Source organism: Manacus vitellinus, unplaced genomic scaffold (genome assembly GCF_001715985.3).
Source record: "Manacus vitellinus isolate BGI_N305 unplaced genomic scaffold, ASM171598v3 scaffold_1_pilon, whole genome shotgun sequence".
NCBI lineage: Eukaryota > Metazoa > Chordata > Aves > Passeriformes > Pipridae > Manacus > Manacus vitellinus.
This window is the reverse complement of record NW_021939396.1, coordinates 45,528,637-45,600,725: the sequence shown is the minus strand read 5'-3', so window position 1 is coordinate 45,600,725 and position 72,089 is coordinate 45,528,637.

The following is a 72,089-nucleotide window of genomic DNA, read 5'->3' as shown; positions in this document are numbered from 1 at the left end:
TACCCATGGTGATTGAGTTGAATAACAGAAACCATCTTGATTTTAGGCATCCTTTCTAACCAAGACTGTAATGAAATGGGAGAAATTGCTTGTTGAAGTTGTAGTATTTCTTTCCATAGAGATCCTTGAGCCCTTGTCAGATGTGACATAAATGGAGCAAGATGTCATGGAGTTACAGAGGAGTAGAATAGGAACTTCCTAACATCTTCGTCTGACTTTTTTTTTTATGATTTTATTTATTTCAAGTTTTCAGCTGTAGGAGAGCAAAATGCTCCAATTAGTTTCACTTTTGCTTCTCCAAAACCCTTCACTTGTACCTCAGATTTTAAATGACTTCGTGGGGTTGAGTTTGATGTTAAAGGCAGTTGTATTTGCAGAGAGGTAGCACCTGAGCAGCTTGGGCATGAAACACCATCAGACAATGTTAGTGTTAGGTACTGTGCAAATCAAAGAGCCTATTCTAGCAATTTGCAACAGCCACCATTTCCTTTTGCTGAGGAGCTGGGAAAGAGCCCTTCTAGCCCTTTTTCAAGCCCAGTCCCTCATCAGTGTCAAGGTTTGGCTTACTACAATGCAACTCTTCTATCTATCATAGAAATCTTTGTCTCTCTCTTAAGAATAGCTTCATAAAAACTCCATGTAGTGATTTTTGGCAATAGTGGAGATTTCTGGGGCAGGTTTGAATGTGGTAGTCAGATCTCTTTTCATGCAGCTAAAATACAACACACAAAAGGCAATGCACTTTTTGTAAAACATGGTGAGAGAGGACATGGTCTTGAGCATGGGACCATTAGACTGAGCTGTGGGAGAGCAAGGCCTGATGGTGAATTAGTTGTGTGTCACTGTGCAGTCATTTGTCCCTGCTGAGCTGCCAGTAGGATGCAGGATTAGCAGCACTGCCTCACCCCATGGAGTAGTTCTGAGGAAAAATACACAAGGTGCCTAAATAGAGTAGTAACTGGGGTGCTAGAGGTCCCTGAGGTGGATTTGATGGTGTAGATGCAAGAGGGAAGTTTTGATTTCCATTCCTTTAAAGTTTTGTAGTTGGCATGTTGACTACTTGGCCTGTGTAGAAGCAGAAGGGATGCAGGGGTGTCACAGAGGCACACAATTCTCATTGCAAAAGGGATTCATTCTTTGATTAGTCAAAAGTGCTTGTTCTTGTACTTGGCTTTGAGCATCTGGAGGGTCTCAGAGCCCATTTTGCAAAGTACTTATATACAAGGGATGAAATCCTGTGGTGTTGAAATCAACAGCAGTTTCACCCTGGGCTCTCTCAGCTTCCATCCCATTCATTTCAGGGATGTGCAAATAAATGCTTTAGTGTTCCACTGAATGACGACAATTTTTCTGGAGGAATTATATCATCCTTTTCCCCAGGTCTTTGCCAGCTCAGTGGATTCCTGCCCTTAGAGCACTAGAGCCGCCCAGTCCTTGCCTCTGCTGGAGCACAGTGCCTCTCCAGACCTTTCAGTAAGGCTGTAGGAGCTCTCCCTAACCTAACTCACTAATACCCAGCTGCGCTAGGGAAGATCTATTTCAGTTAGTTAACATGGCTCATTTGCAACTACTCCCTCACACAAGCCAGGGAGTAGTTGCAAGAGCAGCTCTGCTGCTAAGTCCAGAGGACAGTAACTTCCAGCCAACAGCGCAGGACAGGTTGGAGCAAGGGTTGGGCAATGCCCAGTGTACCTGTAATCAGAAGGAAATGTGGCCACAGCCACGCAGGTTTGCCTGAACACCTTTGGTGAATGGCTATCTTGCAACTGAAACTGAGTCTTTTATGAGTATTTTTTTGTAGAAATCTCTTCTAAAACTGAGCAGTATGCAACTCTGTTTAAGATTTGGCACTGCCATGAGAGAAATATTAATACACTTCTCTCCAAAGGTATCGGCTAAACACGTGTATGTTCCATAGTGGATCCTCTTAGAAATTTTCTGCTCTATCTGAAAAACAGTGTAGTGTATCTCAGAGTGTTCTTCTTTGGTCTTCTAGCTATGTTGAACACATACATTTTACAGTATGTGTAATGAATATTTCTTGAGATATTTTCAGAGATTTTCTTTTTGGAGGAGAAGTCCTGTAATGAACACTGTATCAAAACCTGTGTGACCATAATGCTGTGTTGTGAAACATTTCCAGGGGAACATAAACATTCAGGCAAACTTACAACAGGGAAAAACAATGTTTCAGTCCACACACCAATTGATTATGGATTTTTCCCACCTTGCATATAAGTGTGACTTGCTTAGCTTCTATGCCTCCCAAACTCACTCTGGGATAGAAGTTACTGGGGAAAGAGGGACCTGGGTGTAGTCAACTCTGCTTTAGAAATAGTGTTTCAGAGGCCATGTCATAATTACTCTATCAAAATCTGCAGTTACACAAACATTATTCTTGATATAAGCAACTCATGCTTCTTCCTCACCCTGCTTCTTCCTTCCCCTTTCTTGAATCTCTTTGCAGGTCCTGTGAGGTGGCCTCAGTTAAAAATAACGCAATAATTCTCAGAAGAATGTGGCTGAGCCAAATGCCCAGGAAAGCAGAGCCTCATATGATTCTCTTAAAAAAAAATGCTGGAGAAGAACATAAAACCAGACTGAGTTAAAAGATCTGAAAAATAATTCACCGAAATGCAGTTTTGATATTTTGCATTAAATGAAGGTTTCACAACCGTTTTTAAGAGGTACAGTAAAAAGATGTGGGACATTACTCAGGAAAAATTCTTCACAGCTTATTCACCTTTTGTGAATAGGTTTATTTCTGTCAACTCCAGAAATCTTTGATTAAGTCCAAAACATCCCTAGCATGATCAGTGGTTTTAAAGTGAATTTTGCGTTTCAGTGGTAGGAGACACATAAGGTGAACTAATTGTAAAAGTTTGTTCTTTCAGCATGGATCTTTTATGTCCAACATGTATCAGTATTCCGAGGTTTTCCAGATTTTGTGATTTTGTCTTACCGTTGAACACATTATCCAATGTTTAAACATCAGTTACCTGTAAAAATATGCACAACCCTGTGCAATATTTGAATATGTGGTAATTACACAGCAGCTGATATATCTGAAGATATTTTGGGAAAACTTTGTCTTTATAGGTTATTTTTACTTACAGCTGATTTACTTTCTATTGTACTGAGCTAAAAAAACTAAGGGACAGTAATTAACACCTGGGACAGCAAAAGCTGGTAGGTCATTAGTAATGTGGGATGGGGAGACTAGTTAAATGAAGTGCAGCAACTTACAAAACCTCTTGAACAGGCATGAAAACAGTCATCTGACGATTCCAATCATTTGCCAGTAGTTTTTGTAGTTTCATGTTTTATTGTTGTTTTGGGGGGGCTTTTTTGAATTATTTGAAAGTTATTAATATTTTATTAAATCTTGTTTCTCTTACTTCCACTCTTGTTGCCATTTCCACAAGCTGAGTATCTATCCTATAGAAAAATTTCATAGAAGAAATCAATTCTGTAAAGTTTCTTTCACATACCCTCCTACCTGGAGATTTTAATTTTCAGTACCTCCTTGACTTTTCTACATCATTAGGAAACCTATTTATTTATTTTAAATTCTGGCATTGGCCTTCAGAAACCTGGGCTTTTTTTTTCTTTTTCGTGACAATCCTTTTGCTTGCTTTCCAAGTCCGTTTCTTATCCTTTTACCCTGTGTTTCTGTCACAATTTTACAGTTAGTCATTTAAAAAATATATAATTAAAGTGCCAAAGCACCTGCTAGCCTCATGCATATGCATGAAATAGAATTACGTCCCCTCCGGGACATTGGTGTTGTGACTCTGGGGAAATGGCTAAGTAACCATGACAACGTGTCTCCACCACATCTTATTTCCAGTGATAAAAGCATGATTTACCCTATTAAACAAACCGTATTACAACTTGCCCACAGCAAGTGGTGTCAGCTTTCCAGTAGAGGCACCAGGTCAGGAGGGAGAGCAGCCCAAAACCATCCATCCATCGAAGCCTCCCCCTCCTTGACACTGCTTCATGGTTATGCTGATGGTAAGAGGCAGGATGAGACACATGTACAGTATTTCACGTTTCCATCTTGATAGGTGAGATGAAATGAGAGGAGGAAATGCAGTATTCATTAGCTGCAGGCACCAGCCCAATCCCCAGTACAGCAGTGATGGACGGTGCAGGAGAACCCAAGGGTAAGACGCAAAGATTGGCGCAACCAACACACAATGATTCAGATGTTTAAATTAGATAATTTCTGCATCTCCTTTCCTGCCAGTTTGCCAAGGCTGCCAATATTTAGTGAATGCCAGGGAAGACTACCAGAAATGGTTTTTCAAAGGCTGCTGCCAGAACAAAATGTTAAATGATTTTTTTATGATCTTGCTTATGCTACTGATTAGACATTATCTTATTTAAAGTGATTTTTAAAATCAAGTGCACTCTTCAATATGTATTTTTGATTTACACCTTGCTTAATTAGGGAAGACATCTTGCAATTACATTATCTATAATAATTTTATAGGGAAACTCTCCTCATTGGATCTTGTCTACTAGCATAACACAGTATTTGTTTTATTATCACTTTGAAGAAGTATTAAAATCAGTCAAACTAATAATTTAAATATTTTAAATATTACCTTGAAAGTGTTTGTGTTAACCCTCTTCTTCCCCCCACCACATACTTAAAGAAAAGTATAAACCTTAATTTGAGTTCTTAATCACTTGAGGGCACAATTTGATTAAGAACAATAAACAGAGAGGTGAAGAAATTAAAACCACAAAAGTCTCCGAGAGAAAACAGAACTGGTGTTTAAAGGTCAAGTACATAGACATAATTAGTTCTACTTACATGAAGAATTGCAATTAGCTTTATGAATTGCATTTTGAAATTGCCGGGTCTTGTGAATCCTGGGGGTTTCTTAAAACATCATCTGTTAGAAGCATGTGATTAGATCAGACTCATATCTAAGAATGAAAAAAGCTAAATTGTGCTTTTGGTGCAAACGACCGTGAGGTGAGGCTGAAACCATTATCTTGTTTACCAAAAATGACTAGAAAACAATAACCTCATATTCATCAGATTACTTGGAAACCTGACTTATGATCGCTAAGTTCTTGGGACTGATCCTTTCCCAATTCCAAACATAACCTGTACAAGTTGAAGTAGAGGGATTCTCCATTTACTGTGTACTGACAGATTATTTTCTCTTTCAACAATACCCAGCACAGAGAAGGTCAGAGCCCTATAAGTAAGAAAATATTCACAGAAGCGTCCTTCACAGTTTCAAGTAGTTCCAAATCTCTCTCTCTTTAAGCATGTATTTCTTCACTGAATATTTTTGACTGTTTTCATTAAAATACTAACATATGCAATGTTCTTATCTGAGAGCAGTGTTGCTCCCACATTTCAGGAGCCTTTCATTATCAGAAAATGCAACAATTTAGTGCGTGCTCAGTGCATCAGCATTGCCTTTTTATTCTGGACTGAAATTGCAACAACATGTAGAAAACACCCCTGTCCCTCTTTCAGGGTTCAGATTGAAGGCTTTTACTTCATAAAGTTCAGAACTCAAAGGAGGATTAAATTCAATGCACTAGCAGACTGAAAGGAGAAGCCAATGGCTTCTGAAAACCATAAAGTTTGTTACTGAAGAGATCTTGGTGGTTTCGAAAACCCCAAAACTTTCTGACTTAAGTCAGTAATGTAATCATAGAATCATAGGATATCCTGAGTTGGAAGGGACCCACAAGGATCATCTAGTCCAACTTAATGTTTTAAAATACCTATGAATGTTCTTGGCTTACTGAAGCAACCCAGAGGGTAAATCAAAAGGTCGTATTTCCAAGTGCTAGCAAGACCCTGAGAGCTGTTCACAAAAAACCCCAAGCCCAATAGAAATCTGATTTCTGCTAGAACATGGATTCAAGCAATAAAAGTCAGTGTCTGGACTTTAGGGCCACTTCCAGGAATTTGAATGCTGAACGGTAGGGAAAGATTTGACAAATATTATTAAGTTTTCAGGTATCCCAATCCTGTCACTGCTCTGGGCTTCCCAAGCAGGGAGCTACCTTGGAAGCATACCTCACATTTCTTGCAAGGTTTTCTAGTTGCCTCTGGATACCTGTTCAAAAGCCAATGCATATCTACCCTATTTTTCATGCTGTATGGGAAACCTGTAGTAGAGGTAGCAGAGTACCCAGGTTAGTTGCTTGGAGTTTTGGACAAAGCAGAGCACTGGATTTGTTGCTTTAGCTCTGATTTTTTTGCTTGTGTATGTGTGTGTGTTACATAACAACCTCCTCACCATCCAGAAACAGACTGTGTACTGTGTGAAGGACTGAGCAAGAGAGAGGAAACCTGAAGTCAAATTTTATACTACTGCCTAGGACCCCAACTTGAGTAGTGACTTTGGGCAAGCAACTTGCAGCAAACTCCTCTAGAAAGTGTCTGGAGCCTTACAGAATGCAGTAGAGAAATAAAAGGGGAAAACACTGCATCTCAGTTTTCCTATCTGTAACATGGGACTAATACTTGCCAACCGACCCACCTCACAAGGGAGATGCAATAATTAATTAGCTAATGTTCCTACAGCACTTTAACTCTGTAAAGTGTAAAATAAATGTTAAGCATTATTGGCACTTAGATTCTACAGTGATTGGTGCCCTACAATTCCCTAAGCCAGGCAGCTAGTTATTGCTGCTCAGAGCAACAGTAGCTTACAATACATCCTGCATTATCAGCTAGTTTCTAGATGGTTACGTGCCAGTGTGGCTGTGCATACACCCTCCCACACATGCCAGATGCCACACAGGGGAATTCTGACAGGGAGGTCCAGGATGTGACTGCACAGCGCGGAAAGGGGTCGCTGCAGCCACTCTAACTGAGCAGCCCCTTTCTGCTCTAGTTCTATTTCCACAAAACCCACTGCTCTGCTGTATAAATACTATTTGATCTAATTTTGTCAGCTGACTCATTATTATCACTGAAAATATACAGAATTCCAATAAATTCAATGTCAAAAGAACTAACTGGTAAGATGTGTAGAGCAATTTGAGAGGAAAAAGAGAGCTTTCTCGCTTTTCATTTTGTTGCTTAATACTTCTCAGCTAAATTTTCGTTTCAGCGAACAAGATGGCAGCTTCTAAAACTATGTTTGAGAGATGGATATGTAGGTAATATTGTTTAATATTAACTGCTGCTATATGGGTTCATGAATTCCCATCAGTACAAGTTTTTATGAAGTTCCTTATGCTAAAGTCTCTTTCAACAAAGACAGTGGAAAGAGCCTGGTTTGCAGCTCAGTAGTTCAAGAAAGAATTGCAGCTTTGCCCTCTCAGACATAGCCTGAGAACTCAGCATTGAAGTCTGCATTTACACTATATACAATTACAGGATTTTATTTCAGGTTAGATTCAGCCTGGTCCTCTGGGTTAAACTTCCTTCACATGTCTGTGTCTCAAAGCCATTCAAACCATCAGTCAGTTTTTTGTAGCTTTGTGACTCCATCTGATTTTGAGTGCATCTAATACAAAACAGGAAGAAAGTTTCTTATTTAGTTTGCTCTCAAAGAAATCCAAAGGCACACTGTGAATCAAACCAGTAGATGGTAAAAGGAGACAACTGGAAATTCTGCAAAACTCTAATTATTACTTTCAACCAAAACACTAGTGAGATGCAACCTCAGCCCATATGGTGCTCTTTCTGCTGGCTTTGTAGGAAGCCATCTGGACAATAAGCAACCAAGCAACACAGACCACCACACCAGAGTTTGAAAGTATGTCCCAGTGCAAACACCATTTGATTCCTTCCCACTTTCTTGTGCTGTTTCCCTAATTATCCCTTATTTGGCTTTGTCAGCCATAGGCTACTGTCTAGACAGACATTCAGTTTGAGGTGGTCAGGATGTACTTATACAGTATTCTGGTAGATGCAGCAATATCAAGAGGATTCAAAAATACTGATACAGATCTACACATTGGAGATAATTCCAGGAATCTACCACTTTACTATGGGATATTGTCATCATGGCTGAGCTTCACAAACGAAGATTTGGGAAGGGCTCTACCCATGTTTGTTACAAGCCCGCTGGTGGCTAAAAAGGCCAATACGAGATAGGCACGTCCGGTTGCAAAAGGCACAGCAGAAAGACTCCTTAGGTGGTATATTCTGCAAGGCACGATTCTTTCTGCGTTTGTCTTTTCTCCTCAAGAGCGAACCTCTGTGTGTTCTCAAAAGCATCAGCAGCATTATAGATGGTGTGTCTCCAGGCCTCCCGATTGGAGGCCAGAGTATACCAGATATGTTGATCAGTATGGCCAAGGCTGAGATGTTGTTTCAGGGAGTCCTTGTATCTTCTCTTTGGGGCTCCTCTCATGCGGCTGCCAGTGGCAAGTTCACCATAAAGCAAGATCTTAGGGAGGCGGTGGTCCTTCATCCTGGAGACGTGCCCTGCCCATCGCAGCTGTGCTCTCAGCAACATGGCCTCAATACTTGTGACTGCTGCTTGTTCAGGAACAGATGTATTGGTCACATAATCTGACCAGTGAATGTTTAGGATTGTACAGAGACAGCGTTGATGGAAGCGTTCTAGGAGACGCAGGTGGTGACGATAGATGACCCATGATTCGGAACCATATAAGAGAGTAGACAGCACAATGGCTCTGTAAACACTGATCTTTGTACTTTTCTTCAAGTGTTTATTTCGCCAAACTCTTTTATGAAGCTTTCCAAAAGCACTATATGCCTTTGCTAACCTGTTGTCTATCTCTCTGTCAATCTTACCATCCGAGGAGATGAGGCTACCTAGGTAATTAAACTGCTGAACTGATTTGAGCTCTGATTCACCAGTGGTGATATGGGGATGATGGAAGACTTCCTGAGGTGCCAGTTGATAGAGAACTTCTGTCTTCTTCAAGCTGACTTCCAGCCCAAAGAGCTCAGCAGCGTCTGCAAAGCAGGATGTTAAACGCTGCAGAGCTGCTTCTGTGTGGGCAACAAGGGCGGCGTCATCAGCATAAAGCAGCTCCCGGACAAGATGGTTTAAGGTCTTAGTGTGGGCCTTCAGTCGCCTTAGGTTGAAAAGGCTTCCATCAGTACGATATCGAATGTAGATACCGTCCTGATCATCGAGGTTTGCCATGGCCCTTTGGAGTATCCTGCTGAAAAAGATTGTGAATAGGGTTGGTGCAAGAATGCAGCCTTGTTTTACACCATTAGTTATTAGAAAGGGCTCAGAAAGTGCATTGCCATATCTGAGTTGGCCGTGCTGATCCTCATGGAGTGAGATGATCATTTTAAGGAACTTGGGGGGACAACCTAAATGTTCCAAAATCTGCCATAGACCTTTTCTGCTCACAGTATCGAAAGCCTTGGTGAGGTCAACAAAGGTTACACAGAGACCTTTGTTCTGTTCCCTGTACTTCTCTTGCAGTTGTCTGAGAACAAACACCATGTCTGTGGTGCTCCTGTTGGCTCTGAAACCACACTGGCTTTCTGGTAGAATTCCTTCTGCTATAGTGGGTATTAGTCTGTTCAAAAGTATTCTTGCCAGGAGTTTGCCAGCAGTGGAGAGCAGAGTAATACCATGGTAATTTGAATAGTCTGATTTAACTCCTTTCTTTTTATACAAAGTGATGATGACTGCATCACGGAGGTTTGATGGTAGCTCACCTAGTTCCCAACAGCACACCACAAACTCGTGAAATTTAGCATGGAGTGCATGGCCCCCATGTTTCCAGAATTCAGGTGGAATTCCATCAACCCCAGCTGCCTTGCCGATTTTCACCTGCTGTATGGCCTTAAGGGTTTCTTCCAAAGTGGGGACAATATCCAATTCATATTCATACTTCACCGGTTGCTGTGTGATGGACTGAATTGCTGAGTCATGTACTACAGGGTTGGTACTGAAAAGAGTCTGAAAGTGTTCAGACCAACGATTCAGAATGGAGGTTTTATCTGTCAGAAGCGTTTACCCATCAGCGCTGAGTAGAGGGCTTTGGACCTGGTATGTAGGCCCGTATGCTGTTTTCAGGGCCTCATAGAATCCTCTGTGATCACCCATGTCTGTGCATAATTGAGTTTTTTCAGCTAGATTGATCCACCACTTGTTCTGGATGTCATGAAGTTCCTGTTGGAGCTTGCTGCATGCAAGACAAAAGGCTGCTTTTCTTATGTGACAGGATGGCTGTGCAAGGTGTGCTTGGTAAGCGGTTCTCTTCTTCCTCAACAATTCCTGGATCTCTTTATTGTTTTCATCAAACCAGTCCTTGTTCTTCTTGAAGAAGAACCCTAAGGATTCTTCAGAGGACTGCAGGATGCTGTTTTTAACATGGTGCCAAAGTGATTCAGGAGAGACATCTATAGAATCTATGGAATGGTTTTTGAGCCTAGTTTGAAGGTTTGCGTGGAACCTGTCTCTCACTGTGGCTGACTGGAGCTTGTTAACTTGGAGTGTCCTCCTTGGGATACTGCCCCTTTTGGGTTTGAATTTGAGATTGAAGTTAAGTTTACAGTGCACCAGTCAATGGTCTGTTTGGCATTCTGCACTGGGCATCACGCAGGTATGATGGACATTGCGGACATCTCTCCGTCGCATCAAGACATAATCGATGAGGTGCCAATGCTTAGATCTAGGATGCATCCAGGTTGTCTTCAGATTATTTTTCTGCTAAAAGATAGTGTTAGTGATGGTGAGTTGTTGCTCTGCACAGAATTCTAGCAGAAGTCGACCATTATCGTTGCAGTATGGGATATTGTACACCATGTTATTTAAATAATATTATCCGTGGGAATCGATTAGAACTGGAAAAAACCCGGGTGGAAAATCAGAGCCCTAAATATGACATTGGGTGCTAGCAGCTATGTTTCATATTGAGATTCTACCATAATAAATACTTAAAATCTCATAAAATTTATTTATGATGGAGATGAAAAGCATCTGAATTATGTATTATTAATGTATGCTTGATTGTTATTTAATTAGTGAAATGGATGAAATTGTCTTTTTTGTGATCTTCATATGAAAGTAAGCAAAAGTACTAGCTGTAAGACTAGCTGGTTTTCACCAACACTGTACCACTTCATTTCTGAAGTTTCTGATAGTGAATGACTTAATTTATCTTTGTTTGTTTAGTACTCAACCACTGAATACCACCTAGTGCAAAAAAAAACCAAAAATATAAAATGTTTTTATGCTGGGGTAAAAATCAATCACTCAGTGATTTTTGTCTTTGTTTCAGATGAGCAGATCTCTTCAAAAACTTACTGAGCTTTAAGGCATGTCATAAGCGATTTCTGTTCTTGTTTTGCCCCTGCCCATGGAGACGATGTATAAAAGTCAATACCATCTCTTTGCAAAACCCTTCCCCACATCAAAATCTATGATACTGATCTTTGCAAGTTTCTCTCAGAAATTGTCAGCAGCCTGAGTACATCTCTATTGCAGTTTTCTTGAACTTTGGGGTTCAATATTAATTTATGTACTTTCACCATCAGGAAATGCCAGACAAGACTATACACATTTTTCTTGTTCATTTTTTTATAAATCTGTGAATTAATATCTGAAATATTTCTTGGCTGGTAAACATTCCTACTTTGTCATCCAATTCAGGACATTTTAAAACAAATCTAGGTTGTTTTTTTGGTTTTTATCCCTATTTAGCAAAAGCCCTTGTTGTCTCTCTTCAGAAACAAAAAAAATATGATAAGGAAGAAATGGAGTATGTCTTTTTAGATGTTTTAAATGTTGGTGTTGTTTAAAAGGGAGATGCACAGGGTTTCTTTATGGAAGAAAAAACCCTTGTTAGGTGTTTTTTGTTTAGGTTTTGTTTAGTTTTTTTTAAAAAACTTTTACAGGGAGATAACTGATGCCAGAAAAAAAATGTAAAAGGAGATATGAGTGCTGGAGGGTAACACTATTAAAGAAAAAATCAATCTAGAAATGAGAAGTACGTTTTAAATTACGAGTAATTACATTACAAAAAATACTATTTTGAGGTGAGCAAACTTGCATTACAGGGACTGAAGACATCCAGTAAAGGCTGAAATGTTCTTTAACTGACTGTATCTCAATTATTGGTTCTCACTTTTCGTAGTGAGTCTTGCAATATGTGGTATTTTCTGAAAGCCATCCATGTCAGGCCCAAGTCATTACAGTAATGTCTCAGTTTTCATTGAAAAGAAAGTTTAACTTACAGATACCGAGTAAACCTTGATGTACATACCACGTATTTTACAAGTTTTACATTAAATACTTACAAACATCAGACTTTTGTGACAATCATTATTGTATGCTTTACATATTTCATGATTTTAAGATCAATTTTATGTCTTGAGAGAGATATTTTTGATAGTTTCTGGACACTCAGGTAGGCAACATCCATTTTCCCTGAAAATAAAAATATCGCTACATGATCCTCTTAGAAGATCCTGATTTTGTCAATCTCGTGTTTGCACTTTTCTGGAATGTACAACATTTGATGGCAGGAGTAGGTGACCTCTCATATATTACTGAGGCGGATGTCTAGGAAAAAGAACTCTTTTTAGTACAATAAACCTGTTATGAACACAAATATTTCTTTGTTTATTATTGTGGGAACTTGTTATAATTCATGCCCTTTATGTCTGTGCAACGACTGCTGTTCAGTGGACAGGGTCATGGACCTGGAAGCAGCACCCTTGATGAGAACTAACAGTGTTATGCCAGGCAAATCACTGTATCTCTTTGCAAGCTTTGTTTCTTTCTCAAAAATGTAGACTCTTCAGGGCAGGATCTGTCATGGTGTGGTGTTGTTCCTTGCCCAGAGAAAAGGGTTTCCACTCTACATCAAACATTTAAGTCAAGCCTGTAATGCGTATAATAAATATTAACAGGAACATATTCTCTTCTTCCCAACCATTTATAGCCCTCTTTACAATTTAATTATCAATACAAAATGTTTAAAGTCATTAGAGATTTTTATTACTAATTTAGGTCTGTAAATCAAAACTGGGCAATTTTAAAGTCTATTATCTCCAAATGAAAATACTCAGTATAGTCCACCTTAGAACTGACAGAACCTTGGTGACTTCTTCCAGTGCAGAGCTGCCCTGCTCTAACTGTAAACTATAAAAACTAAGCGTTGAGTGCATCACTTATTTTTAAATTTCAAGAAAGTTGTTGGATTGCATAACAAAGGAAGAAACAGAGAGATATCTTAATGCGTCTTAACTTCAGGGAAATTAAAGCTGCATGTAAAGCAGGCTGGGAAGACCACTCTAGTCCTGAGACTCGCTAGCTCTCATTCTGTAGGAATATGAACATAGTTTATTTTCATTTCTGTCTGACAACCATTGGCATTAAGAAGACAGAATTCCTGAGAACTGTCGAAAGCCTACTGGCGAGTGCCCAGTGTGGCACTGGGGCTGTGTGCTCCTCTCTGACACCTCCACTTCCCCACAGCACTTGTCTATGGTCTGGTGGCTTGGATGGGGGCTTGATACCATGTAGCATGTACTCCTCATACTCCTTCATCGCCTGCTCCCAGCATCGTAACAGGAGCACTAATGAGTATCGTAGGGAACAACAAGAGAGATCGCAGCAAGTCAGCCTTCCTGTCAAAAGCTTAAGGGAAAAATTTCCTGACTCGGCCACAGAAAGAAAGCCACTTGCTGAAATATCACCTTTAAAAGGTATTCCCAACTCAGCACATTGAGCAGCCCCTGGACCAGCAAAATGCTCTGCCAGGTTCTCCAGGCCACTGCCAGGAACCTGGAGGTAGTCTCCTAAACTTTGCATGGTGGCATCCTGGCACTGTTCTTGAGGAGCTGATGCTGGTAAGCCGTGGCAGCCATAAGGGCCAAATGCTAAAATCCTGACCAATTTGCCACACTCTTAACCCAGACAAGCCCTCTGTGAATTAAATAAAAATTCTGGTTGAGGAAGAACAAGGACAGGAACTCTTTGCTAAATTAAATATTGACAACAAATTTGAAGAGAAGATTATATTACACTAATAACAGGTACTGAAGGTGTAGACTAGCTTAGAACAAATAAAGCCTTATTTTGTATTTATAGTGTATTTTTCATTTTAATGAATAAATGTATTGTAACTTAATAAAGAGCCCTGCAAACAAAGATCTGTTTTTCCCAAAACTAAAGGAAACCATCAGATGTACCTACTGATTATGGTAACAGAGAATGATTTAGGAATGGAGGGGTTTTTTTCTTCTTTTTTGACACTGTCAGGTGAATTTAGGATCAGGCAAAATCTAATATCCCAAACTGGAATTTATTCAGGGCACATCCCTTACCCTTTGCTTGTGCTGCACCAAGTAAAGGAGAAAAAAAAGACCAAGTTGCCTCAGTACTTTACAATAAACTGTATTCTAATACTTATAATAAATCATTTCATATCATATAGAAACATAATTATGTTTGCACCACATTGCTTTCTATTTTTCATCTAAAATCTGAGTACCCTAAATTTAACACATCTCCTTTGTCTTATGCAGAGTTTGGCCAAGATTAGAATTCTAGTGAAATCCAGAAAAAAATCTCCATGTCTTAGTGATCTTTGGATAGCAGAATAAGTCCATCTGATATCAATATTTCATAGATATTGAAAACATAGATCATTTATTTTGTTGACTTTTGCAGAGATTCCATTCTAAGGACCAAGCAGATAATAAACAATAATTTCTTTTTGTTACTTACAAAAGAAGTTTCACAGTTGAACATACATCAAAGTCAGTTGCTGAAGGCATTATATATAATATGCTAAATCTGTAACAGATGGGCTATACAAGAGGCTGAAAAAGTCCTTGATTAGAGCTGTGCCTCTATTGCTCTACAGAACTTCCAGATGCCATCATGTTGTTAATAATCTGGGGATCTCTCTTCACCATATTGGACCTGCTTGTCAGCTCTGCCCAATTAGCAAAGATAGCTCCAAGGTATGAGCACAATTCCTAGGGCAGTGATTTTCAACATTTTTCAATTTGTGGACCCGCAAGGATTTATCACTGGAGATGTGGATCTCTGCACAGCAAATGAAAACCTACTGGCAGTGGGCATGCTGGCTTTGCTTACCCTTTGTGGTCCCCATAGTAGGAGTGCTGGAACCCACAGGAGTCCGCTAACACACCAGTCTGAAAAAGACTGTCTTAGGATAACATGTTTCTCATAAAGAGGCTTATGTTTTTCTTGGGTCTTCATAGCTGAGACTTGCAATATTCTGCCACATGAGAGAAGTCATTAGTTCTAGAAAAATCAAGTGTAAATAAAGCAAAGCAAGCCCTCTCAAAAATATTTGCTAATAACATGTTCAAGTAATAACTTGTAGGGTTTTATTTTTTACTTGACCACAGGAAACTTATAGCTTCATTTAATATTTTGAAAACATTTTCAGAACATTTGTGTATTGAAAGTGGAATAAATACCAGTACCTCAGCAGAACTGCCATTTAAATCAAATTAACTTTACTAATTAGGGGAAGAAAAAGAAGGCATCTCAGTATCAGGCATAATTTGTGCTTATAGAACTTCACACTTCAGGTGATATACTCTGCCTGAGAGATAGCTAAGAAAGCAATGTACCCATCAAAACGGGAAATCAACCATGGTTACTAAATTTTTCAATTCACAAAGATTTAAAAAAAATATCCAATTTGCCCACAGGAATTTTAAGTCTTCATATGAAAGCGAAGACATTATATTCAAATGAGTGAGTATATAGACTTAGTCAGTGGTACTGAAATGATTTCTTGTTGAGTAGTTGAAAATAATGGATGGAAATATGCTTGTCATGCCACAGTACCTGAGCAGTCACGTTAAATTCACATTTGCCAAGACTCTCAGGCTGCTTCTTTTTTTGACAGCTGAAGACTGTGCAATGGTTTATCTGCTGACAGGTGAAAACTTTCTAGCATCAGATGATGTGGGAAGAGCCATGGTACTTGGATGCAATCTCCAGCACCTTGCCATGTCTCAGGTACATCTATATCTTCCAGGAGCTTCTCAGCCTTCTTTTCCCTCAGGGGCATTATACACAACATGCAACTGGTTGGCAACCCACTGTGACCTGCCAGGGTATGGTGTTGGGTCGTGGAGGCAGGGACAGGCAGTCTGTGCTGCGTGTATTCTGGAGGCAGAGGAGTAGTTAAAGGAAAACATGTATCTGCGTCAGTCTTGCCTTCAGTGCTTGGGACTTTATGGGTTTTATGGCTGCATGATAGCATAATGATGCTGTAAATCATGCATAAAGGTCCTCTGGAGAATTTACCTTGTGTAAGGGATTTCTCAGGCTGGGTAAAGACACTTCCACTAGGCTTTGGCATACACAACAGGAGAAAACAGACAGAACAGCGTGACTGGTAAGCCTTGGCCGATGGCTGTTGTTGTTCAAATGAGTCCTCAGGAACGAGGACTCGACTAGAGTAGTGCAGAGCCAGTCTCAAGATGAATTTTTGCCAAGGATCTCCAGTAGCCTAAGAATATGGTGCAGAGGCAGCTTAAAGTGATTATTAACTCTCCTTATTCTGCCCTTGGTTGTTGTGCTGAGTCGAGAAAAGGGGGAAAGGAGAATTAGGGAATCTCTGCTTCCATACACGTGAGCTGATAATGATTTGTCTACGAGGTTAAACAACACAGGAATGGTGATCAATATTGGATGGCTGTACCTTAAAAGTGCAAAGGCCATTTGTGCATTCTGGCCTGCCATGGAGGGGACTACAACACCATCAATAATTGATTCATAAACTATGCCTACTTATTCCCAAATGCTACAGTAAGTAAATACATACTGAAGCTGAACTCTGGATAGTAAAAAATTCCTTCTTTAGCTTACAGTCATTCATGCTGAAATGTAGCTGATTTTTATGTTTAATTCTGAGGTTCTGTCCTTACATTACCTGAACATATTAGCTGTTCTTAAGAAACGTATGACCCCAGCAAGGATGCTTACCTGACTTCAGGCTGCACTGTCTCTGCAGATTATCCATGCCATCTGAACCATGGCAGGTAGAAAAGACCAGAGCATCCCACAGCAGCACTTCTAGCAAACACAACCCTTTTACTGACACCCCATTACAAACTGGATTTCTACTCCTTGAGTCAGTTACCAAACATTTAATCAGCACACATTCAGTAAGCAAACTTTCAGTTTTGACTTTCAATATTAATACATCATGCTAACAAAATCTTTTTTCCTTTTTTTTTTCTTTAACAGAAGTGGCAGTTGAGCTTGGCACAGATTTTCAGTTAATGATGTCTTTTTGGGTGGAAAAAAGAGAACAGAGGTTTGGTTACTTACTGAGCCATCCATCATTTTGATAGTGAGACCTGGCCTAAGTTTTCCTTCTTCAAGACATTAATTTTCCACCTCCCCTTCTTTGCTCAGAGCAGGCCCAATCCTGCTCTTCTGGAAATCAATGGCAAAAATCCCACTAATTTCAGTGGATTAGTTCCAGTATCTCAATTTACATGTGATTAACAGTAATTTTGTCTACTTAGCGCCTAAAAAATTCATAATCAAATTTACAATAAGCTGTGCACTGATTTTCTAGGGATTCCCAGCTTATTTCATAGGCTTCTAATTTCAATGTTTAATTACTTCTGGTTCTAGCCCAATATACATCAACTGACCATGGAATATGTTCTTAAAAGCTCCCCACAAAGTTGGATTTGTAGCTGATGGAATGCTAATTTGCTGGATTTCTTTAATACTGAAGTATAGCAGAATAGCTCTGCTTGACAGACAGACATTCATTCTCTGAATGCTTACTAGACTGAGACCCTTTTAATACTTTGTCTGCGTTAACTGAGGTGACTGTGCAGTGCAGTTCACAGTTACGTGATGAGTCCTAAGAGCGTGGGACAGATGTGAAGCCTGGATTTAAAGAACATGGAGTTGTCCTTGCAAAAAAGACATGTGCTTAAATTAGAAGGAGATTTCTATGAGTTAATCTAAAGCCATCCATCTGGAATGACCATGTGGCCGTTTTGGGCCATCCTAGGTCAAACAGTCATTAGTCAACCAGGGATGGTCCCTCCAAGAGGGTCCTGTTTGCATCTAAAGTAGACCCTGAAAACTACAAACAAGAAACTAAACAGACCTGTCTCGGTCTTGAAGGAGCCCAGCACACCTGAGTGGTGCTGTGAGCCATTTCCTCACTGATCTTGCTGGTGGAGGATTAACAGCACTTCAAAGGATCAAATCACAAGGGAATGATTTAAAAAAGATGTGACTGAGTCTGGTGCTCATTAAAATGAGGGACTAATTGCAGCAGTTCAACTCCAGTCAGGTAGTGCCTGAGCAGGTGTTGTGTGTGCTTCCCCAGGCAGCTCAGGCAATGCATCTGCTAAAGGACTGCCATCCTGATCTTGTCTCTCTCTGGATTTATTCTGTGAGAAAGATCAATATCGAGTGTTCAGGATCCTTTAGGGTAGGCTCTTCTGAGAGACTTTTTGGAAACAGATGACATCCATGGTACTACAACAGACTTTTATTGCTCCAAATATGATTTGAATGTAGGTTTCCATAAGTGAAAGGCTACTGCATAAGAATGAGCAGTGAGCTGTATCATTAAAGGCCTGTTGGTGTTAACATGTCAAGGTCTGAAGGACCTAGACTTTCACCTCAAGTTTGGCACTTTGGCCTTCCCAAGCCTAACTTCTCCCTCCTTCCCCAGCTCTGTTCTCTGCTGGTGGCCCACAGAGCTACTGTTCCCAAGATGCACCACAAAATCAGCAAGAAACTTTCAAATTGCCTTTTTTTTTACAAATGCTTCCCTGGCTAAATACATTATTCGATACTTATTCTTTAATTTATGGTAGTGAAAAAGCTATACCAAGCCCTGCGTATCTGAGCTCATTGCTGTGACTCTTCTGATCACTTCATCAGACGGAACCCTTTCTTTGAGCTGTTAGCTAAATGTCGCGTGAAGTTCTGAGAACAAATTGTGCTGCTTTGGGACATTAACTTCACATTAATTTGGCTAATCACTTCTACTTGATAGAAGTTTGTTTGAAAAACAGGATACTTTGGCTGCAGTGAAACCTGTACGAAGAGTTATGTAGTAACAGCCATCATCTCTGGTAGTGGCAGTGAAATCTCAGAATGAGTGAATCTGGAGTCGAAGATGAAAATGCCAGGAATCGTGTATTTCTGGGTGGCTGTGTGTAAAAGAACGGAGATCTGGATCAGAAGGAATTAGAAAGAAACTATCCAACAGAAAAAAATTAAAGCTTCAGCTAAGCTTAGCCCTTGTTTGAATGTTTTATTCTGCCCACAGACAAAAACATGTGCAACATTGCCAAATTTTGTAAACAATTCCACAACATTTGTTGTCTGTTTTCTTGCACCTCAGTCCCTAAAGTCAAAAGGCTTGTGTGAGAGCACTCCCTTCCTCTCTGCCTTCCTCCCCTCCAGCAATCTGTAATGCTATCAGGAAAAGCCCTAGATACCCTGGCCCCTGGTGGCTCCAGAACCATAAGACACAAAGAATATGCTAGTTTTAATATCCTGTGATTTTAATGCTAATCCCATTATTAATAAGTGTTCAACATGTCATTTATGAGTGCTGAGTATGACTCCCCTCTCCTGGCGAAAGGGATGGTGGGCAGGAGCACCAGGAGCTGGGAAGGTGGTATCTGGCAGCTGCAGCACTGGGCCCACAGTGAGCACACCTTCCAGTCAACTCCCCACCTGTTACACGGGAGAGGCAAGTGTGGCTCAAAGAACTGTTTGCTCTGGATTTGTGTATGCAACCAGGCACCAACCACGCTTCACCTTCCACACTTCTTGCCCAGATAGCTGTAATGATAGGGGAGGCCATCAATGGATCACAACTACAAGCAAGAAGCAGAAGAAATGTACTGTTGCACCCAGAGCCATCAGCCTGCAGAGGAACTGAACAGTTCCCCCAAAGGCATGAGAACGGCAGGCGACACTCCACTCTCCTGCTCAATGTAAGGAAAAAGAAACATCAGCAACATTTCTGCTGAAGTGGGATCATCTCCCCTGAACTCCGTTTCCTGTGCTTAGCTCTCATGCTTGCTAAACCATATTTCCTAATCGGAAAGATGCTGTACGGTAAGGCAGATGTACCTCAGGGAGGAAAGGTGAGGGGCTCTGGCCAAATGCGATAGGTAAATTATCTCAGGAACACCACTAATTAGAACCAACTGGGACAGTCAGAAATCTCAAAGGAAAACAAGAAAATCAAGGGACTTTAAGAGACTCAATCCTAGAAGGATGAAATACAGAACTTCAACTACCACTCCAGGGGTTTGGCACTTTACCTTTTTTCTGATAGCATCTTCTTGCTGAATGGCCTAGACATTGCTGTCATGTCTGTGGGTCTCTGTCTATTTTTGACTGCTTTCTCTTGCAGATCACAGAGGGTTGCCAGTTACAACTTGTCCTCAGATGTCTGCTTTGCCCTCATGCAACATGCTTTTCTGCAAAAAGCCTCTACTTGCAATCGAACTTGATTCAGCAGTCCTTCCCTCAGAGAGAGATGCAGAATTCTCCTGATAATGTGTTTGGAGACAACCAGCCCAGGCTACTGCTTGAAGCAGGAGCTGGCATTCAGAACACAGTCAACGATAGTCAGCATCTACAGAGTATCATCCAGCATCTTTTACAAGTGCCAGGGCAAGGCTCAGGGTTGTGATTAGCATATGCTAATGACTCATTATAATATGTAAATGACACACTAGGTCAGAACTGCACACCCATTCAAACTAATGAACTGTGCACTTTTTTTATAAGTGGCACTAGTAATTGGGTGCATCATTTTTCTGTTGCTGCTAGGCAAAGAATAAGGAAACCATCTGTAATGACAGGCCAATGTTTGTAGCAATCCCGTTGAGAAGTAAAGGCAAGGACTGCTAATTTCCAAGTGTCCAGCAGGGAACCAGTACACATGCCTCCAGTCACCATCATCACAATTCTTAGTATCTGAGCATGTAATTATATGGTCATATTTTTGGAAGAGATCAGCATTAAAGATAACTGTTGAAAACTCCTGGCCAGAGCAGCACGCAGAGATCTGCTTGAGCACCTACTGCCTAAGGTGCAGAACACCTGAGTTTTGAAAATGCAGTTGCATGTGACCTTGCTGTAATGAAGAAAATACTAATATCTCATTTATGAGGTCTTCTTTTCCCTTACAAAAATAAATACTCCCATGAAGTTATACCACTCTCTCTGAAGTAGGCAAGTACTCAGTTTAATATCAGAATGGATAGACTATGAAACTTGCAAAAACTGATTTGTTTCAACCCTCACTATTTACTTATTCTCTTTATTAATTATAATTCTTACTCAGAATCTTTATCAAGAATAAATTAGTAAACAAAGAGCGATTAAAATATCAGTGCATATAGGGTGTTTTAAAAAATTTCTGATACATTTTACAAAGGGATATGATTATTCTTTTATCCTTATTTTAGATATGAAGACAAAGAACTGAAACAATTTGTGTTAAATGTCACACTGTAGGCAGTCACTGGAGCTGGCAATAGAATGGGAATTGCCTGAGCCTATATCTCTCCAGCAGATATTGTCCACAATAGCAGTAGAAGGACTGTAGCAGGTGGAGTGGCATGATCAGACTCCAAAGCTGACTGCGTGCAAGGCAGATCTTTATATGCCTCAGGTTCAGAGCAATATCTCTGACTAAAGCTCAAACTGGTAACTCCCCACAACTTTAAACTCTGCCACATGGTTTGCTTATTCAGATTTTTGGTAGCTCATGAATCCCCGCAACAGGTTCTGGGCTTTGGTGTAGACAAACCTCATTCTTATTAAAGTATCCCATGAATGTCACTTTTGGAATTAGCTCTTCCATGCAGTCATTTTCAGATTCTTCTAGTTTGTTCCCTCTCTTGCTCAAACTACCTATTTACATAAAGTCATTTGGTGTCCAATATTTGCTCTTTTTTAGTTTTTTCCCATGCTGGGGTGGAATTTTGGGGACACAAGCATGCTCTAAATGCCTTTTCTATTATAACCAATTTAGAAAGCTCGTTATAAACATCTATTAATCCTTTCACATGGTCATTCTGACAGGAAAGGTATTTTCCTTATGCCAGTTTTATTAAGTGAGAGGAAGATATCATCTCTGAGTTTCACTGCTTGTAAGTTGTCCTAAAACAGGACATGCACATCATCTTCAATAGTCTCATGCTTATTTGACTCAAATTGATTGCTTAGAGTTCCCTTGTGGGTGGAAAGGTCAATAATGAGACATGACGACAAAAAAAGGATATTTTGACAAAACCAACCTAGCATTTAAAGCCTGGGGTAGCATTCCCAGAAAAACTCCATCAGAGGATGTCCAGCAAGCTTTCAGGTAACCAGCAGTGAATGGAAAGGACAGTAAATTAACTGTTGTGATTTACTAAGTGGAAAGCCAGTCCTTTAACAGTGGGAAAACCCAGCAAATCTGATAGCAATCTGCAGATGGCAGTGTTAAACCCTTTGCATATGGCTCTCATTTTTCATGTCAATAGGATTATCAAAGAGAACAGGATTGAACCAGTGACTCTCTGCTAGATATCTCTGGACATGTGGACTTGGTATTAGCACTACAAAAAACATTTCATGTTCCTAAAACCTAAATACAGAATTTGTGAATGATACTATGTGCTTGCAGCTGACAGTAAAGGGTGATAGATTGTTAACGTCTTTCTGCAAATGTTAGATGAGTAGCTATCAAAACTCTATTGTCTATATTGGCATTCATATAGTATAGTCTAAAAACACTTCAATCCCTCTCACTAAACTACAGATTTTACTATTTTTCACATCATTTGAATTTTTATTACGTCTAAATAATAAAATGCATTTTTAGGATCAATCTAAATCCACAGTATTTGCAGGGTTAGGATTTTCTCCACAGATTTGGCTCTGCTCTCCAGAATCTAAGCCTTCACTTTACAGAACTGAACTTTCTGTTACCCTTCTGATTGCAAAGGTATCTTGGCAACATTTAAATGCTGTACCTCTCCAATATATGGCTTAGTGCTGAGCAGAGAAGGATTGAATTCAAACTTTCAAGCCACATTCCACTTATAAAATGAGGTCTAATAAAAAAAAAGCTTATTTGGCTGCAGATAGGGTAGTCATGCCAGCAATTATGTTTCAAACTCTTTATAACATTTGTAGGGCTTATTTAAGAGAAAATGAATAGAAAACGAATGTGATAGATGCATTATTTTCCAGTTGCAATGAATTTGGATAATATGTAATAATGTATATAAAAATGACTGCTACTCCTAATCATAGGTTTTGCTTCAGCACTATCTGCTTAAATGACCTTAAGTCAGAGTGCTTTTTAGTGTCTCTTCCCATTTCTTAAAAATTGAATTGCTCTTGCTAAATGAGTGGTGGCTGTCTCTATTCCCTCCCCACAGACCACAGAGGATGAGAAAGGAAATGTTATCTTTCTTCTATTTCAGAACATTCAGCTAGCTTTAGAAATATTCTTGACTACCTACCTAGGAAATACCCTCATCAGAAAGACTGTGCTGCACCTGGCCAGGTGTAAGATCCATGTAACTTGGAGATGGTGTTTCAGTCACACAATTCACCAAGAGCAGTTTGAGAGATGCAGGGGACCATGTCCCCAGGGTCAAAATTACCCTGTCATCTCACTCCCAGGGATCAGAGCTGCACAGTCAATTATCCAGCACCATCACAGGGTTATCAGCCCCTGGTCACACTGGTCTGTCATTGTTATAAGAGAGTACCTCTGGTGCATACAAGATAAAATCTTTTTCATTCTTGTAGAAAGAAATTTGCAGCCAGAGCATGCCTTCATGTGTGATAGTAGAATTTTGGGGGACCCATCTGTGGGCTCTGCCCGTGGTTCTCAATCTGTCTGGAGGTCCCGGCAGTCGGTGCAAAATCAGTGAGTGGTAGTGAGTGGAAAACCATTGCAGCCCCTAGGCCTTTGGCATCCAGCCCCAAATCTCATCTGACTCCTGCAGTATCCAGTGCAAGCAGTAACAGCTGGAGAAGACAACATTACCATCTATTTTGGTAAGATACAGAAGCTGAGGTTTTGCAGGGTCTCTTAAGGACAGAAGGGAGCTACAGGAAATGCACAGACCCCTCTTTCTGTGCAGACATAACATGTGTGGAGACATGCCCATCTCCTCACAGATGAAGCTCAGCCAAGTTATATGGGGCCAGACATCATGCCTTGCAGGTGTCACACAGCAAGAGAAAGAAGACCAAATCTCCAGAGAACTGAATTTGGGTCTTCCATTTGGGAAAAGTGAGAAGCCAGAGTTTCAGTCTCCATGCTCCAGAGCTGTGGAGCTAGCCTTGTAAGAACCACACCTGGGACCTTCAGGAAGGCACTCCCAAAAGATCCACATAAAGCCTGGAGGCCTGGCAGAAGCCATTCATCCACGATGTTGGCTTCATACCAGACTACTACTCCTGGCAGTGAAGTGTGTTGTCTATTTTAAAGGTGGGTTTTATTTGTTGAAAGGATTAAATATTTGTAAAATATCTGACAAATCAAACCTTGATTCAAATAATCAGGAAAATATGGCAAAAGCACTGCACATATTCAATGCATGGATGTCAAAAGGCATTTTACTACCAAAAAGACTGAAAACCCACACCTTAATGGTTTTCTTTTCCAAGGACTCCTACATGCCGCTACAAAGTAGCACCCACAGAGCTCACAAGTTAGAGCATAGGCAATAATAAATAATCAAATAAACATGCAAAGAGTAGAAAGACAATTGGTCAAAGACAGCAGAGTTCCAGAAAACAATAATTACAGAGGTATCGACTTTCACAGCAGGCTGCCATTCCTGCCAACCCCAGTTTGTCATGACTCATTCCGGAGAAGCGGGGCCAATTTTACCCCATGCTTATCACTAATTTAGCATGAAGTACATATTAAAAGGATTTTGTACCATGGGCTCTAGCTTCACTTAAGTGAGAGATGCCAAGCAGCCTTGACACCTATTAAATAAAAAATTTTTTTTAAAAAAAGCGTTTTTCACTGGATACAGTGTGCATATTATCCATTCCGAGTCTGAAGGAAACTAAGATACTATCATCTGGGTTTTCTGAAGTTACATTGCATGGGCCAAAATCTGAAAATTCATCAGAATAGTGATATACTAAAGTACTTTGGTGGCTCGATAAATCAATAAGTCATTTACATTTTTAACATTTACTGCAGAATGCGGAGCACACATAGTCTGCAGTAAAAAGAAACTGGGGGGAATAGCACAGAACTCCTGTTTTCTGGGAAAAGCTGTGACAGCATCCGGTTGCCTTTTTCCCGTACAGGCTTTGCGATGTGTACTAATTCTGAGCAAATACAGTTTGGACAGGTTGGATAGTGTTCATTTCTTCTCTGTTTTACTGTGTGACCCTGGGAAATAGCCAGGTGATAAATATATTGAGTAGTCATGGTTCTTGCCATCTGCACAAAGTTTATTTCATTTTTCCCTCTTTACTGATTAAATCCCACCAGCTTATCCCCGTCAGTCAAGGCTTATGTGAACCAGTGATCCAGTCAGCCTCAGGCTATGTAAAGCAGCCTTTTGGCCCCATCAGACTTTGGTTGTATTGTGTTACCTGGGATATTCTCCAACCAAGAGAGTATTGCAGAGTTATTGAGAAGTGGTACATTGGCTCATCCCACCACAGCAGCCTGCTTCTTGAGAAGCTAGCAGTTCTAGTCATGCTGAAAGTGAAATTTTAATATGGCCTTGGCAGCGCTCCAGTGGCATGTCCCCATATTTACACTAGTGTAACCAAGATCAGTGCCTGTGCCAGCATCTGTATTATATTAAAGATAAATTGGACAAGATGTGTTCATATCTGAACTAAACTCAGCAAATAAAAAACAAACTTAACAAAATAAAATCAGATGGTCTGACTCATCTTCTTTTGAGAGATTCTGATAAAATATGGCTGTTCCAGAAGCGTTGATGTGGTCTTAATAAAAGATGACACTGTGAAAAAGGCTGGGGAGGGGGAAAACTTGACAAAAAGAAGTTGTCCCTGTGCTTGGATCAACCTTACAGATCCCATCCATATAAATGGAAATAGATGAGAAACCTCAGCTTCCTTTATTGACATATGCAGAATAAAATCACTGCATAGGCAGAACACCGTGAGCATGCACAGTAGGTAGGTACCAGACTATAATTTCTTGTTCAAAATACCAAAATGCACCAGTTTAACTGAAAGAATGAGGACATGATATGAAACAGGCATGAGCAAAAGTACAAAACAGGAGGAATGACTGGAGTCTACCTCCTCCTACTTCCAAAAAAGCTGCCTAATCATTAGCCTGGGGAGTCATGCTTTCACTCACCCTTTCTCCTTCTCTCAGTGAATTCAAACCATTTTTCTGCACAGTGGTGCAGCTCCATGAGGAGTGGTAAAGTGTTCCCAGAAAAACCTATAGTCTAATGAGTAGAAGTGTGTTTGAATTCTTTCCAAAGAGGATAGGAACTGAATGTGGGTTTCCTACTTTCTAGCCCCTAGGCTGATGCAAAATAGAAATGGTGGTTGTTGGTTTTCCATAAGTTTTTTAAAAGATAGTGAAGCCTTCAGAGAGTTTTACAAGGAACTTGGTCTGGCCAGGCTATGCTGGGCATGCTCTGAGAGCATCTCCAGAACCTGTCAAGGGGCTGATATATCCCATTGTTTGTTCACTACTGCAGAGGAAGAGGTTGGGCAGATGATCTGTTTTCATACCCTGATGGGCTGAAGGAATGGTAGTTCAGAGGAAGAAGATATGAGCGTAACAATAAAGAAGGAATTAGTTGCCTTCAGAACTACAGAAAGTACCTTTGGATGCCAGGAAAAGGGGCAGTCACAGCTTTATAGCCATATTCCACAGTATTTTATTTAATAGCCTACTTTCCAAGCATTTGGCCAAATCACTTTAACAGCAATATTCCTTCTCCTCTCTTATTTTATATACCTCTGTGTCGTCTGTATGGGCTGTGTCCTGACATGTGGGCCCATGCCTTCCCCATAGGACACAGTCTCTCCTTCTGTATGCCCTGGCTCCCTTGGACATCCCGCCCAGGATAAGTGACCAGAGTGAGATCACACCATTCTTGAAATCATTCTGCTCTGTGGAAGCTGGGGAATGTGGGAGACACACAGGAGAGGGATGGACTATACACATGGGCCACAGGTGAGATCAGATGCAGCCAGAGAAGCCAAAGGATCAGTCAAATGGTCTCATACATGGGACCTACTTCTCCAGTGGTGGTTACAGCCATGCCAGCAAAGCCAATGTTCTTTTAGGGCTTGAACCCAGGACACTGAGTGTCAGAGTGTTCGCAGGTGAACTCTGACAGTTCCTTATCAGTAAAGTCAAGGAAAGAGAGACGATAACGCAGCAAGGCATGAGAAGACCTTTGTAATGGGGTCATTAAGATCAACCTGAAAGTACATTCACAAATATCATGACAACATTGTGGATGCTAAGTGCTATCTAAAAAATGCACTCCTGTCTAAGTGCTAGTATTAGACAAGGTGCATTCTTGTCAAATACAGTTTGGTCCAGTAATTGAAGAGGATCATTAAACATTTACTGAAAGTCAAACTGGAGACACATGGATGAATGGAGCTGTACTTGAATACCCCATAGCTGTCACTGATACCACAGATTAAGTGACAGCATGTTACAGGTTTCCAGGAGAGGAGAGACAGCTTACATACACACACATCCACACAGCTAAGGAAAGTGACAGTGGAGGAGGACATTTCTGCATGTGTGACCATCCTCTGTGCTCTTGCCTTAGAGCACTGGATGTCAAGTCGTAGTAAAGCATCAATATTTGCACTTGCACTCCATTCATACAGACACACCTACAGATTTATTTCATATTAATATTTAATATGACAACAGATTTGATATCAAGTAGGCAGAGTTTGAATTATTTAATTGTTTTCCTAGAGTATTTTATTTTTATTATTTAATGAATGATGACTTTGTGATTACAGCAGGACAACCATGAAGAAAGCCTTAATTCCAATTTGTTCACGGACTGACTCAATGGAAGTCACAGAATCCTAGAATGGTTTGGTTTGGAAGGGACCTTGAAGATCATCTAGTTCCAACCGCCCTGTGCTTGGCAGGGACACCTACCACTAGACCAGGTTGCTCAAAGTCCCATCCACCTTGGTCTTTGTTGGCCTTCAGGGGTTTCTTCCAGCCTCCATTAAATTCTGATGCACTAAGTTTTCTCAACATAGTCTTCAAGATTAACCGGACCAGCACCAAACATTGTGCTGAACATTGAGATAGCCTCCTAGTAAAACAGACCATGGATCAATCTCAAACCCAGAATCAGGGATTAATTTCTGCAAATTCCCTTCTTCCTTCTCCCCTCCTCTTATCAACCCTTTTGCTGCAGCAGGCAGAACTTTTGCCAAGATTTGGTGTGTCATATTTAAGATGTGAAAACAACACGGGAAAAAAATTAAAATGTTTGTGATCCATTATGCAGAAGGCGCCTATTCTGCATGAAAATATTATTTACTTGAGTTTTCTATTCTAAAACTTGATTTTGTATTCAAGATTTAAGGTCTCCATGGAGGTGGAAAAACACTCTGAGACTCTGAGGCTTTGAAATGCTGAATTGCCTTGTATAAGATAAAATCGATATTTTGAAAAAAAAAAGTAAAGTGGAAATTAATGTTCTTGTAATAGGTGAGTAGCTTTTACACAATTATTTCATGGTGATAGACTTGGTTTTGATGTAGCTTAATTAGCAGAATATAAATTATATATGTTTTTTTTAAAGATGTGCGTATGTATATTACAAGATTTTTTTATTTCATTGTGGAGCAAACCATTTGATGTGGCTCTGCAAAAAGCTCTAATACACATCAAAAAGCAATCAACAAACTCTTTGAGTACATCAAGCAGGATAATTTAGATGGTTTTTAATCATGATTATGAAAATATAATTAGGTGGTTTCATGTTGGTTGGTGAGTGCATAGGGAAAAGTGATTCTCCAAACAGAAAAATATGGATAACATTACCCAGGAGCCATGAAACAACCACACACACATGCATACACAAACCAAACAGAAAAAACTTCTGGCCTGCTTCTCTAGTAGATCAGCAGGTAACATGCTTAAATAGAATGTCATTTCCTTTAGGATGTCAGGAAGACTCTTATTTAACAGACAGATTACAAAGAAGGAGCTTTGGAAAAATGCCCCTTTTTAATGTGCTTGAAATCATTAGTCTGCAATTTAATGAAATAAAATTCTCTTTTCAGAATTTAGTCAATGAACAGAAGATGCACTTTGGGTCTAATCAAACCAGAGTTTTACTGGAGGAAACAAGAGGTATTGATGCAAGCGATTTAACTATGCCTGGGCCTCAAGTACCAGAGCAGATACCACATATCTTTGTGCACGGTCTTCAGGTGAAGACTTCTCCCAGTAAGTGCCTCAGTAAGTGCCTGCCATTCCTCAGTCCCAAGGAATGTTCTCTAAAGACTTCTTTCTTAAGAGTTGTCACATCTAAACAACATCATCTTTCCAGGTTCTCTTTGCATGAAGCCTCCCTATGCTTTTAGTGCTTTTTGATGTGCTGATCCTGATCTCTGTTTCTTGATAACTAGCTTTTCTCAACAGTGCTTGATTAATCCTGAACACTGTGTGCCATGTGCCATGATGCTTCACCCTCTTACATGAAAGTATCCTAAATATTTGAAGTGCTGTTCTCGAATCCTTTACTTTTGTGTACTAACATTACATTTCTGGTTGTCTGTGAGCAATGAGCAGCTGTTCTTACTATTCCCAGATCCATCTCCTGGCTGGGTGTAGGTAATCCATAAACCCACAGTACCCTCAGTACATGCCTGCCTGGACATAATCCTCACACCAATGCCCCTCTGTCATGGTCTTCACTCACTTGACTGGTTCTGGGAAAAAAAGGTTACGACTGTTAGCTTGCCAGTACATTAAAGAATTAGAGAAACACGTTTTTTACCTTTTGCTATAGTGAAAATTGCCTAGTTTGTCCTTTCTCTTTTTTTACCACTCCTCACTAGGTCCTATTTCTTGCACTGAGAGAGTGATTATCACTATAGTGATGGCTAGAGATATCTCAATAATCTTCTGTCATCTCATGTGAATCCCTAACAAATACTCTCCTCTCTCCACTTCATACCAAAGCCCAGATCTGTTTTCAGTGACTTAGTGGAAATGCATTTCATATTGTTATAGTGATAAAATAATTACTTCAAATGCTTTTTAAGTACTTTGGTAACTATTTTTTTTTAATTTAGATAAATAATTTTGATAGAAATCCTATAGAATTATATACTGGGGGAAGAGAAAAATAGCAAGTTGGCAGACAACTAAAAGAGGTTTGAGGCTTTTTGTCAGCTAAACACGAGTTACCATTGTCCCTTTAGAGGCTCTTATGAAAGAATATACAACGTTCCAGTTGGTCAGTCTGAAGTCAAAAATAAAGTACTGATATGCTGAAATGGCAATCACAAAACACAAGAGGGTGAAAGTCAGAACTTTGGTTTAATAAACTTTTTTTAAGACTAAATGAAAGAACAATGAAGTGTCCTTTAATTTACTGGCAATAGAAACAATATAAGTCACTGCCGAGAGCATGGCTCAGCTTGACAAGACAAGAGCAGAAAGGGCAGGAGCAGAGAGCAGACCCGGCAGTTCTCCTGGGTGAAGACTGAGAGTGAAACAGCTGGGGGTTTGCATGTTGTAGGTGGATGTGTGAGGGAGTGAAAAATAATGAGAAAAGAGAAGCCATTGGGAAAGCCACCCGCAGGAGTGCAACGGTTCATTGTCAGGGGGTGAAACATAAATACATTTCTTCCTGGCTGAGTGCTCCCTAAAAAGAGACTCACACTTCCAAATAAGAAACTACTTTGCTTGCTCCTGCCTTGGCCTTGCTGTAATAGCACTTTGCTGTAATAGCATCCTCTGAAAATAAACAGGGCCCTTCCCAAAGAAATCCTGGGTTCCTGTTGTCCTCCTAGTCCTAATGCAATAAAGGCAGCAAGGCCCAGATTTTGGATAACTACTAGCACCGTGGGGACAAAAATACTAGCTGGCATCAAAGTCTATGCTGTACAAATTAGATCTTCTTATCAAGAGTTAGAGAGATGAAGAACTACTGCTTTCTGCCCAGAAGGCTGGGGTCTGTGCCTTCCCATGTGCTGTTGCAGGCAGCACTGCCTTCTTCCCTTTGGAAGACTGCTACAAACTCTGGCCTGATCTTGTTACTGCTGAAGTGAATGGGAGTTTTGCCATTGACTTCAAGGAGACAAGAAGCGGACTGGGCCCTCTACATGCAAATCCAGTCTTTATAGTCCTTTCCAGATACTAAATAAAACTGTGCTTGGAAGTAATTTGGATGCCAGCAAGCTGGCCCAGTTTGACATGGATTTCAAATATGCCCAACAATGTAATGTTTATTAGGATACAAATAAAGTGTCTTCTTCACAGTGCAATGTGTAATTTCCTTCTCAATAAAAATATAAACTCGCCTTATGTGCAAACAATTTTAGCATTTCTGTTTTTATGCCATCTTACTGACATGAAACTCCCAGCTGTTATAATTTGTCTCATCCTTCTCTCTCTTGTAGAACCAGCCTTTGTTCCTTTTTGCAGTGCCAGGGACTTGCTGAGCTCCACCTGATGTGATTTGTCCAGGCATTAATAATGCATCTCCAAGATGCAAGATGCATGAATTCCTTTAGTAACAGATCTGCCGGCAGACTGCCGCACTGTATTGTGCCACTTTCCCGAGGCGGGGGAGGCAAAAGGGCCACACAGGCAACACGTACCCACGCAGGTCATCAGGCTTGGGAGTAAGGAGTGTCCTGTTATTACGAGGGGGTCACTACATCCTCACGCTGAGGTCAGGCTGAGAATAATGAATATTACAGGAGACGTTCCTCCAGCAGGCAGGTCCTTACCCACCATCCGAGGAATCCCTGTGGGACGACCTGAGGTATCCACGGACTGACAGTGACTTTAGGAGAAATGGCAAGCGGGGGTCGAGTGCTGCCCCGCTGGCGACTGCTGTCCCTAAACATCACAAACCCAAACCAGCTTTGCCTCCTCCCAGCGCTGCTCGCAGCCCGCCGTCAGGACGGCAACGCGTCGGGAGCTCGGCACCCGAGGATATGCTTTGTCTACGGTGCGTGGTGCGGAGGGCGGACTCGCCCTGGGGAATAAGCGCACACGCCTGATGGTAACCCGCTCCCGGGGACAGAGAAGGGATGTGACGGCCGCCCTCCGCACCAGCTCCGCTCAGGGCCGCTTTACCCGTGCCCGCCCCGCTGTCCCTCCGCACTGACAAAGAAAAAAAAAATAATTAAAAATAAATAACTAAAAAATAGTTTAAAAATATAAAAAGCTCGTTTAATCGATACGATCGCTCGCAGGGCCGCGCTCCCACACGCGGCTCGGCTCTGCCGGCGTCGCCATGGCAACGGGCTCCGGCTCCGGCGTGGGCCGCCGCCGCGGCCCGGCCCGGCCCGGATCGGCTCCGGCATCGGTGCTTTCCCACCGGCACAGCACCGCACAGCCCTACAGCCCCGGCACAGCCCAGACTCGCCGCCCAGCCCGGCCGCACGCGCGGCAGAGCGCGGGGCGCGGTGGCGTGAGTCACCGTGTGTGCGGATCTCTTAATGCTTCGCGTGTTTGTGTCCGCGGGACTGGCAGGTGCTGCTGTTACTGATCCTCCAGGTTACAGCCTCCACGGCCAGCCCTGCCTCCTGCAACTCTGTCTGTATGTACCTGCGGAGAAAGACCTGGGGGACCCTGATGGGCAACAAGCTGTCCGTGAGCCGGCAGTGTGCCCTTGTGGCCAAGAAGGCCAACAGAATCCTGGGATGCATTAGGAAGAACATTGCCAGAAGGTCGAAGGAGCTGATCCTGCCCCTCTAGTCAGCCCTGGTGAGGCCACATCTGGAGTGCTGCGTCCAGGTTTGGGCTCCTCAGTGCAAGAGGGGCATGGAGCTCCTGGAAGGGGTTTAGCAGAGAGCAACAAAGATCATTAGGGACTGTTATGAGGAAAGGCTGAGGGAGCTGGGCCTGTTCACCCTCAAGAAGAGACAACTGAGAGGGGACCTTGTCAGTGTGTATAAATATCTAAAGGGGGGATGCCAAGAGGATGGAGCCAGGCTCTTCTCAGTGGTGCCAACCACTAGGATATGAGGCAATGGACAAAAACTGATGCACAGGAAGTTCCACCTGAATATGAGGAAGAACTTCTTCACTGTGCAGGTCACCTCCAACCCAGTCCATTCTGTGATTCTGTGATACACACATATAAATAACCCATTTTCAAAATAACATTTCTACTACTGTTTCCAAGTTTCCAAGAGCATTGCAATGGCTGGACATCATCAAGGCGTCTGGGGGAGAGGATTTCTTTCCCTGAAGGCCTTGGCAGTCAGCAAGGGAACCATAACACAGCCCAGTATGAACACATTCAACACTGACAGCCAGTCCCTCTAAAAGAAATGCACAGAATTTGCCATCAAAAACCACTGATGCCAGTGCAGGCAAACCTGGCACAGCTCTTACATCTCAGGCTGATGGACGTCAGTTGTGTCCACTCTGCACAAAAGCACTGCTGAGTGTCTGGCAGGCTTTACCTAGTATGAGCCCTCCCTCTTTTTGATGGGCTTTTGAACACTTCAGGAAAAGATATGCAGTTTCTTTTTGTGTTCTTTTTGCATTTCTCTAGTCTCATTGCCATATTGTGTTTCTATCAAAAAAACCTCAGCCTTCCCCCAGGCTGTCAGTTGGGAAGAATATAAAAAATTATAGAGGTGTCTCTGAGATGCCAAGAGGTGGAGCAATAATGGTGGAAGATAGGAAAGGAGGACAATCTCTCTGGGGATCAGTTTTAAGAACCCAAGGAAGACAAAAATTAACTAAATCCCCTCACTCATTTAATTGCAAAATAATTTCTCCCATTTTATCCACAGTGAACTTTACAGGTTGCTCTTTGAGTCAGAACATTTCTGTTGTTTTCAATAGGAGTTCACCAGGTCTTTTTGCATACACATAGATAGGAGAAATGTTTGTTCATAAATGTATATTTTAAAAAATAGCAAAACAAGTACTCCTGTGAATTTTGTTTCTAAAGTTTCCAAACTCTCTGCAGGAGTAATCTGGAAATCACTTTATATTTTTGAAGACTATTCACCTAAAGACCAGAAGCAATAAATTGGGATTCAAATGATCCTACAAACGGAATAGTGAATTAGGACTCACAAGAACTCTGATCCACCATCCAGTCTGTAAGCAATACATAGGCTGAAATACATTCAGATTAACAAGTCACGGAAGAATTTATACAGAGAATAAAATTAATAGAAATTAAAATGTGATCGTTGATCAACCACAATTAGGAAAGAGAGCTAAATTCAACAAATCAGCTGTTTGCAACTAATAGTTTTCCTAGGTCTCATGATAGATGTGGGTAAATGTTGACTTTCTAATTATGACAACAGAACTGAAGAGAGCGCTGAGAAATCAAAATTAACTAGTACCTTTCCTGAATTAGTGTCAGAATCTGTTGACACAGGTCTGGAGCATTGCTTTAAAATGACCCGAGTTTGCAAACTGGGGTTTTTTTCAATATATTGTTTGTGAAAGTGTGCAAAATCCTGAATTTTTCTCTTGATATAAGGGGGTAGGGAGAAGACATTCTTCTTTAATATTAAAGTTTGACTGAGTTCTGGGCACTGGAAATGCATGCTGAGAGATGTCAAGCAGTCTTTCTAGCTCCATCACCTACTGGATCTTGAGGAGAAAAAATGCACTATGCTCCTGTGAATGCTGAACTGGCCTTGCAGGTCCTCCAACATATCAAGGAAGGGAAACTTCCCACCAGAAGAAGCAAGGAAGCAGCCAAAATATTACCTGCTAGATCTGACCTTGCATCAGGCTGAGTTCAGACTCACAAATCATCAGAGGCAATATTAAAAGCCCCATCCCCAGCTTCATAGTTTTAAGGGGATTTCTACACATGCCAAGGAGTGTTTCATCAATCTGCACCACACTATATCCACTACAAGGGTTTAGTGTAAGGGAATACAGTTATTGTAAGTGCAAAATACAATTTGAAAGCCTTGCCTGTTCAATATGATTTTGTTGTTGCTCTGAGAGGCTACAAAGGATACTACAGTTTTCCTTATGTTAATTCTGGCAATATTTTGTTTGAAAAATTTTGTTAAAAGAAACCTTTAAAACTGAATGAAATTATGGAGAGTGTGTTGTGATGTTCCTGCGTCACCTATATGACTATTCAGAAAACAGACTTTCTACTTTTTCAAGACCAGAGATTTTGAGACATTTTCTTGTCATATACTCAGATCTTAAAAATTTGTCACGAATTGCTATTCCAAGAACAACCCAATATGGACAAAGCTGAGAATTGTAGTCCGACATTTTTTAAGAAATATAATTTTACTCAGTTTTTGCTAAACTTCAGGAGTCCTAATTTACTGGAACTTCAATTAAGCAGAATGGTTTGACATTCATTACACTTTCTTTCCAAAACCCCTTTGCATAACAATAATTCAGTAAAGTTCTTGCTTTGTGAACACTTCTGATTTTAACAGTTTCTGATTTTCATATTCTTCAGAGCAGGGAGAAAATGTTTAACATTTCTTCTGAGAGCTGGTTGCATATGTACAAATCAGATCTCTGAGTTACACATGGCAGACAGAACTTCCACAATTTACATCGCAGGAGACCTGGGGCCAGCCCCAATGTGTTCTTTCTGGTCTACTACAGGATGCTTCCTAGAATTCTCCAAATTGTCTGTTTCCCACCATTTTCTATGATCCTTGTGTCACTGAGTGATGATCTCAGATGCTCATTGAGACCTGTGAAGTGTTTCTCAGATCAATCTCATGCTAAATAAAGTCCTTGCTCTTCTTAGTGGGGAGATGTGACTAGAAGTCCTCAACCAACAACAGCATTTGCAAAATCTGTTCTTTGGGATAGGTGAGCTCAGGGAGAAGTAGCAAAGGGACTCTTTGCAGAGTACTAGATGGGGGCAGCCTCGTAGGAACCCCACCGAAAACACAACAAGGCACTGACCTTGACCAGCAGCTCCCTCGACCAGCGAGTTTGGAGTATTAGCGGGTAAAGAGAACAAGTCATATGGGGAGTGGTTGGGGGAACTGGGATTGTTTAGCCTGGAGAAAAAGAGGTTCAGAGGAGACTTTATCACTTTCTACAACTACCTGAAAGGAGGTTGTAGCCAGGTGGGTGTCTCTTCTCTGGAGAAATAAGCAATAGGACAAGAGGAAATGGCCTCAAGTTGTGCCAGGGAAAGTTTAGATTGGATATTTGTAAAAAATTCTTCTTCAAAAGGGTTGTCAAGCACTGGAACAGTCATGCCCAGCAAAGTGATTGAGTCACCATCCCTAAAGGTGTTTGAAAGATGTGTAGCTGTGGCACTTAGGGATATGATTTAGTGGTGGAGTTGGCAGTGCTGGGTTAATGGTTGGACTCAGTCTTAGAGGTCTTTTCCAGCCTAAACGATCCTATGATTTCAAGGCTTCTGTGTGCTGTATATGCCCCCTTACCTTGCACACTGCTTGAAGAGCTGGACGTAGCCATTGTTCAGGCATAACCCCATGAAAGCCCAGATGTGAGGAGGCACAGCATCTCGCCTCTGGATGTTGTGCTATTGACAGTCATGGGAATGACCGGGAGGGTAAGCACTGATAAACTCAAAAGCATCAGGAGTTGGGAAGAATGCCTGATTACAACTGCCTGCTCCAGGTCCCGGCGGTAGCAAAGCTGATGCATTCAGGCAAGGTGATACAGGTCACTGTTGCTGGGATAGGGAGGGAAAGATAAGAAAGTGAGAAGAGAAGAACAGCTCTGCCTTGCTGCCTGGGCCCATCAGGCAGATAAACGACACGCATGCATGCAGCCAAGAGAGCCTGGCTGGCCCCAGTGAAGGTGGTCCTTCAACATCCCTGAGGCAGCCCAGGCCATGGCAGAGGATCCAACCATCGAGGAAGCAGCTGGCCTTAGCAGGCAAAAAAAAAATAAAACAGAGCCGGAGGCAACAGCAGTGAAAGAGACAGGGGGGAGCTGGTCTGAGGGCTGTTTATTCAGAGACATTACCTCTGACCCTTCCCCCAGCCAAAAATACAATCTATTTATGAATGTATATGCATATTTAGCAAGCTTGATATTTTATTGTAAAAGGTTATGGAGCTTTAGTGTTTCCTTTAACTGTTCTAAGCTATAAATATTAATAGGCAGGCTGTCTTTTGTATATACACAGTTTCATAACAACAGAGTGTATCCCAGGTTTGCAAAGCCCTAGTCATCTATTTGCCTGGGGTGAGTAAATTCTTAGGAGAGGCAAGAGTATTCAGACTTTCTTTCTCAACTTTTATGGAGACATGGGAAGATTTGGGGGCTTGCTGTGCTAAATGTTCAAGATTTCAAGAACCTTACAACATTTCAATACTCTAATGATCTCCTGAAAGTTCCCGTGTTATAATGTGGGGGTTTGTTTGTTCATTTGGGTTTTACCTCATTATGTAGCCTGATGTGATATAATGTGGAATTTGGACCATTTGCTTTATATCATAGAATATCAAACTACAATATGTACAAAAGAGGTAATGGTAACATCTTACGCTAACTATTCAGTACTTTATTCAAATTCTGTCATGTATTGTAAGAGGTTTTAGTCACTGAACTATTAGATGAAAGGACAGTATAGATCATTCCCCTTCCCTTCCCAAACCTTCCCTTCCCAAACCTTCCCAAACCTTCCCTTCCCAAACCTTCCCTTCCCAAACCTTCCCAAACCTTCCCTCTAATCTTCATCACAGGTACCTACAGCAGCATTCCACCTGGAGACTGAGAAAACTCTTTATTTGTGGTTCTCAAAAAGGACCAGACTGACTGAGACAGAAGCAAAACCCTGCCAAGGTTGATAAAGGTGTTTCTGGCCATAGAGAGAACCTGAACTTCAGAAATCCACTATAAAGTGCATGTTAATATCAACATCTTCAGTACCTCCAGACATATCCAGGAATTTTAGGATCACGAAGTCCGAACTTGGGTATCTGCAGGTAGAGTAAGGCCAGTATTAGGTACCTGATCTTTTTTTTGCATCTAACCCCAAAATACATTTTAAAAAGGATGCAGGATACAACTCCACAGCTTTGACCATAACCCTGACTTAATAACTTCTTACATGTGGAAAAACATTTGTTCTTAGGCCAAAATTCATCATCTCTGTGGTCATGATGGTACCACTGCCATACTTTGAACTGGTGTGCTAAAATTAGGTCTCCACTTCAGAGAAAAAAAATTTGAACTGATTTTTCTGCCAAAGCCAATTTGTTGCATAAGTGAATCTTTGGTCCCTTCAGTTGCTTGTGAAAAAATTATTCGTTATCCCTGAGCTGATGTGGTGAGTGTGTCTACAGCCTTTTCAGAAGCCTCATCACTCTTCTGTCTCTGGGCTCAGATCAGCAAGGTAGTCAAGCACGTGCTTTCCTTTAGGTATGTACTTAGTCCCCTTAACTTGCTGCTTTCACAGCAGGTTAGAAAGGCTAAGCACATACTTAAAGGTAGGCATACACTTACCTTTCCCCTTCTTTATTATAGCACTCGGAACAAGTGAAGAACCCCAACTGTAGACAAATTCCTGTTTCTACTAATTCTGAAAACAAGCACAAATGTTTACTTAAAATATTAATATGCTTACCATATCTTATCATTGACATAATTGCTTTAATTAAAGGAGTTTGTAAAAACTGATATTACACCTTCATGCCCAAGCAGTAACGTGTGAGAATAATGGAAATTAGAGTGGTTGATTTATTATTCTTAAAATATCTACTCTGAATAAAACAGATAAAATTGTAAATTGGGAAGCAATATATATGGATATTGTGTTTTATAGTTTAAACTTTGATGAGATGTGTTTATAAATATAAAGGCATACACTAGCTGATTATCTATAAACACATTTTTATTGATGTTTGTATTCTGTAAAATATAAAAATAAATGTAAAGCATGTAATTTTACTGCTTCTTGAGTAGAATTTTTTTAATTGTATTGACCTTTGATATGGTCAAAATTTACATGACCAACATTACCAAGATCTTCAACACAATATATACACTAATACTAATATTATGTATTTCATAAACTTGTATAACTGACCCCTGTTGCCACTACAGCTACTACCTGTCCCTACACATATCAGACATGTCATTCTCCAGTTTTTTTCCTCCTCCGCTCCCCAGAAAACTTCCTTCAATCTGTGTCTGGTGCCTTGCAGTCAGGTGAAGTCTTCATTGACTTCTTCATAGCCAGCTCTGCCCTCCTTAACCTGTGAACAACTTCAGACACCATTCCCCTAACTTTTTCTGGAAATCTTATTTTCCTTTGTCTCTTTCTGCCTGTCCTTCTGCCTCTGTAATTTCTTTTTTGATATGTCCTAGTGCTTTGCAATCACTACTGGCCATGTTATCCAACACTACTTTTACTCCCTGCCAGCGTTCATCAGTCATCTCCTGGCTGGTAAGTGTATTGCAAACACATGGAAAGAACCATCTTTGTCTTCCACATTAATACAACACTCAGTACTGGTCTGAATTCTAAGAAATACATGTTAATGTCTGCATGCTGTGACATAGGAACTACCTGAAGCTAAGAGGATATTTTACTTGCTGATTTGTTTAAACAATTGGTAAAGGAATGGCAATATATTGTTTACATGCAGTTGTTTCATGTCATCTTTATGACATTGCCCTATCTAATGTGATTATGCAGCAAAATAAACAATGTCAAATCATTACTTCTTTGTAGGGAAGTCTAGTCTCTTAGACTACAAGTCTGGCATACTAGCCAAAATCATACATAATTTAAAGGGCACTTTGAATACTGCCAGAAAAATTGTGTGAAGTATGGGCGAGCTTGAAGGGAAGAAACTACACAGAGATTAAGTTGCATGAGAAAATCTTTCTCTCAACTATGATGTTATATAGAAAATAAATGGCTTTTTTTTTTCTTGTGCATATATTGTCACCAGTGATGTGGTACAGCTCACAGACTAGAAGAGACCCAATGACAAAAATGTAAGTGTGCTTCTATCCCCACCTATTTGGGAAAACACACAACTGATCACTGTAAGAAATATAATTATGTACTCTGAGTAGGAATGCTACAATGTTCAAAGTTAGTAAAGAATACTGTATGAATCATCTTTGTTTGATACTAATGTGTTCACACAATCATCTTCACTCCTTACCAGCACGCTCTGCCAGGTGAAGAACTACTAGACCAACAAGAGCTGCATAAGACACAAAGCCAAATGCAACTTTTCTTTAACCTTGAGTCAGCCTTGGCATGATAATCGCATGCAGAAATTTAATTTGACAATTACAGATTTTGAGTTTAGAGAACATTTTGTTGTTGCTTATCTCTGCCCTTGCTGTCAGTTCTGAACTGGGGTTCATAAGGTCATTGATTCTAATAGCAATGGGATAGCAGGACAAAGAGACATATCATGGCATGAAACAAAAGTCCGAAGAGCAAGAATGATTTAATGTTTAAATCCAATCTCCTTTATATTATGTTAGGGAATTTGAGATGTACTTTTTTAATCTTATCTTCTAGAATTTTTTTTTCCACAGGAAAACTTCCCCATAAATTCACAAAATGTTCTGGCACTTGGTATGATTTTACACCCTGAGAATTTATTATTCATGAAATAGGTCTTTTGAAGTACAATTTCTAAGTATTGATGTTTTATCTTTAAACAGCGAACATGAGCAGAGTCTTAAAGGCCCACTGACAATCACTCAGGAATAGCTCAGCTGCTTGTGTCTAGTCAAGGTCTTCCCCACACAGGGAACCTTTTGTAAATATTAGTTACAAGGATCGCAACATTAATACATGTAGTTAATAATTATCACAATGTGCCAAAACTGCGCAATTTGCTCCCCGATTACAACATTAAATTGCTATTGAGCTGTAGTATTTGCTTCAGGCAATACTACTGAGAAGCCTCCAAAGACTTTGGTTAGCCTCCCTGCACAAGCTTGGGAAATATTTGCCTGCACAGAAAGCAGAGGCAGTGCTGGGGTTTGCCAGAAAACAAACAAAACTCAGACAATAGAAAGAAAGTTTTATCAGAGCTGAAGTGTCTTTTCACTTGGGAACTGTCATCTTGTGAAAATAAAACACACACTCACACTTGATTAGAGCTTCTGTGGCAGACCATTACCAAGAGCTGGGTGATTCAAGCTGTGTGTGGAGGGTACTGCAGAGCCAGCTCTGAAAGCTTTGTTTTATTGCTTTTGATGGCATCTAAAAAAGAGCTAAACCACTTCAGAAAAGTTGAGAGTATTTTCTGCTGATACTTTTGCTGGTTGCCCCACAGATGAAGAAGTTGGGGATGTCAAATAGGAGCCACCATTGCTGGTATCATTGTACATCTTAGTCATACATTGCAAATTCATGATGAGTTTAAACACAAACCCTAATCTTCAGCTTCAAGTCTTGATTCTTTATCTTTCTAAGTCCATGAATCAAACTGCCCGATTTGAAGAATCTCCATTGGAATATAAAATTCAAAAATGGTTCAAGCTGTCTTCTTCGATTTTGGGCATTTGGGCTGGTATCAACATTCAGACAAGCTTAGGAAAGGGTCTAAAAGCTACAGTGATGTCTGAGCCCAGATCAGGTCATAGATGAAGGTTTCTTCTTGAGAACAAGAGCTGGAAAATTCTTCTGCATTATTATCTAACTAGTGCTCAATAATCTGGTATGCAAAGGCAGCCCTTATTTGTTGGGAGATGAAGTTGTGACAAATCTTTCAGGAGCAAAGTTTCAGATTCAGGATTTCAGACTCAGGAATTTTTGTCTGTGATCAAAGATGACTTCTCTTTGATTTTCCTAAGGTGAATGCATTTAACATTTAGTGAAGTTCTGAATACATCAGAGCCAGAAGGATTGTGGTTGTTTGGGTATCAATAGCAGTAGTCCAGGAATGTGATTTGCAGGTATAGATTACAATCCTTGTGCTTACAAAAGGCTGTTGAGAGAGAGCATGCAGGCTTTTGACTCCTTCTATAAAGCAAAGCCAGGTGTTTGCACTTGGAAAGTGCAGGTGCGAGTTTATGTACTTGAGTTTATCAGGCCCAGGTTGAAACCGTATCCTTATGAGATCATATGCTATTGTCCAGCTTCTGCATCATTAAGGAATGCTATTCATGTAGGTTCTGGGACTTAGTCTTGAAATCACTGTGCTGGGTTTTCTAACTCATTTTTTTAGTGAGTTTTATGGTCTCTTCAACAGAGCTGTGCGAGTTACGTGGGGCAAGGCTTCCATCCTCCTTCAGAAAACATATGTTAAATCAAATAGTAATAATACTATAACCCCTAGAAGGAGAAACAAAGAAAAAGAGACACACATTTGCTGGCTGCTTGCCTGAAAATGTGCATAGATACCTCAACTGAATTCAGTATTTCATTTCAGCATTTGAAACTTACCTCTGATTTTCCCTCAGAGAAGATCCTAGCACTAGCTTGTCCTTTTTATTTATGCACTTGCTGAATTGCAGAATGTGTGTTTCAGGTCTCAGCTGTCAGACTTATATCATGGGCCTCTTGTCCAAAATGAAATGTCATTCTTAAATCACAAAGGTGTTAAAAAGAAAAAGAAAAGGAAAATTTTGTCTCCACACTGCTTTCAGAGTTCTTCTGAAACCCAGCTCATAAAACCAAATTGAAAGAAACTGTTGTGCCATTAAATCTATCCTGCTATGAGCTCCTGCTTGTTCCCTAGTACCTATTCTATGGGACATTATAGTGCCCTATTTTAAAAGTTCCCCCAAAAAATTGTATGTATGTGTTCCTTTGGTGCAAGCACCAAACTCAAATTGAGGTAGATTCTGTTTTTTGCTTCCGATTCTCTTCTGCCAAGCACTGCTGAGATTTTTTTTAGCCTGTCAACAACCCCTCTTCAAGAATAACCTGAGAAAACAGGTAGGCTATTACACCAGTAACAAGGGTCTGGTCTCTCTTTTCCAGTTTCTTCTTCTGTGACAGCTAACACAGAAAAAGATCAAAGATTGTTATAAAAAAACAAAAAGCAAAGAACTATCTGGTGTTATATGTTACATTGGCAGGTATGATTAATTATTTATGCAGTACCATGGGTAAAGCAGCACACAGGTCAGGTTCCTGATCTGTTGTCTGTGGGTGTTTTGCTGATGTATGTCATCTCCATTCTTGGTCAAATATTACGGCCCTATCCTCCTACTGAGTGTATCTGTCTTTTATTTGTGAATTTCCACTAAAAGAAAAGGCATGTAGCTGGCAGAAAATGGCTTCTCAAGCAGCATATATGTGTTTTGTTGATTCTGGTTTATACAATAATTTTGATCTGATCTTTCAGCCTTGATTCTGGACAAAACATGATTGGATTTGAAACTGGAATAACTGTATTTAGTGTGTATTATTTCCAAGGCGAAACTAGAAATCTAGAATCTTTATAAAGGATAAAATGAAGAGAAAGAAACAAGCTGGGGTTGGTAATATTTTGAAGCTTATATGAAAGTTGTTGGCATATTTTTTTCTAACTCTTTTTTTTTCTCACCCTTTCTAATACAACAGCCTAATATATAGCAGCCTCACTGGTTACAAGGAACATCTCTCCTTGCTGACAAAATATCTCGTCAGCCAGCATTAGTCTGGAGAGCATGCTACTCCCAAAAAACCCTATGTCGTCACCACAAGTTGCAATGTGAAAGCCCTACCATCAGGGTAACAGTCAAAATTTATTCTCTGGCTGGCCTCACATGTTAACTTATCACCAAACTAAACTCTTTGCTGAAAGGCTGGAGCTTATATTCACAGAGGGTGAAAATTGGTTCCACTGGGAAAGCTTCAAAGTCATTTCAGCCATTAAACTGTGGCTGGATGTATCATAAGTACAGGAGAGGTCGAGGCACTGCCTGTGAACCACGGGGACTTAGTGAAGAAGTTCCTGCTGAAATTGGCAGCACGATTGTGTATTCTGTTTCAGTCCTACTATGCAGCAGGAGCAAGTCGCGTTTGTACATGAGACTCATTATGCTTCCCCTGTTTAACATACCAATTACTTTCTGTATTTACCATGTTTAGTGAGACTTCATGTCAAAAATTAATAATGCTAAAATGAAGAGTTGCGCTGATGTATGCTAAAGGGGAAGCACGGCAGACTAATAGAATGTGTAATGGAGAGGGAAGGTGGATTTGCAGCTGTGGGGATCACATTCAGATGAATTTCACAGTGTGCTGGGGGGGGGAGGGGTCCCACAGAGGCTCCTGTGCTCTTCAAGGCACACTTCAGACTGTGGTAAGTGTATCTTGAGAGGTCACAGCACCTAGGCAATTTGACCCTGTAAGCAGTGTAAACACACAGTGGTGCCAGTCAGTCCCTCTAAGAGCTTCCCTCCTTCAAATTTCCCATCTATCTCTCCATATTGGACTGCAGGTTTTGGGGAACAAATAATTAAGTTTGGAGGACAAGACGTTTTTACCTTTTTTAACTAACCTGTGCACAAGCTTGGGCAAAGTCAGGAAACCTTGATTCACCCATGCTGGTCCTGGGCAAACTGTGGTAGCAGTAGGCCTCTGATCTTCTTCTTCATAACTGAGGAGTTCACAAAGGATTTTATGCAGATTTCCCAGAGATCCTGGCAACACCAGTGTATTAACCCATTGTTACAACTCTTGAATTCAGCATGTCTCTGCTACTGGGACTTGAAATCCTGTCAGAGTCTCTAGTAGACATGGACAAGCTGTCACGTACTGAGGGATATTTACTTACTCACACTGATCACCACAGGCAACAGGGTGGACAATCTCCTCATGGGAAATAACACTAAAAGGACCATATTGATTAGTGGCATTGGAACGGTTGTCATTAATGAAGGGACTAAAAGCAGTTATAATATTTGTAACCAAAACAGATGGAAAGTTTATTTTTCTTTAAAAGAGAGCCTCTGTATATGAAGACCTCAACAAGCAACTAGTATAGAGGCAGGCACTGTTATTTGTTACCTCTGTTTTCAGGGGAGAAGCTCTGAATCTGCCTGTTAGATTCAGGATGGTGTTCTAATATTCTCCTGTTTTTCTTGCTTTGGAAAGCTAATCCATACCTAAGCAAACAAGTTGTTTTTACAATAAGAACACACTCACTGCTGAGGGTTTGCCTCACATGTTTGCCCTTTTGAAAAGACAATCTCCACTAAGTAATCTGTATTTGATGGTCCGCTCAGTAAAGTTTTAAGAGATGCTTCATGTGCAGAGATTTTCTCAAGGGCCAAATCCTGAGCTCTTTGCTCACTTCTTTTCCATTTGAATTCCCACGTACTTAAGAGGAAGTTTGTTTTTTGCAGATTTCTGCTATTTAACTGTCATTCTTTTTCCACTGCAAACTCAACCTCTGAAGGCAAATCAAAGTTCTTCCTTTACAATGCATCACTTGCAGGTCATGAAACCTCTACCAGTGGAGATATGCGAGAATTATTGTTGTGCAAACATTATTGGCCTCTTTCACAAGGAGAAATTCCACTTGTGCCAACACTAAATGTGAAAAAGGGAGAGATCCAGGAACGCTTGTTAACAATCTGTGTGTGCACTGACTGGCCTGTTAACTGGTAAGGACTACAGACTTATTAATGATACAATAAAGAGGAACCAGCTCACTTGTCCTGAAGAGGCTTAGTTTTGTAGGCTTCCACAGTACGAAACAAGAGCAGATTTGCTGAGTAAGAAGGTACTGGTTTTGTAACATCTCTTTCAGAACAAGAGGCACATCAATCTTTGAACCTTAAATAAACTCAGTGTTTTTCTTCCAACATAAAGGTCAAGAATACATGATAGGAAATATAAATCGCTGTTTCATTCTGCTTGGACTGGATGTAGGGCTATTTGCCTCTCACTGGTTGTATGAAAGATAGTACAAGTGTAGGAATACCTCAGGTTTCAATACCCTCCAGAAGACCTCCTTCTCAAGGTATGGTGAACGATGGGTTATGGTTACTGGGAAAGAGAGGCTGGAGTTGTCATTACTGCAGCTAGGAAGCACAAAAATGAACACCAACTTCATGCCCAGCTGTTATGCCTAGCTGTGGAATACACTTTGCAATACTTCATGTGCTGACCTCCAGAAATTAAGAGTAATAAATCCAACAGCTTGAATATCTGTTTGGTTCTGAAATTAAAGCACTGTTTACTTTTCTTAAGTGCTTTCTGTGCTCAAGGCAGAAGGGCCCCCAGCGGTGCCAGCACCTGCTGCATAGGTGTAAAAGGTAGGCAGACTGCAGCATTACATTTCTGCTTGGTGACAACAGAAGGCTATTGGATGCTTGTGCTGAGGTACTCTGAGGTCTCCACTTGCTCCACAGTACGGTCTCTGAGACCAATCACTCCAAGGTTTGTCTCAAACAGATTAACTAGTGTCAGTCAGCAAATTCTTGATGTCTCAGGCCAATTGTTTAAACAAAGTTTCTGGTGAGAGGCCTTCAAGAAGAATTTTCCTCATGTCATGGTGAAAAACAGTCCATTCAGTGAAAGCCTTCACTTGGGCTAGAAGACACAACTCTGTCACTATTTTAATCAGAGTAAGGACTTGTCCGTCATCCAAAGTGAATGTTTTGTTTCATTATGATCTAAAGCAGATTCCAGTTCAGGAAACATCACATATTTTCACAGGATTGCAAAAGCCATTTCTCTGCATTCCCCGAGTTTTAATGTTCTAAATCATGCCCTAAAAACTATCTATACCATAAATTATGCTGCAAGACATGCTGCAAATTATGCTGTAATTACAGGATTCGGTTAATAGCAGTAATTTGTAACTCCTGAAAGTTATGAATAACTCAATAATTTCAGAGCAGTTCGTTGCCTGGACCTGAAGGAACCTCCTTCTTTGAATCCTAATATGTATTTTGAAGTAATCTCGTAACTTGCCAACAGCTTAGCAAAAATGGTGGGTGGAAGAGTAGAGAGTTCAGAGATTCATGTAAGAATGTCATAGATGTGACTGTGTTGGGATTCCAGAAAAAAGTAGAAATCTCGCACCAAAGGTCTGGTAAATAACCTGGGGACAAATGACATTCTACCGATCAAAAGCATACTATTATTTGCATGGGTCACATCAGGAATATACAACTGATTTCACACAAGTGAAGGTAATCAAGGAGTCTGAATCTGGAATCTGGAATCTGTCTCCAGCAAGTAACGTGCACCTTCCTATGTGATAATTGTACAACTTGAGGCCATCTACAAAATGCAAACAGAATAATTAATATCTCCCTCATAACATAAAATGGTGGGATGGACTAATGTTGTTTGATCTCCTTGAGTCTTCTTGTAATAAGCTCTTATTTTGTATTGCATTATGCATAGTATATTCACTCACGCCTCACTGTTGTGCTGTTTTCTACGAAGACAATGAAAATAGGGGCTCCCTTTTACATGAGCCCACACCACATATTGCCAGAAGTAGCTTACATCTAACCTGAGGCCAATAGCTGCTGGGAAATAATTAGTTGTAGTGCTGCTATAATCCCTTAGTAAATGTAAGCGCAGTTCCTATTTGTGCCGAAGGTGAAATGTTTGTGGTAACAAATGCCCTTTTGTCTGAATAAAAATGTATTTACTTTTAATCAATCGGGGACTCATTATCAGCATTACCTTCATATCCCTAAACCTTGGCCTTTTGTGTATGATTTTAGTGTTGGAGGAGAGTGTCTGCAAGGTTATTAAGACAATGTTGCAAAATAACTTTAATGACCTGAATCAGCTAGGGATAGACAGTCAGAAATTACGAGGCAGTCTTACTATCTCCTGGTACCTCCAGGCTCTCATCAGACCCTCACAGTCCTCAAAAGGAAAGGAAGAGGACATTATTGCCGCTACTATTCAATCAGTGGGCACATTCAAACGTTGCATGACGTGTGTATATGTGCACATAACGTGTGAAGAGCAGCCTCCGAAGGGGGAGAGGGATTCCAGGACTTTGCTGCTGAGGACTACAACCTGCGGTCTTTGGAAGGTGACATGGAGAAAATGGCTGCCTTAATTTAGGGAATTGAGCTAGTTGAGCAGCAGAGGGCTTGCTGGATGAGATCTGTGGGAGCGGAGGAGCCTAAGCTGTGCAGTCCAGGGTCCCGAGCTGGCCATGGGGCTGCCCAGAACATGCTGGGCTCATGTCTCTGTAGTGCTGAGTCCTCAACACATCACAGCTGCGCAGGGGGACGGGGAGTTGCCGTCTGGCTTCTCCCCCAAGGCACCCCAAGTGCCCCTCTCCCCAGGAGTGCTGCAAAGCCAAGGCATGCAGCTGAGCAGAGGTCTCCTGACCACAAGCAGCCCTCGATGACCCTCTAGATGGCTGCAGCCCTTTCCCCTCCACCCAGCTTTGCAGAGACATAGCATCCAGTGCAGGGTTGAATGTCTGAGCCACAATGTTTTGCTGCTTTTAAAGGCTGAGAAGGGAACTCTGGGAATCAGTTGCCATGAACTAAGGCAGTTGCTTTAGTTATTTTCAGTTTCCCCAATGTATTTGTCTTGGCCAGCCCTGGAAATAAAAGTTACAAATCTATTACGGTACAAGGCCCTGCAGTGTGATAAGGTGAAGGGTCTCTCCAACATGTTTTTCAGGATGCACACAAGAACAGAGGAGAATCCTATGCTGGAAAGAGTGTGAGTGATGCAACACCTCACTCACCTTCTGGGTCTTCATGTTTGGCCCCAGAAAAATACCCACTGTAACAGGCTTGTCATCAGAGATGTGAGAGTATTTCAAGAAATGAGAAGAAAACCACTGTAGTAATCTACCTGGAAAATAAAAGGATTTTCTGAACTTGTGGCTTCTTCAGCCAGCAGTAGGATAGCCCGTTCTGTGTGGTTAGTTTGCCAAGTCATTTTTCCCTCCTTGTTTTTTGGTGTCCTACTCAAAGCAAGAAGGGAGGTGGCTAATATTGCTGGATGTAAGAAAGTAGTGCTGACTTCAGCTGTGGCTGCAGTACTTGGTATTGCTTTGGCAATTTGTTTTCAATTTTTTCATTTGTTGAGATTTCAACATTGATTGTGAAATATTAAAAGCAATGAGGATGGTAAAATCTTATTAGCAAGCTCACTTTAGGGAGGAAAAACTCAGAATCGGTCTTTTCCCTGTGGAGGTAATCTGTTATCCCTCAATATAGAGGCAAGTCTTCCATAGACAAATGAAATGGCAGTGCATGGCATCTGTTTGCTATGGAAGGAGCACAGAATTATGGTAGAAAGCACTCATGTTGCAGAAGGAAATTTTTATTCTGAACACGTGCAGTTAGCTTTTGATACAAAACTCCACCACGACAAACTGTGATCTGGACTCCATTACCTGTTATTCTATAACAACAGTAGTGCTGAATCAAGGCAGCATATTTGACTTACAAGAACAGCTTTAGCAAAGGGTAAATTGTGACAAAAATTGTCTCCTTCCTTGTTTCTTTGTACAGTGCAGATCAAGTGATATACTCTCAGCAGTAATGCAGCCTGATCATTACTGAGCACTCTCCCTGGCATGCCTATGAGCAAACTTTCTATTGTTTCAATTAGATGATCTTGAGCATTCAGGGAATTTAATACTGATGGAACTCAGCTCCTAAAATCCTAGAAATTAGAGTCTGAGAGAACCTAGGGAATCATCTTGTCCATCCCCTGACAATGCAGATTATTTTCTACTGTATTTTTACTGTGGTTTTTTTCCAGTCTATTTTTAATGATTCTAACAACGGGGTTTCCATCACTTTTCCTGGGGGACTATTCCACATTCTAATAGATCTCACTGTTAGGAAAATTTTCCTGATATTCAGTCTAAATTTTCCTTTGCTCAATTTCATCCCATTACTCCTAGATATGCCCAGTAGAGGCGGGTGAAAACTGAAAGTGAGTAGGCAAACCTGACACATTATGTGTGCTCAGAGCCAATTTACAGCAGCAGGTAGAGTGATAGAGTCAATTTGCAGCATTCTGTAAGTGACAGAGAGGGTCTTAGGGCATGCACTCTCTGAAAATGGTTCTGAATCTTGATGAAAACCCCAAAGTGTAGAAAAATATCCAGAAACTGTAATGACTTTATATTTTTTGCAACACTCAGGTTGAACACAACAAGAATCCTCTATGAAGAGATAACAGGTAGGGCACCTTGTTCATGCTATGGCTGCCAATAAAACTTAAATTTATACAGGCATCTGAATAGTTTACCTTCCATTACACCAAACCCTGCAAATTGTCATTTACTTGTACATACTACACAGAATTATAATCCATCTTAGAATACTTGAGTTCTTACCCACTAGATAATGAAACCTACATCTGAAAATTTAATTTATATTGTAAATGTTCTTATGTAACTAACTTTATGTCTGTATAATTTTCTGATACCCTGCTAATAAACTTTGTAACAGAAGAATTTTGCTAAATCCCTTCCGCATACATATGCGTTGCTCTTTTTTCTATTCTCTCCTTTTTTTCCTTTTCCATCCTTTTATGCAGTAGTAAAGGGCGTACCTCTGTTTTGTTCCTTACGGCTAACTCATTTCCAAAGAGGCAGTCAATCCTGCAAACACTTTGTTGCCTACATCACTAAAACTTTCAGACCACTCACCTACTTTTCTAATGCTGTGTAAAGTTCATAGTTGTCATTCTTTTCTTCAATACCATGTATCTCTTTTTTCTTGGACATACATATACCATTTCTATCCCATCAACTTGAATTATCAAAAAAAAATTGTCTTGTGTCTTGCTCCTTCTTTATATCCTTTCTTACATCACATCTTTCCCACCACCTTTTATTGATGCTCCCCCAAGATCTGTCTGCATCAGGCTTCAACCAGTGTTTGTGTCTGATCAAAACTGCAACATTCTCAGATATGGACAGTGACTCCCTTTATGTCGGCAACGGAAGAGGACAGAAAGCTTGTGAAGTCATTCACAGTGGAGAGTGATATGGCCCCTACATTGGGAAAAGATGCTTTTCACAGCCTGTTGAACAGCAATCCAGCCTCCTTTGAAACTGTAAAAACTTTAGTAGCCAAAAGAAAACTAAAATACTATATTAATCTCACAGTGATATGAGGAACTCCACAAGGACATGGTCAGAGTTATATCCAGACACCTAGCTAGTAGCTGAACCTGGTTAATCATAACAAAACATGGAAATGGTCTATTGATCACAAAGCAGGTACAACTGGAAAAAACACCAGTCACAGACACTGGAATTGCTGGTTGAGCCACAGTTATGTACTACAAATTCTGCCCTTGGGGAGGGATTCAGAAACTGGGACAGGTAAGTAAAAAGGGGTTTGTGAGAGACTGCTAGGAAATGCCAGTACTTATAAAAAGCCCCAGTATGATGAGGGCAAGGAACAAAAGCTGTTTCTGAGACTCAAGGGAAGTGGAGAGGACAGTGTATTCCACAGGACAGGAAAAGAAGTGAGGCACTAGGGGAAAGGTCAGGTTGGGTGTTAGGGATGCATGTCTGACATCTCACTGGGTCTATCAGGGCTGCAGGTGGCCCTGGAGGTGCCCTGAATATCTAAGGCCAGATATCAGAAGGTTTAAGACAGAAAGTCATCTTTCCAGATACTTGGTGCATTCTCCAAAACATGCTGTCCAGGGACCACTGTGTACAGTTCTATGGTTTTGTTTAAGAGGAACATCAGCAGATTGGATAACAATGGTTTCTTCTGACCTTGGATTACACTAATTCCAGTGACCACTTCTACTTTCCTCACCTTTCTTTCTTTTTGCAATAAGTTCAAATACTGCTCCAGATGCCACTTATTTCTCATTTGTATTTAATCATGTAAATCTGATCTCCACTCTGAAGAGTCTTCCACAGTTTTTTAGTCTTTTCTTAGTTGGAATTCAAGACGTGTTTTGAGCAAGAAAAAAACCCACCAAACTCAACCCTCTACATCATTATTGATCTATTAAATTGAGATATTATCTCTCCTTGCAGCAAACTACCATAGCTGAGTCCAGCAGATGCATTCGAATTGGAATTATGTCAGTGGCTGGGCTAGTGGTCACCTCCTGTAGGGGACTTCTGCTCTAAGAATTTGCTCCTCACTACAGTCGTCTTCTGCGTACTTTACCCATACTGCCCTTGGGAGATCTTCCTCTCCCAAGGGTGAGGAAGTTAGCCACGTTTATAATAAGCAGTGCTTTTTATTAGCAGCTGTCCTGGTACAGGATGGGCACCAATCCTTAACTGTATTTAGGAAGCAGAAGAAAGTGTTGTATCAACTTCATCTGTCTCCATTGTTTGTTAAGGGAACATGCACAATCTCGTCTTTGCTCTTCTTTCATCCTGTTTCACCTCATTGATCCCATGTTTTTCTGACTCTGCTGCTCACAGTGCTCTCTCTGACCTCTTCTTCCACTCAGCTCTCTGCCTTCTTTCATGCCATTTGAGCTAGCTTTTCCCATCTCCTTCCTCTGGGTCTCATCTTAAAACCCATGGGAGTGCTATCCTGATCTTCTCACCACTTGTGTTCCCAAGCCCTCTTTCTTCTCAACATTGATTGTAATTTGTTTTGATCTGTTAACTCATAAGACCTTTTGGCCAACAATCTTAATTCTTTCAGCAGTTGTCAGATAGTTTGCCGGCAAGCTGATGAAACGTTGTGTCTATGTGGTGATAAGTACTAAGCTTCAATTTCAGTGGTGTCCTTCACTTCAGACATCTGTGAGAGGAGGTTAGTGCATGTCTCCATCTAAATGTAGGATGTACAAAGCTTAGGAATGTTAACTCCATAGACAGAGGGTTTGTTGAGGTGGAGCTATGCAGAAGAGACAGAGTACGAGAAGATAGAAGATGCAGCCCTCTGAACAGTTTTAATGCATAGATTCTCAGAGCTGCTGTTACTGTCTCAGGGAACAAGCCTCTGCCCTTGCTGCTATGGTATGCGAGGGCCCAAAATAGGCTCACGTTTGGGGTAGATCTTATAAAAGTCATGAAAAGCAGAATGCACTTCACCTCTAACCCCATAACACAGTTGCCTACTCTACACTATTTGGACGTTTTTCTGGTGGCCACTGGTTTCAGAGCATCACACTTTTGTCCTGCCTGTAACTTTTTGGCTTGGCATACCTACCTCTGTCTGTTACTGGAGCAAGTGTCTCCTTAAGGTGTTTCTGCCTTCAGTGTGTAGATCTGTGACCTTCCCACAGGCTCCAGGGGAAGGAAAATAGGGGGATTTTTTTGGACAGATTTCTAACAGAAAGAGCTACGGGCAAGAAATCTGTGCATGATTAACACATCCCCTAAAAAAGCAGAACTTCATACGTTACTATAAATTAACAACATTGCATCAGAAAGATCTCCCTCATCAATTTCTCCTTCTAATTGGAATAACCTGGTCAGGTCACAAGATGAAAGCCTGGTGTCAACACTGGGACGCCATTCAAATAAAGAAATTATGAGCTAGTATTCTTCTTGAACCAATAACAAATTTGCTCTCAGAAAACAAAACTAGCCAAAAAGAATTAAAGTAAGACAAAAAGGACCTAAAACAAGAGTTGGAAATTTTACAAAAGGAATTACAGCAGTACCTGGATTTTTCCCAGAAATGGCTGAAGTGATTTGCAGGCAGAGGTGAACTTTCTGTTGGAGCAATGACTACAAAATGTCCTAAAAAACTGAGAAGGCCAGCTGTAAAATTTCCAGTCTGAATAGGTAAGCCCAAAAAGGTAAATGGTATCAATATGGTCATAGATGCTTCAAGGTAGGGAGACACCAGCTGGAAACCCACTAGCAGGGATAAGGAGGAACAAGGACTGGCTAAATTTCAGCTCCAGGAATAAATGTCTGGTCAGAGGCCCATCACTGTAGCCAGCCATATAGACATTTAGTTGGGCCAGTCGAAGAGCTTAGGCAAAAAACAGTTACTGCAGTTCATCTGCCTGGTTGCCAAAGTCAAAGAGTTTCGTGGGAAAGGCTGGACTTTCTGAGGTCAAATAATGCAACTACCTAATATCTTTTAGGGAAAACTCTGTCTGAGATTTACTTTGCCAAGTATAATGTCATGGGTTTAATGAAGGCTAATGAAGATTGAGAAGTTCTAGCAGCAAGGCTGAGTAGCCATGCCTGGATAGTGGCGTGGCTCTGATTTCCCACAAAGAGGTTTCAAAAAGATGCTTCGTGATTAGAACCATCCACAGATCTGAGTTGTTCCAGGTATGAAAAAGGAAAGAGAAAATCCTACCTGAACTGCAAGAGAAGCTGCAGAAACTTGTGTTTCTGAAATGAGCAGATGACAGCAAGGGCTTTCAAGGATAAGCTGGAGAGGGATCAATTACAAGGTGCTCAACTGGACTTAGGCTTTCACACTATGGTCAGGGAATGGCAGCAAAAGACGCTCCAAGGGGTTTCCGGAGTTTATTGTGGAAACTGCCCCAGCATCCTGGTTCCAGCCAGGACAGGGTTAATTTTTGCAGTAGCCAGGAGTGGCATGTCTGAGACTTGGAGGTTATTCTATGCCACCTCAGGTCATTGCTGGGGGCGGGGGAAGGGAGGCTCTTCCAGTTGGAGTAACGTGTGGCAAGGTTAGATATTGTCAGTTTTTCACGTCATATAGTGGTGAGCAAGTGTGTGTGAATCCTTCACCTTTTGTACACCATGATATTAATATTGTTGCTGTTACTATGTTTTCTTATCTCACTGCTGCTTCTAGTAAATTGTTCTTATCTCAGCCTGTGATCTCTACCTTTTGTGCCTCCAATTCTCCTCTCCAGCCACCGAGGGGAGGTAGGAGAGGGGAGTGGGATAATGGTGTGTGGTTTGGAGTGTGTCAGTGGAACACTAAATTGTGGACTACCATCCCTAAACCATGACACCTGGGCAGACCATCATTTCTTCATAGAGAACTTCTTTTTCAGCTCAGGGAATGAATGGACATCAAACTGAAGAAGCAAAACTCAGGGATGTGTAAAGGGAGCAACACGCCATTTTGATTTCAAGCTGGACAGCTAAAAACAATTATGTGAATTTTGGGGGTTGAATGTGTAACAGAATTGATGAAATGTGAAGGAATTGTAGACATTCTCTCAAACCTTACATTTATTAGACCAGACAAGCCAAAAAGACTAGGGATTTGGGAGATCCAAAACAGAGCCTCCTAATTGATTTCAAATGGATTTCATCCGGACAACGTGAAGGCATCCAAAACTGGAAAACCAGATTTTGAAACTGGGACCTCTGTAATTTGAACAAGAAGTATGAGTACCTGAGGTAATAGATGAACCAATAAGCGAATTAGAGCTTATCATACCTAGTAAAAATAGAAAAATTATATTCCAAATATGATTTTTGGCAGTTTCTTTTGAAGATGTGTGCTAGCTGAAACAAATGAAATAAATGAGTTTATAAGTGCAGGAAGGCTTAAACTTTCTTTAATTTTGTTTTGTTAAAATGTGGGAAAAATTTACCATAACTTTGACTGAAATAAGGTGATTTTTCACATTTTGGTGATCTGAGCTGAGGGAAAGGATGTATGTCAGGTTACCTCTTTCAGATCAGTATGTCAGCTATCAGCCTTTAAGATAACTTTCAGAGGTAGATAATCATGTGTTTTCACATAGAAAAAAAAAGGTGACACAGAAAAGAGGCTTTTCTTGATATTTTTTGAGAAGCGTGAGGGCAGGGGTACGAACAAGTAGACAAGACACAAATCAACCTGAGAGCAACAGAAAGTACATCTTTGTTTCACAAGGAGTTGCAAAAGAAGCTTCAAGCAAGGAAATTGCCTATCTCTAAATCCTTCTCATGTCAAGAAATCAGGCTTTGGTACATTTATGTAACTATATTATATATATGTAAATAAACAGAATTTTATCAAATACACCACCTACATCACCAATTTCCCCTCCTAGCTGGCATTACGTAGATATTTGGCTACCTGCTTACATCTAAAGAAGTCACAAAGCTGGTCACTTTCATGATGGGATTCAATGCAGTAAAAAGGATTAGTGATAACGGGTTTTCTAGCAGAGAACTTAAATACAAAGATCTAGGCTCAAGAGAATCTTCTACCATGTTCCTTATGAACTTATATGAGTTAATGAAAAGTTTGGTTCTTAAAAGATTAATCCAGATTTAAACACACTTTTTTTTCCCTAGTTGCAGTACCTAGAGAGCAACATATGTTAGAGTAGCAAAAACTCCCAGAAACATAAAAAGTGATCTAGGACTACAGGGTGAATGTTCTTTACTGATAAGGAGAGACAGGTTTGTGAAGAGGAAAACATCATGGTCAATAATCAGCCACACTTAAAACTGAGTGTCTGAGAGGCAAATTAAACAAGTGGAGCAGCACCTGATGTGGCTTATTTTCTTTCCTGCTGGACTGCTGGGTTTGGTCTTTGTGTAAAAGTCTTGGATGATATCTACAGAGTCTGAAAAAGACATCCCTGACGTCTCACCTATTTATTCCTTTATTTTTCAGGCAGTCTATGGAGAGCAGGGTCTGATCCACAACAGAGGATCCTTTGAGTTGTAATGTTTACCATGCCATCTCAAGCCCTAACCACTTCATTCTTTGTAATTTGATTATTTGGTCACGCCCTGGAATGCAAAGTATTACTCTGATGTATTTGTATAAACCTAGGCTCTTCAAATACTGTAAGTAGCTGGATGATGTATGTTAATGACATGCTCTCAGTAATTTTTATAATGCAAGATCTCAGCCCAGATTTAATGTTTAATGTCCCTGGGATTCACATTGAAATTATTACACGCATTATGTATTCCATTCCTTGGACTTAGAATTAATTTCAAAACAGAGCAAAAGTGCATCGTATTTGTTTTCTTGAGGGAGTTTGCATCAGTAACAGTTTATTTATTCTGGAGTTTCTGAAGTTAGAAATACCTTTTCCCTTTGCTATCTTTGATCTATCCTGACGAATTGTGCAGAACATTTCATTTCTGTGTCCTGTCTTAGTTATGTCATTTTCTCGTTCACTTGAAAAATATTTATCCTAGCAAAATTTACCTCCTTAAATAAAGGATGCAGGTTGTTACAAAACAGTCTCACAGAAACTTTGACATTAATCTGTCTGCCGAAAATAAGCAGAAGAAACATAGCTGCTTCTCTATGTCCCCTTTATGGAAGACTGCATAGGAGAATTCACAATCTGCATTGCTTTGATCGATCTTTCAATCTTTGCATTGGTGATGTTTCTAATACAGGGGCTTAGCCTCTGGAATGGCTCCAAACAGAATGGAACAAAGCAGCTAAACGTGCGTTAGGTTGTGATCTGAGTACTCTCAGGCAATAAATCTTTAATTTACAAGATTGGCAAGTGTCTTAAAATTAGAATTAAAGGAACATTTAGCATTGGTGATGTTCTCAGTGTTGTGAGGAATTGCTTTCCTAGACAATTTTGAAAGACTGGGTCTTACTTCCAAGCATACTTCTAAAATACCTACTAAATCCACTAAGCCACCCTTTTGTTTCCCTCTTTCTCAAAAATCAAGCCTAAAAGGCAGCAGAAAGATGTAAAAGAGGAAAGGAAGCTGAAGCTCACATTTATTATAGTTCCACCTGATGGGACGATTTGTTCTAGCTTCTGTCCACCGTGTTGTCCCTGAGCAGGCCTTTTAGCTTGAACAGTGCAGAGAGAAACCCCAGTGCGAACTAGTCTGCTTAGTAAAAGGGAATTTTCCCTCAGGTATGAGAACAGCATGATGGTGATACTATTTGGGTGTGTAGGGGCAGAACAATCTCCCATGGTGGCTGAAGGAGGGTTTCAGGGTTACCTACACAGGTAAGTTTAAGCCTCAGGTATGAACAGTTGCTTGGCCGCACAGTCCTTCTAGGGTAGAGACACAGAAGGTTTCCCACCTAATTTCTCCTCCAGGCATGCTAAGCCCAAAGCTATTTGGTTCCCTGTTTCCCCTTTCTGCATGATGTATCACATGACCAGGTGAGCACTGCACAGTTGGGATGCTGAAATGGACCCACCTATTTCACAAAAAGTGCCAACAGGCTCCCCAAAATAGCTTATCCTCCCCACTTGTTATGAATTCTCCAGTAGGTATTCTCTTAATAGCTCCAGCATCACACCAGGCAGAGCAAGCAGTAGAAATAATGCCTCCTCTCATGTAATGACTCCATGAAGTTTTCATATCAAGTAGAGCAGGAACTGAAACATCCCAACTGAGTGCCCTAATCCCCCTGCCATTCCTCCATACTTGCTTTTCCTGGCTAGTTAATTCTCTCTTACAAAGTAGAGCTGCTTCACTGGAGGCAAATTGGGAACAATCCCTCATAGTCCCTGGCCTGTTAGTTATGGTATTCCCCCATGAGATGTAAGCTTGAAGCTTTTTCCAGTAGAGAAGTGAACTAAGGTCTTCTACAGCCTGACTGAAAGATACAGCCACTGAAATACTTCTCCTTACCATGAAATTAAGCACATCTCCAAAGGACTGTGTTCCTGCCCATGTGCCTTCCATATGCAATTACCTTCTCCACCCTGCTCTGCTTTGGGATGGGGAAGAAGTGGGAATTCGGCCCTGAATGTATGACTATTAGCTTCTTTCTCAGACAGGAAAAGGACAGGGACGTACAATAAGAATATTAATTTTAATGAGAAACTCAGACTGGCAAGAAAAGTTTATTGGCAGAAGTGAAATTAGTTTTTCTACATTAACAGTTAGTGATGTCAAGGGACCAGTCATTCATTGCCCAGAAGGAAAAAACAAAACAAAACACAAGAGTCTTTAAGGGTCCTTACTCTCAAGAATGCTCTTCACTGTTTAATGCAGAGAGGATTTGCTTTGTACTTCAGCAAAAATCAAGTATGAAAAGTATCATCCCTTTCCAGCATTTTGAAGCAGTAAATATCCAAAAGGAACCAAGTACTTCAGACTTCTCTCTTGACCCTTCCCCTTCTTCCACAGAGACACATGCTCACATTCTTTACATACTTATTTTTTAAAGCCGTTTCCTAAATCAGAAGGTGCATTAACTGTAAAAATGTTAATGTTTAGAATCCCATCCAGATCCATTTCTGGTTTGGTCCATGCTTGCAAGACTCACCTTTCCTTGTCTTGCTGTTCCTCTTTCCCCCTCCCTCTTGCCACCCTGATCTTGGAAAACAAACTGTTAAGGACAGACTGTCCTTTTTTCCCATTTCCTCCTTTCCCGCTTCCCTGAGGTAGCAGATGGAGGGAAGGGGCAAGGTCCCCCATTAGGTGAAAGAGCATGTGTTTCCTGAGAGTCCAGAACCAAAGGCCATTTCTTGCCACTTGTTAAGATAACCTCTGGACTGCAAGGGCAAAAGCCAGCTGAGTGGCCTACTTGGTGGTTTTCCTCTCTGTGTATTTGCTGGTACGGTAGGATTTAACCCACAGAGTAAGAAACCATGGAAGAATTATAGATTATACATCTTCGCAGAAGGAAGGTTTTATCTTGCTCCCACCTGATATTGTAAAGAAAAATAACAATTTATGTTGGAGAACAAGAATGCAGCCAGCGTGTCACAAAGGATGCTAATTAGTGAAAATGATCCTATTTTACACTTGAGAGTAGAGCCAAAAAGAAAATACTCTTTGAGGCTTATTTCTTTACAGAAACCGGACACGTCTGATAATGGGGTCTTTTGGGGGAAGAAGGACGGTCTTGGGGTTTTTGTTTGTTTGTTTGTTTATTTGTGTAAAAACTCCAGCACAATAAGAGGCAAATAGGTGCAGATGCTCTAATATTTGCACCTCTGCACTGTCTGATCATGAGTGCAAGGAAAGAGCAGTTCCCCCACATGCATCAGCCAGATGCAGTCCCCATGTCTCCTCCTCTGCCCTTCAAGGCAATCTGCTCCTCTTACCTGTAAGACTTCTGCAGGTTATCTTTTAGAAACACTGTGGTATGTCACTGTACCTGGGATGGACTAACCCAGGCTATGAACACTAGTAGGACAGATTACAAATTTCTGTTTTAGAGCTGGGTGAAGAAGTGCATGTTCATAGTGAAGGAGGCACATTTGACCTTGGTGACTTGTTGTGTTACTTGGCCAGGAGTTGGCACACATCAAAATTTCTTGCATTTTAATGGTGAATAGTCCCATGGTTCTGTTGCTTTTGCTTTATAATAGTCTGCCTATGCAGCCAGCCTTTGCTTTCTGCTCAGTTGCCATGAGTCTTTTTCATGACTGACTCTCAGTGTTGACTTTGAAACAAGTCTTGACTCTAAAAAAAGCATTGGAGGCATTGAAACAGCCACTGTCACCTTGCCCATGGCTACTTTGCCTCTACCAGAGGCCAGAAAAGCCAAGATGGTGAGGACATACAGGGTGAAGCTACTGCTGGCAAGAGGTAAAAGAAAAAACAGGCAAAATAGCCCCTCCTGCACCCTGTAGCTGTTGCCTGACTTCTCTGGGCTCCAAGAAGTAGCAAGGTCAATAAGCTCCTCTTCTGAGCATTTTCCCCTTCCTCCATCCCAACCCCTTGCTCTGGTTTCTCCCTTCAGGGTGAGAGCAGCCAGACAGGCACATCTGAGAGTCTTGGCTCTGCCTCTGCGGTGCCAACATGCATGAAGAGAGACTCATTTACACCAAGAAAAAGATGACTGTGCATCTATTGACTGATCAGAACACAGTTTATCAAAGAAAGATGATTGCTTATGCATAAACATTCACTTTGGTTTTTTTTCTGAAGATAAACAGCAAATCCTACTTATGTCCAGCTGCCATGTCCTGGTAATTCTGAACACACTCAGCTTACGTAGAAGCTCATCCTTTTCCTCATCTTGAAAGCAGGATAAAAATCTATCTCAGAATATATTCTGCTATAATTAAACAAATACAGTCAAGATTCAGAGCCATCTGTATTTCATACCATACTTCCTGATGTCTCAATATCACAAACTCCAAGGAGTAACACTATACATTAATGGGAACATGTGTCGTATCTACTTGCTCTTTATGACTTACAGGCTATCTATATTATCCCCATGTCTCCAAATCTCTGAAAACAAGTGTAAATAGTAATTCTTATTAACTGCAGAGACACCTGCACTGATATGGACAAATCTGGTCAACAGCAGGTTCCCCTGCTGTTTTACTAAGCCTGCAACATGCTCCTGTCTCTGGCAGATGCTCCTGTTTTGTATTACTTCTAAGCAGATATCAACTTTATGCACTTTTTGAAATTCCTTTCAGGAACCGGTGTCCTTCTGTCTACCAAGGGCCTTTTGCTGGAACAAAGTAATGAAGAGATCAGGGAGGTGCCAGGAGACTGAATTTTGGTCCTGAAAATTATTGGCAGCTTTTGTAATCTTTCCATATCCCTTCTGCTCGGGATTAGCAGCAGCAAGAAGGATAGGTTTACTGGAGAAATCTTGTAAAACAAACAAACATTACCAGTCTAAGCACCCACCCATTAAATACCAGTCAAATTACCAGTTTAAGCACCTAGGATTGCTAAATACCTTTCTTGAGCACACTAATAGGTAATGCTTCTCTTCTTGAAAGCTCTGAGTATTTGTATGAAGCAAGAACGGCATCAGGGAAAAAAGTAGCATAGCATCAACCTGGGAAAATACAGCAATAAACAAACCCAAACGAATGATAAGTGGAACACTTTCCACAGTGGGTTTTGATTGTTTTCATAGTTTGTGGAAACACTGGGCTGAAGGGATCCCTTGTATCATTTAGTGCAAAGCTGGGTGATGATAGGCAACAACTTAATGTAAGTCTTTTCTTAAAATGAGGAAGCAACATCTTAACACTTTCCAGGGTCCTACCCCCTTTTTTTTTTCTACCAAACATCTGTTTCCAAACCATACTGCGGTTTATCTGCCTCATGCAAGCTCTGAAGGGAGATATCTCCCTTGCAGAGACAGGGTGCTGCAGCACTGGAGACAGCTTGGGTCTGCACAAGGCACTGCTCCTTCTGATTCAGCTCCATGCCCCCACTGCTGTCCTGGGACCCCATCTATTTTCAGCTATTAGAACAGGACCAATATGAAGGACCAGAATCTTATAAGGGCAAGTCCTGAAAAATTTACTGCCTTCCAATGCAATGGGCCATTTTCCTTTTTGTTATGTTTCTTGGAGAAAGAGGCAACTGGGTTTTTGAGGTTTTTTAAACCTTTTGGTCCAAGAGATGCTGAAGAGAACAGTTAAGAGCTGCACACCACATACCGAGATACCTGAGTAGCTTCACCCATGCAGGCACAGCTCTGCCTATGCAGGCCAGCTGAAGACCCTGGGACCTTAGACACACACTCCCACCGATGGGTGTTTCTGGCTCAAAACCATTGTGATTAAATCATGGCATGGTATTTCCAAGTAAATGCAGCTGATTAAGGAACAGGAAGAGTGGCTCTTGAAGCTCTGTAGAGCTTTCCTTTGTTCAGGAGCAAGAATAGATCCAATATAGATATGTAGACTAGCTACTTCTATGTCTTAAGTAGAAATATAGATGTCTGATGTACTAAACCAAAGTTTACAAGTGACATGTCAGGATGGCAAATTAGGAGCACACAGCAAAATGAATACAAGCAGCAAAATTAAAAGGCAGCATTGTTAGAATTGTTAATTGTATGGTAATTGGAAGTCAAAGCAAGGACTATTTAAAAATCCAGGTTGTCTACTAGGAGTTCACAGACCAACAGCACGTCAACAAAAATTAGAAAAGGAGTCCAGATTTTAATTGTAAATGGGATACTAATCAGCAGCAGCTCAGTTTCCCAAGTGTCGGTCAGAGGTGGTTGCTTGACATTTTACATTTTACTCTTTGCTTTAACAAAAGCTCACCAATGGCCTGTACAGGAGAAAGTTCCTAATAACTGGTATCTAGTACATATTTAATTACATAGCAAAAGTATCCATTTGGATAAAAGTCCAAAGCCTCACATATAAGTGCCTACATCCTAATTATGTAAACAGAGGTGCAAATACATACAAAATGTCTGCAGCAAACAGTTGCACAGTGGCAGAGGAGTTAGCATTGCATGTAGCTATTGCTACTCATTTTTCCTGCACCCCAGCCTTGCTGAAACACAGGTCAAAATACAATTTTTGTCATATTTCTTGGGAAACATTGTAGAGTTAAACACCAGTGTTAATGTGTGTAATTCTCTGAGAGGCAAATATTAAGACTTCCCTCATTACTTTCTTGTCTGCACAGGGAATGTACAGCACATTATTCCGGGGTCACACATAGGGGTTTGCATTCATTCCTTAGGATGACACTTGCGGCACATCGAGAACATCTCCCAAGACTTAGACCAAAGTATCTAGTACACTCTCAATGGGAGTATACTCATTTTTAGCTGAGAAATTCAGCTCAGAGAAGTTTCAACCAGATGAAGATTATCTACAAATCGAGGTAATTTCACAATGCAAACTCCCCACTGGAGCTGAGATGAATTTGTCTCATCGCACCACAGCTAAGTGCACAAGTAACTCTACCTCCTGGGACAGGTAGGACGGCATCAGGTATTTCTTTTCTGTGTGCAGGGATGATAGAAACATAATATGCTGAAACCTTCTCCATTTTAAGTAATTTTCTGCTATTTTGTCCATTAGCAATGGGAGAAAACCTGGCCATTGCTGAACACAGGTAGGCAATTAATACAATAATTTCTTCTTCATTGCTGGTCCCCAAGACTCCAGCACTCCTCAGCAGCTGAGGATTAGTACAACAGCCTCAGTCATCATGACTGACTCAAAAATTTGTGTGTTCATTAAGCTTGGTCATGTAGGGCAACCATCCTCCCAGGCACTCCGGTGACCATCAGGTTGCATTTTACAAGCAATATGGATAATAATAACTCTTACAGTGCAAAGTTTCACCAGAACATGCAGCTCCCAAAGGCTCCAAGTCTGAGTGATGTATTTCTGCTAAGGATTTTGCCACAAAATATTTAAATAGCTACAGAGCTTTTTCTACGATGACCTTACAGGTTATCTCTTTAATAGCTGGGTTAAGCAATTGGGAAGGGTTTCTCAGGAATCATTCATTCATTTCAGGTCGGACTGACTGTTGTAAAGCCATCTGGCTATATATGTACCATTATCCTATACCCATCTCCACAGTACCTAAGTGCCCTCTTCATGTCCCTGTTTATATTCATTATTCACAAACCTTTGTGCAAAAAGGATTTTGTTCCCTGTGCAGGTTTGGAGAAGGACTGCTCTTCATACAAATGGCCACATTCATATGTTAACATGGGTGTCTGTGCACAACAAAATATTCATTATAAGGCCTAACTGCTATGTATCATTCATTCTTCCACGCTTTCTCTATCCAGCCAAGAGACTTCAGTGACTGCTTGCTCGCTCAGCACCAATAACAGAAAGCAGAAGGGAACAACTTGTGAAGACCACCCCCAAATCACAAATACCCTCTTATAATAACACCTAACACAGGTAAGCCCTGGTCCCTCATAGTAGTTTTCACCATCCTAGTGCTGCCTCAGCAGAAATCTGTATTGTCTCACCAACAAGCAGAAAACAGATAAAAAGTCATGTTCCTCAAGCAACTGGTTCAAAATACCTGAGGAAATCAATTGGTACTATTTTTCTTCTAACCAGGCCTTTTTGTGTGCCAAAAACACTTCTAGTTTGCCATCCCATGTTCACCTTCGTCCAGGGATGCAAAAAGAAGTGGATATGTCTTCAAAGAATGAGGTGCCATTTTCATAATGGAAAGACTGAAGCTAAGGTTTCAACAGAGAACCAAAATGGAAGATTTCAACTGCAGGAATGCAGATTACCCTGCATTGCTGAAATCAAATTAGTGGGATCTGCTCTGCCATCAGAACATTTGTGCATAAAGTATCTATGTAGGAATGCAAATATTGCCCTTGATCTCTATTTTTCGTCTCCCATTTTGAAATCTTGTCCAAAGTATAATCCTATAAATTGACTGGCAAGTCAAGGCAGGTTAATCATGAAATAAACACCAAGGAAAGCAAGAGTGCCAATGAAAAAATAGCAATAAGGAACATTTAAGTATCTCACATAAACGGTTAAGATAACTCTGATGACATCCCCTTCAGCAGCAACACACCTTAGTCCCTGTCATTGCAAAAAATTAGTTGCAATGAAACTTTGCAGGCACATTTGTCAGGAGTGCAGTAGGAGCCTGAGTCACACAGGGAACATGATGAATATAAATACAGGACAAAACTGTTTATCCCTACAAGTAGCCTGCAGAAAATCAGATCAGAGAGCAGGAAAAAGTAAATGCGGTAAGAGATGGCTGAAAATTGGTTTGAACACCTTTCTTTATAGTATATAAACTTAATGCCACCTGTTTGTTTAGTAGCAAGCAGAATCCATGAATTAGTTTAAAAGGTGACTTTCAAAAATATTTAGCAGGAGGAGATGTCATGGAGCAAAAGCTTAAATCTTCCAGAGTTGTTATCTTGGCTGTGCAAGATGTTGTGTGGCCTCCACAATCTTCCAGAGTGGCAAATGTTTCCCAGGATGCTCTGGGAAAGCTGACACACTGAACTAATCTTTAATTTATTGATGTACTACTTCACTGAGAGATGTACTATATCAATAAATGGCTTTAGTTAAGAAGCTAAGGTCTAAGAAGCAGTGGTAGGAGCTTGCAAAAGTACATCAAAGCTTACAGAAAATAAAATCAAGAGCTTGTGGGAGAAAATTGATGTCTGGGAAGGACAGAAAGAACAAACAAACATCACAAACTTTTAAGTAGGAGTTTTGTAGAAGGTATTGTTGTTGTCCATCTTAAACATTTACACACTTTACTAGTTTCTACATCCTTCTCAGTTGATCAGCAGCCTATAAACAGATTATTACAGAATAAATAGCATCAGTCACTAGTAACAAAAAACAATTGCCTTAGGATGAAATAGAAAATCACTATCTTACCACTATATGTGGCCTGGTAACTGACAGCTTTTTTGAGACGATAAACCCCAAGTCACTTAACCTGCTACTGCAGTAGGCAGCACTCAGAATCTTGTTTGGCTTGATGGTAAGCTCAGAAGAGAGAAAAAGGAGTAAAAGCAAGTCTGAGTTCATTTAACAAAGAAATACTATTTATAGCCTTTTTTTCTTTAACTCGTATCTTTGTTTTTCTAAACACAATGGAAAGATAGGAAAAGTAGAATATCCACGATAGCTGCAGAAGTGGAGTACCCACCTGCAGCTGGTATCTCTGTATATATCTGCTGTTTTCCTGTCTTCTGCACACGGGAGTGTTGATGTTCTCCCCATGCTCAGCCCATGCAGAAGGTACCCCATTCCCAATCCCACACCACTAGCTGGTGTTAGCTGGCTCTGCAGAGCTCACAGAGCTGGCTCCCTCTCACACTCTTCTGTGCATTACCCCTAAGGACGTGCAGGTGGCACTGGACAGCAGGAGGACACAGGCCCCTCGCACAACTCACTGCAGGCGTGAGTCAAATGTGAATCAAACAGAAGCCTGCTTTTGCTATATGGGCCTCTGGTATGTATTTAGCAGGGCCCGTTGTGGTAGAATGAGGGATAATGATTTTAAACTAAAAGAGAATCAACTTAGATTAGATATAAGAAGTAAGCTCTTTTACAACGAGGGTGGTAAAACACTGGAACACGTCGCCCAGAGAGGTGGTAGATGCCCTATCCTTGGAAACATTCAGGGTCAGATTGGATGGGGCTTTGAGTATCCTGATCTAGTTCAAGATGTCCTGCTCATTGGAGGGGTGTGGGAGTAGATGATCTTCAGAGATCCCTTCCAAAACTATTCCATGATTCTGTGGTGCAGAGGAAAGGATGCTTCTCATCTAAAGGTTTTTATAAGATAGTTCCTTAAAGCAACATCTATAGGTGAGATGCTACTGTTATCAGCTTTGCATGGAAAGCTGCTGGAGATAAAGGGTGAAACTGTTGAAATTCAAGAGATAGGGCAGGACGCTTGAGGCAGGTATTGCTCCTGGGTAACACTATTCGGAAATGTGGAAGTGCTCTCTCTCCATGGGAAAATGGCACTTCTACAGTCTTGACACATACCTGAAAAAACAAATCTTTTGTCACATGTCCCTGGTAGAACTGGAGAATTTTCTCAAAAGCCCTGGGTTTTCTGTCGCCCCATCCCCCTACCAATATTCCCCTGTACCACCCTGAAATTCTAAGGAGCCCCAGACAGGACAGGAAACCTGTGATGCCAAATGCACAGAACTGAAAACAGACAAAAAAGAGCCTGATCCTGTTGCCTAACAGTGGCATTGCAGGAGAAATTGTGCAACCACAAGCTCCAGTCCTGATTTTACTTCTGCTGCTCCTGCTTTTTGGGCAGTCATGGGGCACTGAGTCCCACCCCACAAATTAACCTAACTCTACTGCATGACCAGATCATGCCCTTGCACCAGGCATGTCCTTATTTTCCATGACCCTTGGTTCAGTGTGTGGATGCACTGAGGTGGTCCCTGGACAACCAACAAGCCTGATCGGTGATGAAAGTTTTGTTTCAGAAAACAAACAAACAAAACCCAAAAAACCCACCAACCAACCAACCAAACAAACAAAAAGAATGGCCATAGTGGTGTCTATTCTGCTGTTGCTGCTTCCCTACTTCAGTGTTCTCTTAGTTTTTCCAGTTCCCTGTTCTTCCCTTGAGCTCTTCCTCTGACATGATGATCCTTTCCCTTCAACCTGTGCCATCTGGAAGATGTTTGGTGGTCTCTTCTGGCCTCCCTGCAGTTTTAGCTCTCTCCCTCCAGCTTCTTTTTTGCCTTCAGAAGAGCTAAGACAAGTATCAGCTAAGAAAGCAAGATGTATCTCTGCTAACAGCTGCTCCTTAAAAACTTGCAAAATCAGTAAGTGCTGGGAAGATTGTTCATCATGAGGTTACAGCTCCAGAGCACACTCTGGCCCCAGCCCTTTCCTCTCTGATGGGTTCTTGAACTCGAGTGGAGCTGTTGAACAATCCTTTACTACATTCATTTTCTATGCCAGACACATCTTCTCAGATGCAAATCACTTATGCCCCAACGCACTGTTTTACATTCAGGAACACCACGGCACTCGTTTATTGCAGATTTTACTTGTGCAAGGCCTGTATTCATGTTGCAAAGTCACTTAACACATGGCTCTTAATGTCTCAGGCATCCCCTAGCATTTTAGGGCAGGACATCCAGGTCAGCCCTGGGGACGTTCAGTCAAGTAAGAGGGTGCCTGGCTATAGATGTCTTTGCTGTCCCAAGCTCTCAGACACTTTGCAGTATTGCTGCTCTGGTTTTTGGCTTAAATTAATTCAATGGTTATGAATTTCTACAATGTCTTTGCAGTTCCAAAGCTTCCTTTTGAATTTCATACTTAGACAAAGCTGCCAGTAAAAACAATGAGCAGTTTTCCTGAGTAATGAGCATAAAATTGGAGCTGAGGTCAGTAAAAATTATTGCAGGAGGAAGGTTGTGATAGCTGAAGCTATGCAGCAACTCCTGTAAGCTCCCTGTCAAAAGAATAAAACTCTCATTCTATAGGTCTTTTTATGAACCCCCCTAGCTTACGATTTTCTCTATAAAACAACTATGGATTTAATTTGGCTTTTAAAAAACAGAAGGAGAGAAAACACCTCGTACCTGATCTGCATCTGAAAGCTAAAGAGGGAATTTTACATAAAACAGAGCAAGTCAGAACTTTTTTATTTCAGTCTTTATTGGGCTCTGATTTTACGTCAGAGAGCATTTTGGAGAATCTCATATTCCACTGTTTTTTTCCTCAATTATATGTTTTTAATCCCCAGCTTCACCAGTAGTCAATTCTTCTGCCCCTTGCTACCCACCTCTGCCTTACTGTCAGTATTTCTGGCTGACTCTATTCACAACCTTCCCTTGCTAACCTCTGAGATTTCTCCCTACAGCCACAAAGCCAAAAGCCTTAATATAACCTGAAAGCCAAGAAAAGTCAGTTGCGAGAGACTGAATGGCAGAGAGAAAAAAAACGCTGAATGTGTGTACTGAGCATGTACATTAATATGTATTTATAGTGGGAGCTAGAAATAGGCAGAGTAAAAATTGACCTGAAAACAGGAGGGAAAAATGTGGGGGGTTTTAATCTATATATTTATTTTTATTATGTGTTAGTAAGGTGGACTGGGCAAAAGGTTCTTAAATTTTTGTTCTAAAGGGTAAACTGTGTCTGTCTTGACTTTTCAGGATTGTTTGCAGCTGACTGCAGAGCCAGTATTACTGTCAAAAGCTTAACTAAAGAAACTAAACCTGAAAAAAAGAGGGTAACACACTTCAAGTCAAAGTATTTAAAGCTATTAATTATTGTTTCATGGTATCTCTTGACCATACCCAAAATCGGTTAGGAGTAAAGATCTCTATTATTCAGCATCTAAACTAAAGGCTGATAAACCTGATTGTTCTGAAGTGTTCTCCTTTAGTCAGCCAAGGTGATCTCCAGCAAAAACGAGGAAGACATTTATTCTTGTCCTTATGAATCAAGTGGAATGAAAGAAAAGTGTGAAGACCTAGAAATTTGTGTTTATTATTTCATTATGCCTATACTTAATGCAGCCCTTTTTCCCCCTTATTCCACGGCATATTCCAGGATGCCACTTGCATGGTCTTAAGAGAGGGCACATAAAAATCAGTCAGACTACTTTTTGCAAAAAGCCTGGAGGTAAATAACACACTCTTCCTCTCATTTTAATAGTATTAAAATTATAATAATTATTAATAAAAACTATTTGGAACAATTTTCCAGCAGAAACACACTGTAAGAAAAAGGGGATGCCATGTACACTTTCAGGATTCATGAAAGAACTCTGCTGAAAGCTGGTACACCTTTGACTTATGAGCCTTTAAAAAAATGCACTCTTTATCAGTGGTAACATTTTCCCAGAAGCTGGACGACAAGCTGAATAGGCAACAGATTTATGTACAGCTAACCTAGCTGTGTAATAGGTGTCCATGCTCAAAAGGTGTATATTAAATAGGGCAGGGATCCAAATGACATACAAAAGGAGTCTGTATCAAAGAAGGTGGCACATGCTTTCTCACCAGCTCAGCACTTTCAGCCCTATTTCAGAAGGAAACAAAGCTTCCACAGCCAGGACTTCTGTCAGTCAGTCCTCCCCCAGTAATTCTCCAACCTATTAGTGACTTTCAGACAAATTTGAAAAGAGCAATAGAAGTCTCAAAGATATTAAGTTCCTACAAGTTTCATAAAAATGAACAGCTGGATAGAGAAGAAAAACCCTGATTAGTGCCGGCAGAGGGGGAGAGAGGTGGGCTGTCTGCGCTAGCTCTGCGGCTGGTCCCCAGCCTCCTGCCCGGGCAGCCTGCTCCAGCCCTAGCCCCGGCTCCGGGAGTCCGGCTCCCACTGGTCTGCTCCGTGGCTGGTGGGCAGCAAGGCAGCGCAGTAAGCAGAGAGAGAGCTGCAAAGCAGTAGGAAGGCAGGCTTGGCTCGGTGGGCTGCCTGTGGGGCTACTTTTTTCTCTCCCCAATTCAGCTGCTCATAAATTTGCTGTTTCTAAAACCACAAGGCTTGCTCTTCTTCCCTGGAAGAGGAGAGGGGATATGAAGGCCAGTCCACTTCCTTTGGAAACACCTGTGTGAAACTTGTCTATTTTCTTCCAGTCTTGTTCGGCTCAATTCATTCATTGAACATCAGCCATGCAACAGAAAGGTAGGAAAATTCTATTAAAGAGTTTATTAATAATATATAAGAATATTTTCTTATGAAGGTAGAATAATCTTTCTTCCTTCCAGGAGAAGCACAGTTCTGAAAAATGTTGAGAGCATTTAGGTGTCTTCATTAAAAAATGTGAAGGTAAGTATGTAAGTTCCTCACCATAGTGAGTTTTGTTAAGAAGTGAAAGGGAATTGAAACTGTTTTTCAGAAGACAGTTATTCAATATGTCTTATGGTAACGGTTTGCTGTTCCAGAGGAAGTCTTTGGAGAAAAGAGTGGAGCAAAAAGACCAACAGCAGAGGCACCAGCAGCAACAGGTTCCTTATGTCTAACTGACAGTACAGTTTGGGCAAAACAGAAGACCGACTGGGGTTAGATGTCATCAGCTATTTTAGGGGATTTGTGTGTTTATTTATTTCATTTTTGCATTTTGAAGGGGGAGAGCTGTGCTGCTGCTCTATTAATGGCAGTATGCACTTTTTAAAAAGCCTTGGCAAATTTTAATACCCACAACCCAAGCTAACAATTAATAAGAGCCACATGCATAAATTCTTATCCTCATTCCCCATTCAGATTCCTTCCTTCCCACAAGAAATGTGATTGCTGAGAGGTAAGTACTTATCTTTCCAGGGAACAGAAAAGAAATCGCCTGACCTGCCGGTTGACTGGCATTGCCTGACCTCTCATTGACCTCGCTGCAATTGCATACCCACAGCTTAGACAAACAAAGCCACCTTTCAAAACAGGCCACTTTAACACTGTGCTTGCGGAAGGCGGTGGGGAAGGGAAGCACTACCTGTTCAGTTTTAACATTTTAATAACTTGACAAAACACACAGACAGAAGAGACAAAGTTCTGGGAATGCCATGGGCTGTTTTCTCTCCGTTGCCAACATTCTTTCTCTTGTTCTTCCATGAGTCTCTCATCCACCTATTCCAAAAGTAAGAATAAACACAAGGAAATGGGAGAATTCTCTAGCTGTTGTCTATTCGATCACTTTCAGAAAGTACAGAGAAAACTCTTAAGATAAGTCATTAACATTTTTCATAATGAAGTGTGAAAAATCAGATGCCTTTAGGAAACATCCGGGCAGGTGGGTCACACAGACCAAGCTCTTCAGACAGCAAAAGACAAATTCCTTTGGACCTCCTTTGTTCACTGGAGCTCTGTCAGGATTAATTTAGCTCTCTGGATCTTGACGCTTCTTTTCCTCTCTTCCATTAGTAGTAGATCGGCACTCTCCAGTTGTCTGTATTTCAACACCATTTCCAGAGAAGGCAATATGAACAATATGATCTTGTGGTACCTCTGATGTGTTCCCCCACCTTCTCCATTCACAGACCCATGGGCCCTCTTTTGGGGAGCCAGGGACAAATGCACGGGGTGTATGTAAGCCCAGGAAATAGTT